Below are 68,429 nucleotides of genomic sequence, written 5' to 3' on the forward strand. Positions count from 1 at the left end.
GACTCGGGAAGTGAGGCCCTGCTTTCAGGCCTCTTGGGCTCGTGTCTGCAGAGCCCCACACTTACTGTGCGAGGGAGGCCTGGAAACCCACTCTCTGGGGCTGCTTTCCCTCCCTCCAAGGGAGACGGCCTGCCCGGCCGCCTTCAGGCTGAAAGTCACATTTGCCTTGGAAGTGCTAGTTGGGAAGTCACTTTTCAGGGTCCAAGGCGGCTGGGTGCACCTTCTCGGCTAGGGCTCCGACACTGCCCAGGAACATCAAGTCTTCCTCCAAACAGCCCTTCTGTCACGTTTGCTCTGCAGGAGAGAGCTCTCGAGACTAGGCCTTTCTTGACTCGGGAAGTGATGCCCGGCTTTCAGGCCTCTTGTGCTTGTGTCTGCAGCGCCCCACACTTCCTGTGCGAGGGAGGCCTGAAAACCCACTCTCTGGGGCTGCTTTTCCTCCCTCCAAGGATGACGGCCTGCTCGGCCGTCTTCGGGAGGAAAGTCACTTTTGGCTTAGAAGTGCTAGTTGGGAGGTCAGTTTTCAGGGTCCATGGCCGCTGGGTGCACGTATTCGGCTAGGGCTCCGACACTGCCCGGCAACATCAAAGCTCCCTCCACACAGCCCTTCTGTCACGTTTGCTCTGCAGGAGAGAGCTCGAGAGACTAGGCCTTTCTTGACTCGGGAAGGGAGGACCTGCCCGCAGCCCTATGGTTCGGGCGTCTCAAGAGCCCCACGCTGCCTGCGCGCGGGAGGCCTGAAAAAACACTCTCTGGAGCTGCCTTCCCGCCCTCCAAGGAAGAGAGCATGCCCGGCCGCCTTCCGGCTGAAAGTCACATCGCGCTCGGAAGTACTAGCTGGAAAGTCAGTTTTCAGGGGCCAAGGTAGCTGGGTGCAGGTTTATGGCTCGGGCTCCGACACTACCCGGGAACCTCAAAGCTCCCTCAAAACAGCTCTTCTGTCACGTTTGCTCTGCAGGAGAGAGCTCGTGAGACTGTGCCTTTCTTGACTCGGGAAGTGAGGCCCTGCTTTCAGGCCTCTTGGGCTCGTGTCTGCAGAGCCCCACACTTACTGTGCGAGGGAGGCCTGAAAACCCACTCTCTGGGGCTGCTTTTCCTCCCTCCAAGGATGACGGCCTGCCCGGCCGTCTTCGGGCGGAAAGTCACTTTTGGCTTAGAAGTGCTAGTTGGGAAGTCACTTTTCAGGGTCCATGGCCGCAGGGTGCACGTATTCGGTTCGGGCTCCGACACTGACCGGGAACATCAAAGATCCCTCAAAACAGCTCTTCCGTCACGTTTGCTCTGCAGGAGAGAGCTCGCGAGACTGTGCCTTTCTTGACTCGGGAAGCGAGGCCCTGCTTTCAGGCCTCTTGGGCTCGTGTCTGCAGAGCCCCACACTTACTGTGCGAGGGAGGCCTGAAAACCCACTTTCTGGGGCTCCCTTTCCTCCCTCCAAGGAAGACAGCCTGCCGGGCCGCCTTCAGGCTGAAAGTCACACAGGGCTTGGAAATGCTAGCTGGGAAGTTAGTTTTCAAGGTCCACGGCCCCTGGGTGCACGTGTTCGGTTAGGGCCCCCACACCGCCCGGGAATATCAAGTCTTCCTCCACACAGCTCTCGCGTCATGTTTGCTCTGCAGGAGTGAGCTCGCGGGACTACGCCTTTCTTGCCTCGGGGAGTGAAGGCCTGCTGGTGTCCTCTTTTTCTGGCGTCTGTAGAGCCCCACACTTGCTACTTGAGGGAGGCCTGAAAACCCACTCTATGGCGCTGCCTTTCCTCCCTCCAAGGAAGACAGCCTGCCCGGCCGCCTTGCGGCGGTAAGTTACACAGGGCTGGGAAGTGCTAGCTGGGAAGTCAGTTTTCAGGGGCCATGGCCGCTGGGTGCACGTGTTCAGCTAGGGCTCCCACACTGCCCGGGAACATCAAGTCTCCCTGCACACAGCTCTTCCGTCACGTTTGCTCTGCAGGAGAGAGCTCTCGAGACGGTGCCTTTCTTGACTCGGGAAGTGAGGCCCTGCTTTCAGGCCTCTTGGGCTCGTGTCTGCAGAGCCCCACACTTACTGTGCGAGGGAGGCCTGGAAACCCACTCTCTGGGGCTGCTTTCCCTCCCTCCAAGGGAGACGGCCTGCCCGGCCGCCTTCAGGCTGAAAGTCACATTTGCCTTGGAAGTGCTAGTTGGGAAGTCACTTTTCAGGGTCCAAGGCGGCTGGGTGCACCTTCTCGGCTAGGGCTCCGACACTGCCCAGGAACATCAAGTCTTCCTCCAAACAGCCCTTCTGTCACGTTTGCTCTGCAGGAGAGAGCTCTCGAGACTAGGCCTTTCTTGACTCGGGAAGTGATGCCCGGCTTTCAGGCCTCTTGTGCTTGTGTCTGCAGCGCCCCACACTTCCTGTGCGAGGGAGGCCTGAAAACCCACTCTCTGGGGCTGCTTTTCCTCCCTCCAAGGATGACGGCCTGCTCGGCCGTCTTCGGGAGGAAAGTCACTTTTGGCTTAGAAGTGCTAGTTGGGAGGTCAGTTTTCAGGGTCCATGGCCGCTGGGTGCACGTATTCGGCTAGGGCTCCGACACTGCCCGGCAACATCAAAGCTCCCTCCACACAGCCCTTCTGTCACGTTTGCTCTGCAGGAGAGAGCTCGAGAGACTAGGCCTTTCTTGACTCGGGAAGGGAGGACCTGCCCGCAGCCCTATGGTTCGGGCGTCTCAAGAGCCCCACGCTGCCTGCGCGCGGGAGGCCTGAAAAAACACTCTCTGGAGCTGCCTTCCCGCCCTCCAAGGAAGAGAGCATGCCCGGCCGCCTTCCGGCTGAAAGTCACATCGCGCTCGGAAGTACTAGCTGGAAAGTCAGTTTTCAGGGGCCAAGGTAGCTGGGTGCAGGTTTATGGCTCGGGCTCCGACACTACCCGGGAACCTCAAAGCTCCCTCAAAACAGCTCTTCTGTCACGTTTGCTCTGCAGGAGAGAGCTCGTGAGACTGTGCCTTTCTTGACTCGGGAAGTGAGGCCCTGCTTTCAGGCCTCTTGGGCTCGTGTCTGCAGAGCCCCACACTTACTGTGCGAGGGAGGCCTGAAAACCCACTCTCTGGGGCTGCTTTTCCTCCCTCCAAGGATGACGGCCTGCCCGGCCGTCTTCGGGAGGAAAGTCACTTTTGGCTTAGAAGTGCTAGTTGGGAAGTCACTTTTCAGGGTCCATGGCCGCAGGGTGCACGTATTCGGTTCGGGCTCCGACACTGACCGGGAACATCAAAGATCCCTCAAAACAGCTCTTCCGTCACGTTTGCTCTGCAGGAGAGAGCTCGCGAGACTGTGCCTTTCTTGACTCGGGAAGCGAGGCCCTGCTTTCAGGCCTCTTGGGCTCGTGTCTGCAGAGCCCCACACTTACTGTGCGAGGGAGGCCTGAAAACCCACTTTCTGGGGCTCCCTTTCCTCCCTCCAAGGAAGACAGCCTGCCGGGCCGCCTTCAGGCTGAAAGTCACACAGGGCTTGGAAATGCTAGCTGGGAAGTTAGTTTTCAAGGTCCACGGCCCCTGGGTGCACGTGTTCGGTTAGGGCCCCCACACCGCCCGGGAATATCAAGTCTTCCTCCACACAGCTCTCGCGTCATGTTTGCTCTGCAGGAGTGAGCTCGCGGGACTACGCCTTTCTTGCCTCGGGGAGTGAAGGCCTGCTGGTGTCCTCTTTTTCTGGCGTCTGTAGAGCCCCACACTTGCTACTTGAGGGAGGCCTGAAAACCCACTCTATGGCGCTGCCTTTCCTCCCTCCAAGGAAGACAGCCTGCCCGGCCGCCTTGCGGCGGTAAGTTACACAGGGCTGGGAAGTGCTAGCTGGGAAGTCAGTTTTCAGGGGCCATGGCCGCTGGGTGCACGTGTTCAGCTAGGGCTCCCACACTGCCCGGGAACATCAAGTCTCCCTGCACACAGCTCTTCCGTCACGTTTGCTCTGCAGGAGAGAGCTCTCGAGACGGTGCCTTTCTTGACTCGGGAAGTGAGGCCCTGCTTTCAGGCCTCTTGGGCTCGTGTCTGCAGAGCCCCACACTTACTGTGCGAGGGAGGCCTGGAAACCCACTCTCTGGGGCTGCTTTCCCTCCCTCCAAGGGAGACGGCCTGCCCGGCCGCCTTCAGGCTGAAAGTCACATTTGCCTTGGAAGTGCTAGTTGGGAAGTCACTTTTCAGGGTCCAAGGCGGCTGGGTGCACCTTCTCGGCTAGGGCTCCGACACTGCCCAGGAACATCAAGTCTTCCTCCAAACAGCCCTTCTGTCACGTTTGCTCTGCAGGAGAGAGCTCTCGAGACTAGGCCTTTCTTGACTCGGGAAGTGATGCCCGGCTTTCAGGCCTCTTGTGCTTGTGTCTGCAGCGCCCCACACTTCCTGTGCGAGGGAGGCCTGAAAACCCACTCTCTGGGGCTGCTTTTCCTCCCTCCAAGGATGACGGCCTGCTCGGCCGTCTTCGGGAGGAAAGTCACTTTTGGCTTAGAAGTGCTAGTTGGGAGGTCAGTTTTCAGGGTCCATGGCCGCTGGGTGCACGTATTCGGCTAGGGCTCCGACACTGCCCGGCAACATCAAAGCTCCCTCCACACAGCCCTTCTGTCACGTTTGCTCTGCAGGAGAGAGCTCGAGAGACTAGGCCTTTCTTGACTCGGGAAGGGAGGACCTGCCCGCAGCCCTATGGTTCGGGCGTCTCAAGAGCCCCACGCTGCCTGCGCGCGGGAGGCCTGAAAAAACACTCTCTGGAGCTGCCTTCCCGCCCTCCAAGGAAGAGAGCATGCCCGGCCGCCTTCCGGCTGAAAGTCACATCGCGCTCGGAAGTACTAGCTGGAAAGTCAGTTTTCAGGGGCCAAGGTAGCTGGGTGCAGGTTTATGGCTCGGGCTCCGACACTACCCGGGAACCTCAAAGCTCCCTCAAAACAGCTCTTCTGTCACGTTTGCTCTGCAGGAGAGAGCTCGTGAGACTGTGCCTTTCTTGACTCGGGAAGTGAGGCCCTGCTTTCAGGCCTCTTGGGCTCGTGTCTGCAGAGCCCCACACTTACTGTGCGAGGGAGGCCTGAAAACCCACTCTCTGGGGCTGCTTTTCCTCCCTCCAAGGATGACGGCCTGCCCGGCCGTCTTCGGGCGGAAAGTCACTTTTGGCTTAGAAGTGCTAGTTGGGAAGTCACTTTTCAGGGTCCATGGCCGCAGGGTGCACGTATTCGGTTCGGGCTCCGACACTGACCGGGAACATCAAAGCTCCCTCAAAACAGCTCTTCCGTCACGTTTGCTCTGCAGGAGAGAGCTCGCGAGACTGTGCCTTTCTTGACTCGGGAAGCGAGGCCCTGCTTTCAGGCCTCTTGGGCTCGTGTCTGCAGAGCCCCACACTTACTGTGCGAGGGAGGCCTGAAAACCCACTTTCTGGGGCTCCCTTTCCTCCCTCCAAGGAAGACAGCCTGCCGGGCCGCCTTCAGGCTGAAAGTCACACAGGGCTTGGAAATGCTAGCTGGGAAGTTAGTTTTCAAGGTCCACGGCCCCTGGGTGCACGTGTTCGGTTAGGGCCCCCACACCGCCCGGGAATATCAAGTCTTCCTGCACACAGCTCTCGCGTCATGTTTGCTCTGCAGGAGTGAGCTCGCGGGACTACGCCTTTCTTGCCTCGGGGAGTGAAGGCCTGCTGGTGTCCTCTTTTTCTGGCGTCTGTAGAGCCCCACACTTGCTACTTGAGGGAGGCCTGAAAACCCACTCTATGGCGCTGCCTTTCCTCCCTCCAAGGAAGACAGCCTGCCCGGCCGCCTTGCGGCGGTAAGTTACACAGGGCTGGGAAGTGCTAGCTGGGAAGTCAGTTTTCAGGGGCCATGGCCGCTGGGTGCACGTGTTCAGCTAGGGCTCCCACACTGCCCGGGAACATCAAGTCTCCCTGCACACAGCTCTTCCGTCACGTTTGCTCTGCAGGAGAGAGCTCTCGAGACGGTGCCTTTCTTGACTCGGGAAGTGAGGCCCTGCTTTCAGGCCTCTTGGGCTCGTGTCTGCAGAGCCCCACACTTACTGTGCGAGGGAGGCCTGGAAACCCACTCTCTGGGGCTGCTTTCCCTCCCTCCAAGGGAGACGGCCTGCCCGGCCGCCTTCAGGCTGAAAGTCACATTTGCCTTGGAAGTGCTAGTTGGGAAGTCACTTTTCAGGGTCCAAGGCGGCTGGGTGCACCTTCTCGGCTAGGGCTCCGACACTGCCCAGGAACATCAAGTCTTCCTCCAAACAGCCCTTCTGTCACGTTTGCTCTGCAGGAGAGAGCTCTCGAGACTAGGCCTTTCTTGACTCGGGAAGTGATGCCCGGCTTTCAGGCCTCTTGTGCTTGTGTCTGCAGCGCCCCACACTTCCTGTGCGAGGGAGGCCTGAAAACCCACTCTCTGGGGCTGCTTTTCCTCCCTCCAAGGATGACGGCCTGCTCGGCCGTCTTCGGGAGGAAAGTCACTTTTGGCTTAGAAGTGCTAGTTGGGAGGTCAGTTTTCAGGGTCCATGGCCGCTGGGTGCACGTATTCGGCTAGGGCTCCGACACTGCCCGGCAACATCAAAGCTCCCTCCACACAGCCCTTCTGTCACGTTTGCTCTGCAGGAGAGAGCTCGAGAGACTAGGCCTTTCTTGACTCGGGAAGGGAGGACCTGCCCGCAGCCCTATGGTTCGGGCGTCTCAAGAGCCCCACGCTGCCTGCGCGCGGGAGGCCTGAAAAAACACTCTCTGGAGCTGCCTTCCCGCCCTCCAAGGAAGAGAGCATGCCCGGCCGCCTTCCGGCTGAAAGTCACATCGCGCTCGGAAGTACTAGCTGGAAAGTCAGTTTTCAGGGGCCAAGGTAGCTGGGTGCAGGTTTATGGCTCGGGCTCCGACACTACCCGGGAACCTCAAAGCTCCCTCAAAACAGCTCTTCTGTCACGTTTGCTCTGCAGGAGAGAGCTCGTGAGACTGTGCCTTTCTTGACTCGGGAAGTGAGGCCCTGCTTTCAGGCCTCTTGGGCTCGTGTCTGCAGAGCCCCACACTTACTGTGCGAGGGAGGCCTGAAAACCCACTCTCTGGGGCTGCTTTTCCTCCCTCCAAGGATGACGGCCTGCCCGGCCGTCTTCGGGCGGAAAGTCACTTTTGGCTTAGAAGTGCTAGTTGGGAAGTCACTTTTCAGGGTCCATGGCCGCAGGGTGCACGTATTCGGTTCGGGCTCCGACACTGACCGGGAACATCAAAGATCCCTCAAAACAGCTCTTCCGTCACGTTTGCTCTGCAGGAGAGAGCTCGCGAGACTGTGCCTTTCTTGACTCGGGAAGCGAGGCCCTGCTTTCAGGCCTCTTGGGCTCGTGTCTGCAGAGCCCCACACTTACTGTGCGAGGGAGGCCTGAAAACCCACTTTCTGGGGCTCCCTTTCCTCCCTCCAAGGAAGACAGCCTGCCGGGCCGCCTTCAGGCTGAAAGTCACACAGGGCTTGGAAATGCTAGCTGGGAAGTTAGTTTTCAAGGTCCACGGCCCCTGGGTGCACGTGTTCGGTTAGGGCCCCCACACCGCCCGGGAATATCAAGTCTTCCTCCACACAGCTCTCGCGTCATGTTTGCTCTGCAGGAGTGAGCTCGCGGGACTACGCCTTTCTTGCCTCGGGGAGTGAAGGCCTGCTGGTGTCCTCTTTTTCTGGCGTCTGTAGAGCCCCACACTTGCTACTTGAGGGAGGCCTGAAAACCCACTCTATGGCGCTGCCTTTCCTCCCTCCAAGGAAGACAGCCTGCCCGGCCGCCTTGCGGCGGTAAGTTACACAGGGCTGGGAAGTGCTAGCTGGGAAGTCAGTTTTCAGGGGCCATGGCCGCTGGGTGCACGTGTTCAGCTAGGGCTCCCACACTGCCCGGGAACATCAAGTCTCCCTGCACACAGCTCTTCCGTCACGTTTGCTCTGCAGGAGAGAGCTCTCGAGACGGTGCCTTTCTTGACTCGGGAAGTGAGGCCCTGCTTTCAGGCCTCTTGGGCTCGTGTCTGCAGAGCCCCACACTTACTGTGCGAGGGAGGCCTGGAAACCCACTCTCTGGGGCTGCTTTCCCTCCCTCCAAGGGAGACGGCCTGCCCGGCCGCCTTCAGGCTGAAAGTCACATTTGCCTTGGAAGTGCTAGTTGGGAAGTCACTTTTCAGGGTCCAAGGCGGCTGGGTGCACCTTCTCGGCTAGGGCTCCGACACTGCCCAGGAACATCAAGTCTTCCTCCAAACAGCCCTTCTGTCACGTTTGCTCTGCAGGAGAGAGCTCTCGAGACTAGGCCTTTCTTGACTCGGGAAGTGATGCCCGGCTTTCAGGCCTCTTGTGCTTGTGTCTGCAGCGCCCCACACTTCCTGTGCGAGGGAGGCCTGAAAACCCACTCTCTGGGGCTGCTTTTCCTCCCTCCAAGGATGACGGCCTGCTCGGCCGTCTTCGGGAGGAAAGTCACTTTTGGCTTAGAAGTGCTAGTTGGGAGGTCAGTTTTCAGGGTCCATGGCCGCTGGGTGCACGTATTCGGCTAGGGCTCCGACACTGCCCGGCAACATCAAAGCTCCCTCCACACAGCCCTTCTGTCACGTTTGCTCTGCAGGAGAGAGCTCGAGAGACTAGGCCTTTCTTGACTCGGGAAGGGAGGACCTGCCCGCAGCCCTATGGTTCGGGCGTCTCAAGAGCCCCACGCTGCCTGCGCGCGGGAGGCCTGAAAAAACACTCTCTGGAGCTGCCTTCCCGCCCTCCAAGGAAGAGAGCATGCCCGGCCGCCTTCCGGCTGAAAGTCACATCGCGCTCGGAAGTACTAGCTGGAAAGTCAGTTTTCAGGGGCCAAGGTAGCTGGGTGCAGGTTTATGGCTCGGGCTCCGACACTACCCGGGAACCTCAAAGCTCCCTCAAAACAGCTCTTCTGTCACGTTTGCTCTGCAGGAGAGAGCTCGTGAGACTGTGCCTTTCTTGACTCGGGAAGTGAGGCCCTGCTTTCAGGCCTCTTGGGCTCGTGTCTGCAGAGCCCCACACTTACTGTGCGAGGGAGGCCTGAAAACCCACTCTCTGGGGCTGCTTTTCCTCCCTCCAAGGATGACGGCCTGCCCGGCCGTCTTCGGGCGGAAAGTCACTTTTGGCTTAGAAGTGCTAGTTGGGAAGTCACTTTTCAGGGTCCATGGCCGCAGGGTGCACGTATTCGGTTCGGGCTCCGACACTGACCGGGAACATCAAAGATCCCTCAAAACAGCTCTTCCGTCACGTTTGCTCTGCAGGAGAGAGCTCGCGAGACTGTGCCTTTCTTGACTCGGGAAGCGAGGCCCTGCTTTCAGGCCTCTTGGGCTCGTGTCTGCAGAGCCCCACACTTACTGTGCGAGGGAGGCCTGAAAACCCACTTTCTGGGGCTCCCTTTCCTCCCTCCAAGGAAGACAGCCTGCCGGGCCGCCTTCAGGCTGAAAGTCACACAGGGCTTGGAAATGCTAGCTGGGAAGTTAGTTTTCAAGGTCCACGGCCCCTGGGTGCACGTGTTCGGTTAGGGCCCCCACACCGCCCGGGAATATCAAGTCTTCCTCCACACAGCTCTCGCGTCATGTTTGCTCTGCAGGAGTGAGCTCGCGGGACTACGCCTTTCTTGCCTCGGGGAGTGAAGGCCTGCTGGTGTCCTCTTTTTCTGGCGTCTGTAGAGCCCCACACTTGCTACTTGAGGGAGGCCTGAAAACCCACTCTATGGCGCTGCCTTTCCTCCCTCCAAGGAAGACAGCCTGCCCGGCCGCCTTGCGGCGGTAAGTTACACAGGGCTGGGAAGTGCTAGCTGGGAAGTCAGTTTTCAGGGGCCATGGCCGCTGGGTGCACGTGTTCAGCTAGGGCTCCCACACTGCCCGGGAACATCAAGTCTCCCTGCACACAGCTCTTCCGTCACGTTTGCTCTGCAGGAGAGAGCTCTCGAGACGGTGCCTTTCTTGACTCGGGAAGTGAGGCCCTGCTTTCAGGCCTCTTGGGCTCGTGTCTGCAGAGCCCCACACTTACTGTGCGAGGGAGGCCTGGAAACCCACTCTCTGGGGCTGCTTTCCCTCCCTCCAAGGGAGACGGCCTGCCCGGCCGCCTTCAGGCTGAAAGTCACATTTGCCTTGGAAGTGCTAGTTGGGAAGTCACTTTTCAGGGTCCAAGGCGGCTGGGTGCACCTTCTCGGCTAGGGCTCCGACACTGCCCAGGAACATCAAGTCTTCCTCCAAACAGCCCTTCTGTCACGTTTGCTCTGCAGGAGAGAGCTCTCGAGACTAGGCCTTTCTTGACTCGGGAAGTGATGCCCGGCTTTCAGGCCTCTTGTGCTTGTGTCTGCAGCGCCCCACACTTCCTGTGCGAGGGAGGCCTGAAAACCCACTCTCTGGGGCTGCTTTTCCTCCCTCCAAGGATGACGGCCTGCTCGGCCGTCTTCGGGAGGAAAGTCACTTTTGGCTTAGAAGTGCTAGTTGGGAGGTCAGTTTTCAGGGTCCATGGCCGCTGGGTGCACGTATTCGGCTAGGGCTCCGACACTGCCCGGCAACATCAAAGCTCCCTCCACACAGCCCTTCTGTCACGTTTGCTCTGCAGGAGAGAGCTCGAGAGACTAGGCCTTTCTTGACTCGGGAAGGGAGGACCTGCCCGCAGCCCTATGGTTCGGGCGTCTCAAGAGCCCCACGCTGCCTGCGCGCGGGAGGCCTGAAAAAACACTCTCTGGAGCTGCCTTCCCGCCCTCCAAGGAAGAGAGCATGCCCGGCCGCCTTCCGGCTGAAAGTCACATCGCGCTCGGAAGTACTAGCTGGAAAGTCAGTTTTCAGGGGCCAAGGTAGCTGGGTGCAGGTTTATGGCTCGGGCTCCGACACTACCCGGGAACCTCAAAGCTCCCTCAAAACAGCTCTTCTGTCACGTTTGCTCTGCAGGAGAGAGCTCGTGAGACTGTGCCTTTCTTGACTCGGGAAGTGAGGCCCTGCTTTCAGGCCTCTTGGGCTCGTGTCTGCAGAGCCCCACACTTACTGTGCGAGGGAGGCCTGAAAACCCACTCTCTGGGGCTGCTTTTCCTCCCTCCAAGGATGACGGCCTGCCCGGCCGTCTTCGGGCGGAAAGTCACTTTTGGCTTAGAAGTGCTAGTTGGGAAGTCACTTTTCAGGGTCCATGGCCGCAGGGTGCACGTATTCGGTTCGGGCTCCGACACTGACCGGGAACATCAAAGATCCCTCAAAACAGCTCTTCCGTCACGTTTGCTCTGCAGGAGAGAGCTCGCGAGACTGTGCCTTTCTTGACTCGGGAAGCGAGGCCCTGCTTTCAGGCCTCTTGGGCTCGTGTCTGCAGAGCCCCACACTTACTGTGCGAGGGAGGCCTGAAAACCCACTTTCTGGGGCTCCCTTTCCTCCCTCCAAGGAAGACAGCCTGCCGGGCCGCCTTCAGGCTGAAAGTCACACAGGGCTTGGAAATGCTAGCTGGGAAGTTAGTTTTCAAGGTCCACGGCCCCTGGGTGCACGTGTTCGGTTAGGGCCCCCACACCGCCCGGGAATATCAAGTCTTCCTCCACACAGCTCTCGCGTCATGTTTGCTCTGCAGGAGTGAGCTCGCGGGACTACGCCTTTCTTGCCTCGGGGAGTGAAGGCCTGCTGGTGTCCTCTTTTTCTGGCGTCTGTAGAGCCCCACACTTGCTACTTGAGGGAGGCCTGAAAACCCACTCTATGGCGCTGCCTTTCCTCCCTCCAAGGAAGACAGCCTGCCCGGCCGCCTTGCGGCGGTAAGTTACACAGGGCTGGGAAGTGCTAGCTGGGAAGTCAGTTTTCAGGGGCCATGGCCGCTGGGTGCACGTGTTCAGCTAGGGCTCCCACACTGCCCGGGAACATCAAGTCTCCCTGCACACAGCTCTTCCGTCACGTTTGCTCTGCAGGAGAGAGCTCTCGAGACGGTGCCTTTCTTGACTCGGGAAGTGAGGCCCTGCTTTCAGGCCTCTTGGGCTCGTGTCTGCAGAGCCCCACACTTACTGTGCGAGGGAGGCCTGGAAACCCACTCTCTGGGGCTGCTTTCCCTCCCTCCAAGGGAGACGGCCTGCCCGGCCGCCTTCAGGCTGAAAGTCACATTTGCCTTGGAAGTGCTAGTTGGGAAGTCACTTTTCAGGGTCCAAGGCGGCTGGGTGCACCTTCTCGGCTAGGGCTCCGACACTGCCCAGGAACATCAAGTCTTCCTCCAAACAGCCCTTCTGTCACGTTTGCTCTGCAGGAGAGAGCTCTCGAGACTAGGCCTTTCTTGACTCGGGAAGTGATGCCCGGCTTTCAGGCCTCTTGTGCTTGTGTCTGCAGCGCCCCACACTTCCTGTGCGAGGGAGGCCTGAAAACCCACTCTCTGGGGCTGCTTTTCCTCCCTCCAAGGATGACGGCCTGCTCGGCCGTCTTCGGGAGGAAAGTCACTTTTGGCTTAGAAGTGCTAGTTGGGAGGTCAGTTTTCAGGGTCCATGGCCGCTGGGTGCACGTATTCGGCTAGGGCTCCGACACTGCCCGGCAACATCAAAGCTCCCTCCACACAGCCCTTCTGTCACGTTTGCTCTGCAGGAGAGAGCTCGAGAGACTAGGCCTTTCTTGACTCGGGAAGGGAGGACCTGCCCGCAGCCCTATGGTTCGGGCGTCTCAAGAGCCCCACGCTGCCTGCGCGCGGGAGGCCTGAAAAAACACTCTCTGGAGCTGCCTTCCCGCCCTCCAAGGAAGAGAGCATGCCCGGCCGCCTTCCGGCTGAAAGTCACATCGCGCTCGGAAGTACTAGCTGGAAAGTCAGTTTTCAGGGGCCAAGGTAGCTGGGTGCAGGTTTATGGCTCGGGCTCCGACACTACCCGGGAACCTCAAAGCTCCCTCAAAACAGCTCTTCTGTCACGTTTGCTCTGCAGGAGAGAGCTCGTGAGACTGTGCCTTTCTTGACTCGGGAAGTGAGGCCCTGCTTTCAGGCCTCTTGGGCTCGTGTCTGCAGAGCCCCACACTTACTGTGCGAGGGAGGCCTGAAAACCCACTCTCTGGGGCTGCTTTTCCTCCCTCCAAGGATGACGGCCTGCCCGGCCGTCTTCGGGAGGAAAGTCACTTTTGGCGTAGAAGTGCTAGTTGGGAAGTCACTTTTCAGGGTCCATGGCCGCAGGGTGCACGTATTCGGTTCGGGCTCCGACACTGACCGGGAACATCAAAGATCCCTCAAAACAGCTCTTCCGTCACGTTTGCTCTGCAGGAGAGAGCTCGCGAGACTGTGCCTTTCTTGACTCGGGAAGCGAGGCCCTGCTTTCAGGCCTCTTGGGCTCGTGTCTGCAGAGCCCCACACTTACTGTGCGAGGGAGGCCTGAAAACCCACTTTCTGGGGCTCCCTTTCCTCCCTCCAAGGAAGACAGCCTGCCGGGCCGCCTTCAGGCTGAAAGTCACACAGGGCTTGGAAATGCTAGCTGGGAAGTTAGTTTTCAAGGTCCACGGCCCCTGGGTGCACGTGTTCGGTTAGGGCCCCCACACCGCCCGGGAATATCAAGTCTTCCTGCACACAGCTCTCGCGTCATGTTTGCTCTGCAGGAGTGAGCTCGCGGGACTACGCCTTTCTTGCCTCGGGGAGTGAAGGCCTGCTGGTGTCCTCTTTTTCTGGCGTCTGTAGAGCCCCACACTTGCTACTTGAGGGAGGCCTGAAAACCCACTCTATGGCGCTGCCTTTCCTCCCTCCAAGGAAGACAGCCTGCCCGGCCGCCTTGCGGCGGTAAGTTACACAGGGCTGGGAAGTGCTAGCTGGGAAGTCAGTTTTCAGGGGCCATGGCCGCTGGGTGCACGTGTTCAGCTAGGGCTCCCACACTGCCCGGGAACATCAAGTCTCCCTGCACACAGCTCTTCCGTCACGTTTGCTCTGCAGGAGAGAGCTCTCGAGACGGTGCCTTTCTTGACTCGGGAAGTGAGGCCCTGCTTTCAGGCCTCTTGGGCTCGTGTCTGCAGAGCCCCACACTTACTGTGCGAGGGAGGCCTGGAAACCCACTCTCTGGGGCTGCTTTCCCTCCCTCCAAGGGAGACGGCCTGCCCGGCCGCCTTCAGGCTGAAAGTCACATTTGCCTTGGAAGTGCTAGTTGGGAAGTCACTTTTCAGGGTCCAAGGCGGCTGGGTGCACCTTCTCGGCTAGGGCTCCGACACTGCCCAGGAACATCAAGTCTTCCTCCAAACAGCCCTTCTGTCACGTTTGCTCTGCAGGAGAGAGCTCTCGAGACTAGGCCTTTCTTGACTCGGGAAGTGATGCCCGGCTTTCAGGCCTCTTGTGCTTGTGTCTGCAGCGCCCCACACTTCCTGTGCGAGGGAGGCCTGAAAACCCACTCTCTGGGGCTGCTTTTCCTCCCTCCAAGGATGACGGCCTGCTCGGCCGTCTTCGGGAGGAAAGTCACTTTTGGCTTAGAAGTGCTAGTTGGGAGGTCAGTTTTCAGGGTCCATGGCCGCTGGGTGAACGTATTCGGCTAGGGCTCCGACACTGCCCGGCAACATCAAAGCTCCCTCCACACAGCCCTTCTGTCACGTTTGCTCTGCAGGAGAGAGCTCGAGAGACTAGGCCTTTCTTGACTCGGGAAGGGAGGACCTGCCCGCAGCCCTATGGTTCGGGCGTCTCAAGAGCCCCACGCTGCCTGCGCGCGGGAGGCCTGAAAAAACACTCTCTGGAGCTGCCTTCCCGCCCTCCAAGGAAGAGAGCATGCCCGGCCGCCTTCCGGCTGAAAGTCACATCGCGCTCGGAAGTACTAGCTGGAAAGTCAGTTTTCAGGGGCCAAGGTAGCTGGGTGCAGGTTTATGGCTCGGGCTCCGACACTACCCGGGAACCTCAAAGCTCCCTCAAAACAGCTCTTCTGTCACGTTTGCTCTGCAGGAGAGAGCTCGTGAGACTGTGCCTTTCTTGACTCGGGAAGTGAGGCCCTGCTTTCAGGCCTCTTGGGCTCGTGTCTGCAGAGCCCCACACTTACTGTGCGAGGGAGGCCTGAAAACCCACTCTCTGGGGCTGCTTTTCCTCCCTCCAAGGATGACGGCCTGCCCGGCCGTCTTCGGGCGGAAAGTCACTTTTGGCTTAGAAGTGCTAGTTGGGAAGTCACTTTTCAGGGTCCATGGCCGCAGGGTGCACGTATTCGGTTCGGGCTCCGACACTGACCGGGAACATCAAAGATCCCTCAAAACAGCTCTTCCGTCACGTTTGCTCTGCAGGAGAGAGCTCGCGAGACTGTGCCTTTCTTGACTCGGGAAGCGAGGCCCTGCTTTCAGGCCTCTTGGGCTCGTGTCTGCAGAGCCCCACACTTACTGTGCGAGGGAGGCCTGAAAACCCACTTTCTGGGGCTCCCTTTCCTCCCTCCAAGGAAGACAGCCTGCCGGGCCGCCTTCAGGCTGAAAGTCACACAGGGCTTGGAAATGCTAGCTGGGAAGTTAGTTTTCAAGGTCCACGGCCCCTGGGTGCACGTGTTCGGTTAGGGCCCCCACACCGCCCGGGAATATCAAGTCTTCCTCCACACAGCTCTCGCGTCATGTTTGCTCTGCAGGAGTGAGCTCGCGGGACTACGCCTTTCTTGCCTCGGGGAGTGAAGGCCTGCTGGTGTCCTCTTTTTCTGGCGTCTGTAGAGCCCCACACTTGCTACTTGAGGGAGGCCTGAAAACCCACTCTATGGCGCTGCCTTTCCTCCCTCCAAGGAAGACAGCCTGCCCGGCCGCCTTGCGGCGGTAAGTTACACAGGGCTGGGAAGTGCTAGCTGGGAAGTCAGTTTTCAGGGGCCATGGCCGCTGGGTGCACGTGTTCAGCTAGGGCTCCCACACTGCCCGGGAACATCAAGTCTCCCTGCACACAGCTCTTCCGTCACGTTTGCTCTGCAGGAGAGAGCTCTCGAGACGGTGCCTTTCTTGACTCGGGAAGTGAGGCCCTGCTTTCAGGCCTCTTGGGCTCGTGTCTGCAGAGCCCCACACTTACTGTGCGAGGGAGGCCTGGAAACCCACTCTCTGGGGCTGCTTTCCCTCCCTCCAAGGGAGACGGCCTGCCCGGCCGCCTTCAGGCTGAAAGTCACATTTGCCTTGGAAGTGCTAGTTGGGAAGTCACTTTTCAGGGTCCAAGGCGGCTGGGTGCACCTTCTCGGCTAGGGCTCCGACACTGCCCAGGAACATCAAGTCTTCCTCCAAACAGCCCTTCTGTCACGTTTGCTCTGCAGGAGAGAGCTCTCGAGACTAGGCCTTTCTTGACTCGGGAAGTGATGCCCGGCTTTCAGGCCTCTTGTGCTTGTGTCTGCAGCGCCCCACACTTACTGTGCGAGGGAGGCCTGAAAACCCACTCTCTGGGGCTGCTTTTCCTCCCTCCAAGGATGACGGCCTGCTCGGCCGTCTTCGGGAGGAAAGTCACTTTTGGCTTAGAAGTGCTAGTTGGGAGGTCAGTTTTCAGGGTCCATGGCCGCTGGGTGCACGTATTCGGCTAGGGCTCCGACACTGCCCGGCAACATCAAAGCTCCCTCCACACAGCCCTTCTGTCACGTTTGCTCTGCAGGAGAGAGCTCGAGAGACTAGGCCTTTCTTGACTCGGGAAGGGAGGACCTGCCCGCAGCCCTATGGTTCGGGCGTCTCAAGAGCCCCACGCTGCCTGCGCGCGGGAGGCCTGAAAAAACACTCTCTGGAGCTGCCTTCCCGCCCTCCAAGGAAGAGAGCATGCCCGGCCGCCTTCCGGCTGAAAGTCACATCGCGCTCGGAAGTACTAGCTGGAAAGTCAGTTTTCAGGGGCCAAGGTAGCTGGGTGCAGGTTTATGGCTCGGGCTCCGACACTACCCGGGAACCTCAAAGCTCCCTCAAAACAGCTCTTCTGTCACGTTTGCTCTGCAGGAGAGAGCTCGTGAGACTGTGCCTTTCTTGACTCGGGAAGTGAGGCCCTGCTTTCAGGCCTCTTGGGCTCGTGTCTGCAGAGCCCCACACTTACTGTGCGAGGGAGGCCTGAAAACCCACTCTCTGGGGCTGCTTTTCCTCCCTCCAAGGATGACGGCCTGCCCGGCCGTCTTCGGGAGGAAAGTCACTTTTGGCTTAGAAGTGCTAGTTGGGAAGTCACTTTTCAGGGTCCATGGCCGCAGGGTGCACGTATTCGGTCCGGGCTCCGACACTGACCGGGAACATCAAAGATCCCTCAAAACAGCTCTTCCGTCACGTTTGCTCTGCAGGAGAGAGCTCGCGAGACTGTGCCTTTCTTGACTCGGGAAGCGAGGCCCTGCTTTCAGGCCTCTTGGGCTCGTGTCTGCAGAGCCCCACACTTACTGTGCGAGGGAGGCCTGAAAACCCACTTTCTGGGGCTCCCTTTCCTCCCTCCAAGGAAGACAGCCTGCCGGGCCGCCTTCAGGCGGAAAGTCACACAGGGCTTGGAAATGCTAGCTGGGAAGTTAGTTTTCAAGGTCCACGGCCCCTGGGTGCACGTGTTCGGTTAGGGCCCCCACACCGCCCGGGAATATCAAGTCTTCCTCCACACAGCTCTCGCGTCATGTTTGCTCTGCAGGAGTGAGCTCGCGGGACTACGCCTTTCTTGCCTCGGGGAGTGAAGGCCTGCTGGTGTCCTCTTTTTCTGGCGTCTGTAGAGCCCCACACTTGCTACTTGAGGGAGGCCTGAAAACCCACTCTATGGCGCTGCCTTTCCTCCCTCCAAGGAAGACAGCCTGCCCGGCCGCCTTGCGGCGGTAAGTTACACAGGGCTGGGAAGTGCTAGCTGGGAAGTCAGTTTTCAGGGGCCATGGCCGCTGGGTGCACGTGTTCAGCTAGGGCTCCCACACTGCCCGGGAACATCAAGTCTCCCTGCACACAGCTCTTCCGTCACGTTTGCTCTGCAGGAGAGAGCTCTCGAGACGGTGCCTTTCTTGACTCGGGAAGTGAGGCCCTGCTTTCAGGCCTCTTGGGCTCGTGTCTGCAGAGCCCCACACTTACTGTGCGAGGGAGGCCTGGAAACCCACTCTCTGGGGCTGCTTTCCCTCCCTCCAAGGGAGACGGCCTGCCCGGCCGCCTTCAGGCTGAAAGTCACATTTGCCTTGGAAGTGCTAGTTGGGAAGTCACTTTTCAGGGTCCAAGGCGGCTGGGTGCACCTTCTCGGCTAGGGCTCCGACACTGCCCAGGAACATCAAGTCTTCCTCCAAACAGCCCTTCTGTCACGTTTGCTCTGCAGGAGAGAGCTCTCGAGACTAGGCCTTTCTTGACTCGGGAAGTGATGCCCGGCTTTCAGGCCTCTTGTGCTTGTGTCTGCAGCGCCCCACACTTACTGTGCGAGGGAGGCCTGAAAACCCACTCTCTGGGGCTGCTTTTCCTCCCTCCAAGGATGACGGCCTGCTCGGCCGTCTTCGGGAGGAAAGTCACTTTTGGCTTAGAAGTGCTAGTTGGGAGGTCAGTTTTCAGGGTCCATGGCCGCTGGGTGCACGTATTCGGCTAGGGCTCCGACACTGCCCGGCAACATCAAAGCTCCCTCCACACAGCCCTTCTGTCACGTTTGCTCTGCAGGAGAGAGCTCGAGAGACTAGGCCTTTCTTGACTCGGGAAGGGAGGACCTGCCCGCAGCCCTATGGTTCGGGCGTCTCAAGAGCCCCACGCTGCCTGCGCGCGGGAGGCCTGAAAAAACACTCTCTGGAGCTGCCTTCCCGCCCTCCAAGGAAGAGAGCATGCCCGGCCGCCTTCCGGCTGAAAGTCACATCGCGCTCGGAAGTACTAGCTGGAAAGTCAGTTTTCAGGGGCCAAGGTAGCTGGGTGCAGGTTTATGGCTCGGGCTCCGACACTACCCGGGAACCTCAAAGCTCCCTCAAAACAGCTCTTCTGTCACGTTTGCTCTGCAGGAGAGAGCTCGTGAGACTGTGCCTTTCTTGACTCGGGAAGTGAGGCCCTGCTTTCAGGCCTCTTGGGCTCGTGTCTGCAGAGCCCCACACTTACTGTGCGAGGGAGGCCTGAAAACCCACTCTCTGGGGCTGCTTTTCCTCCCTCCAAGGATGACGGCCTGCCCGGCCGTCTTCGGGAGGAAAGTCACTTTTGGCTTAGAAGTGCTAGTTGGGAAGTCACTTTTCAGGGTCCATGGCCGCAGGGTGCACGTATTCGGTCCGGGCTCCGACACTGACCGGGAACATCAAAGATCCCTCAAAACAGCTCTTCCGTCACGTTTGCTCTGCAGGAGAGAGCTCGCGAGACTGTGCCTTTCTTGACTCGGGAAGCGAGGCCCTGCTTTCAGGCCTCTTGGGCTCGTGTCTGCAGAGCCCCACACTTACTGTGCGAGGGAGGCCTGAAAACCCACTTTCTGGGGCTCCCTTTCCTCCCTCCAAGGAAGACAGCCTGCCGGGCCGCCTTCAGGCGGAAAGTCACACAGGGCTTGGAAATGCTAGCTGGGAAGTTAGTTTTCAAGGTCCACGGCCCCTGGGTGCACGTGTTCGGTTAGGGCCCCCACACCGCCCGGGAATATCAAGTCTTCCTCCACACAGCTCTCGCGTCATGTTTGCTCTGCAGGAGTGAGCTCGCGGGACTACGCCTTTCTTGCCTCGGGGAGTGAAGGCCTGCTGGTGTCCTCTTTTTCTGGCGTCTGTAGAGCCCCACACTTGCTACTTGAGGGAGGCCTGAAAACCCACTCTATGGCGCTGCCTTTCCTCCCTCCAAGGAAGACAGCCTGCCCGGCCGCCTTGCGGCGGTAAGTTACACAGGGCTGGGAAGTGCTAGCTGGGAAGTCAGTTTTCAGGGGCCATGGCCGCTGGGTGCACGTGTTCAGCTAGGGCTCCCACACTGCCCGGGAACATCAAGTCTCCCTGCACACAGCTCTTCCGTCACGTTTGCTCTGCAGGAGAGAGCTCTCGAGACGGTGCCTTTCTTGACTCGGGAAGTGAGGCCCTGCTTTCAGGCCTCTTGGGCTCGTGTCTGCAGAGCCCCACACTTACTGTGCGAGGGAGGCCTGGAAACCCACTCTCTGGGGCTGCTTTCCCTCCCTCCAAGGGAGACGGCCTGCCCGGCCGCCTTCAGGCTGAAAGTCACATTTGCCTTGGAAGTGCTAGTTGGGAAGTCACTTTTCAGGGTCCAAGGCGGCTGGGTGCACCTTCTCGGCTAGGGCTCCGACACTGCCCAGGAACATCAAGTCTTCCTCCAAACAGCCCTTCTGTCACGTTTGCTCTGCAGGAGAGAGCTCTCGAGACTAGGCCTTTCTTGACTCGGGAAGTGATGCCCGGCTTTCAGGCCTCTTGTGCTTGTGTCTGCAGCGCCCCACACTTCCTGTGCGAGGGAGGCCTGAAAACCCACTCTCTGGGGCTGCTTTTCCTCCCTCCAAGGATGACGGCCTGCTCGGCCGTCTTCGGGAGGAAAGTCACTTTTGGCTTAGAAGTGCTAGTTGGGAGGTCAGTTTTCAGGGTCCATGGCCGCTGGGTGCACGTATTCGGCTAGGGCTCCGACACTGCCCGGCAACATCAAAGCTCCCTCCACACAGCCCTTCTGTCACGTTTGCTCTGCAGGAGAGAGCTCGAGAGACTAGGCCTTTCTTGACTCGGGAAGGGAGGACCTGCCCGCAGCCCTATGGTTCGGGCGTCTCAAGAGCCCCACGCTGCCTGCGCGCGGGAGGCCTGAAAAAACACTCTCTGGAGCTGCCTTCCCGCCCTCCAAGGAAGAGAGCATGCCCGGCCGCCTTCCGGCTGAAAGTCACATCGCGCTCGGAAGTACTAGCTGGAAAGTCAGTTTTCAGGGGCCAAGGTAGCTGGGTGCAGGTTTATGGCTCGGGCTCCGACACTACCCGGGAACCTCAAAGCTCCCTCAAAACAGCTCTTCTGTCACGTTTGCTCTGCAGGAGAGAGCTCGTGAGACTGTGCCTTTCTTGACTCGGGAAGTGAGGCCCTGCTTTCAGGCCTCTTGGGCTCGTGTCTGCAGAGCCCCACACTTACTGTGCGAGGGAGGCCTGAAAACCCACTCTCTGGGGCTGCTTTTCCTCCCTCCAAGGATGACGGCCTGCCCGGCCGTCTTCGGGAGGAAAGTCACTTTTGGCTTAGAAGTGCTAGTTGGGAAGTCACTTTTCAGGGTCCATGGCCGCAGGGTGCACGTATTCGGTTCGGGCTCCGACACTGACCGGGAACATCAAAGATCCCTCAAAACAGCTCTTCCGTCACGTTTGCTCTGCAGGAGAGAGCTCGCGAGACTGTGCCTTTCTTGACTCGGGAAGCGAGGCCCTGCTTTCAGGCCTCTTGGGCTCGTGTCTGCAGAGCCCCACACTTACTGTGCGAGGGAGGCCTGAAAACCCACTTTCTGGGGCTCCCTTTCCTCCCTCCAAGGAAGACAGCCTGCCGGGCCGCCTTCAGGCGGAAAGTCACACAGGGCTTGGAAATGCTAGCTGGGAAGTTAGTTTTCAAGGTCCACGGCCCCTGGGTGCACGTGTTCGGTTAGGGCCCCCACACCGCCCGGGAATATCAAGTCTTCCTCCACACAGCTCTCGCGTCATGTTTGCTCTGCAGGAGTGAGCTCGCGGGACTACGCCTTTCATGCCTCGGGGAGTGAAGGCCTGCTGGTGTCCTCTTTTTCTGGCGTCTGTAGAGCCCCACACTTGCTACTTGAGGGAGGCCTGAAAACCCACTCTATGGCGCTGCCTTTCCTCCCTCCAAGGAAGACAGCCTGCCCGGCCGCCTTGTGGCGGTAAGTTACACAGGGCTGGGAAGTGCTAGCTGGGAAGTCAGTTTTCAGGGGCCATGGCCGCTGGGTGCACGTGTTCAGCTAGGGCTCCCACACTGCCCGGGAACATCAAGTCTCCCTGCACACAGCTCTTCCGTCACGTTTGCTCTGCAGGAGAGAGCTCTCGAGACGGTGCCTTTCTTGACTCGGGAAGTGAGGCCCTGCTTTCAGGCCTCTTGGGCTCGTGTCTGCAGAGCCCCACACTTACTGTGCGAGGGAGGCCTGGAAACCCACTCTCTGGGGCTGCTTTCCCTCCCTCCAAGGGAGACGGCCTGCCCGGCCGCCTTCAGGCTGAAAGTCACATTTGCCTTGGAAGTGCTAGTTGGGAAGTCACTTTTCAGGGTCCAAGGCGGCTGGGTGCACCTTCTCGGCTAGGGCTCCGACACTGCCCAGGAACATCAAGTCTTCCTCCAAACAGCCCTTCTGTCACGTTTGCTCTGCAGGAGAGAGCTCTCGAGACTAGGCCTTTCTTGACTCGGGAAGTGATGCCCGGCTTTCAGGCCTCTTGTGCTTGTGTCTGCAGCGCCCCACACTTCCTGTGCGAGGGAGGCCTGAAAACCCACTCTCTGGGGCTGCTTTTCCTCCCTCCAAGGATGACGGCCTGCTCGGCCGTCTTCGGGAGGAAAGTCACTTTTGGCTTAGAAGTGCTAGTTGGGAGGTCAGTTTTCAGGGTCCATGGCCGCTGGGTGCACGTATTCGGCTAGGGCTCCGACACTGCCCGGCAACATCAAAGCTCCCTCCACACAGCCCTTCTGTCACGTTTGCTCTGCAGGAGAGAGCTCGAGAGACTAGGCCTTTCTTGACTCGGGAAGGGAGGACCTGCCCGCAGCCCTATGGTTCGGGCGTCTCAAGAGCCCCACGCTGCCTGCGCGCGGGAGGCCTGAAAAAACACTCTCTGGAGCTGCCTTCCCGCCCTCCAAGGAAGAGAGCATGCCCGGCCGCCTTCCGGCTGAAAGTCACATCGCGCTCGGAAGTACTAGCTGGAAAGTCAGTTTTCAGGGGCCAAGGTAGCTGGGTGCAGGTTTATGGCTCGGGCTCCGACACTACCCGGGAACCTCAAAGCTCCCTCAAAACAGCTCTTCTGTCACGTTTGCTCTGCAGGAGAGAGCTCGTGAGACTGTGCCTTTCTTGACTCGGGAAGTGAGGCCCTGCTTTCAGGCCTCTTGGGCTCGTGTCTGCAGAGCCCCACACTTACTGTGCGAGGGAGGCCTGAAAACCCACTCTCTGGGGCTGCTTTTCCTCCCTCCAAGGATGACGGCCTGCCCGGCCGTCTTCGGGAGGAAAGTCACTTTTGGCTTAGAAGTGCTAGTTGGGAAGTCACTTTTCAGGGTCCATGGCCGCAGGGTGCACGTATTCGGTTCGGGCTCCGACACTGACCGGGAACATCAAAGATCCCTCAAAACAGCTCTTCCGTCACGTTTGCTCTGCAGGAGAGAGCTCGCGAGACTGTGCCTTTCTTGACTCGGGAAGCGAGGCCCTGCTTTCAGGCCTCTTGGGCTCGTGTCTGCAGAGCCCCACACTTACTGTGCGAGGGAGGCCTGAAAACCCACTTTCTGGGGCTCCCTTTCCTCCCTCCAAGGAAGACAGCCTGCCGGGCCGCCTTCAGGCGGAAAGTCACACAGGGCTTGGAAATGCTAGCTGGGAAGTTAGTTTTCAAGGTCCACGGCCCCTGGGTGCACGTGTTCGGTTAGGGCCCCCACACCGCCCGGGAATATCAAGTCTTCCTCCACACAGCTCTCGCGTCATGTTTGCTCTGCAGGAGTGAGCTCGCGGGACTACGCCTTTCTTGCCTCGGGGAGTGAAGGCCTGCTGGTGTCCTCTTTTTCTGGCGTCTGTAGAGCCCCACACTTGCTACTTGAGGGAGGCCTGAAAACCCACTCTATGGCGCTGCCTTTCCTCCCTCCAAGGAAGACAGCCTGCCCGGCCGCCTTGCGGCGGTAAGTTACACAGGGCTGGGAAGTGCTAGCTGGGAAGTCAGTTTTCAGGGGCCATGGCCGCTGGGTGCACGTGTTCAGCTAGGGCTCCCACACTGCCCGGGAACATCAAGTCTCCCTGCACACAGCTCTTCCGTCACGTTTGCTCTGCAGGAGAGAGCTCTCGAGACGGTGCCTTTCTTGACTCGGGAAGTGAGGCCCTGCTTTCAGGCCTCTTGGGCTCGTGTCTGCAGAGCCCCACACTTACTGTGCGAGGGAGGCCTGGAAACCCACTCTCTGGGGCTGCTTTCCCTCCCTCCAAGGGAGACGGCCTGCCCGGCCGCCTTCAGGCTGAAAGTCACATTTGCCTTGGAAGTGCTAGTTGGGAAGTCACTTTTCAGGGTCCAAGGCGGCTGGGTGCACCTTCTCGGCTAGGGCTCCGACACTGCCCAGGAACATCAAGTCTTCCTCCAAACAGCCCTTCTGTCACGTTTGCTCTGCAGGAGAGAGCTCTCGAGACTAGGCCTTTCTTGACTCGGGAAGTGATGCCCGGCTTTCAGGCCTCTTGTGCTTGTGTCTGCAGCGCCCCACACTTCCTGTGCGAGGGAGGCCTGAAAACCCACTCTCTGGGGCTGCTTTTCCTCCCTCCAAGGATGACGGCCTGCTCGGCCGTCTTCGGGAGGAAAGTCACTTTTGGCTTAGAAGTGCTAGTTGGGAGGTCAGTTTTCAGGGTCCATGGCCGCTGGGTGCACGTATTCGGCTAGGGCTCCGACACTGCCCGGCAACATCAAAGCTCCCTCCACACAGCCCTTCTGTCACGTTTGCTCTGCAGGAGAGAGCTCGAGAGACTAGGCCTTTCTTGACTCGGGAAGGGAGGACCTGCCCGCAGCCCTATGGTTCGGGCGTCTCAAGAGCCCCACGCTGCCTGCGCGCGGGAGGCCTGAAAAAACACTCTCTGGAGCTGCCTTCCCGCCCTCCAAGGAAGAGAGCATGCCCGGCCGCCTTCCGGCTGAAAGTCACATCGCGCTCGGAAGTACTAGCTGGAAAGTCAGTTTTCAGGGGCCAAGGTAGCTGGGTGCAGGTTTATGGCTCGGGCTCCGACACTACCCGGGAACCTCAAAGCTCCCTCAAAACAGCTCTTCTGTCACGTTTGCTCTGCAGGAGAGAGCTCGTGAGACTGTGCCTTTCTTGACTCGGGAAGTGAGGCCCTGCTTTCAGGCCTCTTGGGCTCGTGTCTGCAGAGCCCCACACTTACTGTGCGAGGGAGGCCTGAAAACCCACTCTCTGGGGCTGCTTTTCCTCCCTCCAAGGATGACGGCCTGCCCGGCCGTCTTCGGGAGGAAAGTCACTTTTGGCTTAGAAGTGCTAGTTGGGAAGTCACTTTTCAGGGTCCATGGCCGCAGGGTGCACGTATTCGGTTCGGGCTCCGACACTGACCGGGAACATCAAAGATCCCTCAAAACAGCTCTTCCGTCACGTTTGCTCTGCAGGAGAGAGCTCGCGAGACTGTGCCTTTCTTGACTCGGGAAGCGAGGCCCTGCTTTCAGGCCTCTTGGGCTCGTGTCTGCAGAGCCCCACACTTACTGTGCGAGGGAGGCCTGAAAACCCACTTTCTGGGGCTCCCTTTCCTCCCTCCAAGGAAGACAGCCTGCCGGGCCGCCTTCAGGCTGAAAGTCACACAGGGCTTGGAAATGCTAGCTGGGAAGTTAGTTTTCAAGGTCCACGGCCCCTGGGTGCACGTGTTCGGTTAGGGCCCCCACACCGCCCGGGAATATCAAGTCTTCCTCCACACAGCTCTCGCGTCATGTTTGCTCTGCAGGAGTGAGCTCGCGGGACTACGCCTTTCTTGCCTCGGGGAGTGAAGGCCTGCTGGTGTCCTCTTTTTCTGGCGTCTGTAGAGCCCCACACTTGCTACTTGAGGGAGGCCTGAAAACCCACTCTATGGCGCTGCCTTTCCTCCCTCCAAGGAAGACAGCCTGCCCGGCCGCCTTGCGGCGGTAAGTTACACAGGGCTGGGAAGTGCTAGCTGGGAAGTCAGTTTTCAGGGGCCATGGCCGCTGGGTGCACGTGTTCAGCTAGGGCTCCCACACTGCCCGGGAACATCAAGTCTCCCTGCACACAGCTCTTCCGTCACGTTTGCTCTGCAGGAGAGAGCTCTCGAGACGGTGCCTTTCTTGACTCGGGAAGTGAGGCCCTGCTTTCAGGCCTCTTGGGCTCGTGTCTGCAGAGCCCCACACTTACTGTGCGAGGGAGGCCTGGAAACCCACTCTCTGGGGCTGCTTTCCCTCCCTCCAAGGGAGACGGCCTGCCCGGCCGCCTTCAGGCTGAAAGTCACATTTGCCTTGGAAGTGCTAGTTGGGAAGTCACTTTTCAGGGTCCAAGGCGGCTGGGTGCACCTTCTCGGCTAGGGCTCCGACACTGCCCAGGAACATCAAGTCTTCCTCCAAACAGCCCTTCTGTCACGTTTGCTCTGCAGGAGAGAGCTCTCGAGACTAGGCCTTTCTTGACTCGGGAAGTGATGCCCGGCTTTCAGGCCTCTTGTGCTTGTGTCTGCAGCGCCCCACACTTCCTGTGCGAGGGAGGCCTGAAAACCCACTCTCTGGGGCTGCTTTTCCTCCCTCCAAGGATGACGGCCTGCTCGGCCGTCTTCGGGAGGAAAGTCACTTTTGGCTTAGAAGTGCTAGTTGGGAGGTCAGTTTTCAGGGTCCATGGCCGCTGGGTGCACGTATTCGGCTAGGGCTCCGACACTGCCCGGCAACATCAAAGCTCCCTCCACACAGCCCTTCTGTCACGTTTGCTCTGCAGGAGAGAGCTCGAGAGACTAGGCCTTTCTTGACTCGGGAAGGGAGGACCTGCCCGCAGCCCTATGGTTCGGGCGTCTCAAGAGCCCCACGCTGCCTGCGCGCGGGAGGCCTGAAAAAACACTCTCTGGAGCTGCCTTCCCGCCCTCCAAGGAAGAGAGCATGCCCGGCCGCCTTCCGGCTGAAAGTCACATCGCGCTCGGAAGTACTAGCTGGAAAGTCAGTTTTCAGGGGCCAAGGTAGCTGGGTGCAGGTTTATGGCTCGGGCTCCGACACTACCCGGGAACCTCAAAGCTCCCTCAAAACAGCTCTTCTGTCACGTTTGCTCTGCAGGAGAGAGCTCGTGAGACTGTGCCTTTCTTGACTCGGGAAGTGAGGCCCTGCTTTCAGGCCTCTTGGGCTCGTGTCTGCAGAGCCCCACACTTACTGTGCGAGGGAGGCCTGAAAACCCACTCTCTGGGGCTGCTTTTCCTCCCTCCAAGGATGACGGCCTGCCCGGCCGTCTTCGGGAGGAAAGTCACTTTTGGCTTAGAAGTGCTAGTTGGGAAGTCACTTTTCAGGGTCCATGGCCGCAGGGTGCACGTATTCGGTTCGGGCTCCGACACTGACCGGGAACATCAAAGATCCCTCAAAACAGCTCTTCCGTCACGTTTGCTCTGCAGGAGAGAGCTCGCGAGACTGTGCCTTTCTTGACTCGGGAAGCGAGGCCCTGCTTTCAGGCCTCTTGGGCTCGTGTCTGCAGAGCCCCACACTTACTGTGCGAGGGAGGCCTGAAAACCCACTTTCTGGGGCTCCCTTTCCTCCCTCCAAGGAAGACAGCCTGCCGGGCCGCCTTCAGGCGGAAAGTCACACAGGGCTTGGAAATGCTAGCTGGGAAGTTAGTTTTCAAGGTCCACGGCCCCTGGGTGCACGTGTTCGGTTAGGGCCCCCACACCGCCCGGGAATATCAAGTCTTCCTCCACACAGCTCTCGCGTCATGTTTGCTCTGCAGGAGTGAGCTCGCGGGACTACGCCTTTCTTGCCTCGGGGAGTGAAGGCCTGCTGGTGTCCTCTTTTTCTGGCGTCTGTAGAGCCCCACACTTGCTACTTGAGGGAGGCCTGAAAACCCACTCTATGGCGCTGCCTTTCCTCCCTCCAAGGAAGACAGCCTGCCCGGCCGCCTTGCGGCGGTAAGTTACACAGGGCTGGGAAGTGCTAGCTGGGAAGTCAGTTTTCAGGGGCCATGGCCGCTGGGTGCACGTGTTCAGCTAGGGCTCCCACACTGCCCGGGAACATCAAGTCTCCCTGCACACAGCTCTTCCGTCACGTTTGCTCTGCAGGAGAGAGCTCTCGAGACGGTGCCTTTCTTGACTCGGGAAGTGAGGCCCTGCTTTCAGGCCTCTTGGGCTCGTGTCTGCAGAGCCCCACACTTACTGTGCGAGGGAGGCCTGGAAACCCACTCTCTGGGGCTGCTTTCCCTCCCTCCAAGGGAGACGGCCTGCCCGGCCGCCTTCAGGCTGAAAGTCACATTTGCCTTGGAAGTGCTAGTTGGGAAGTCACTTTTCAGGGTCCAAGGCGGCTGGGTGCACCTTCTCGGCTAGGGCTCCGACACTGCCCAGGAACATCAAGTCTTCCTCCAAACAGCCCTTCTGTCACGTTTGCTCTGCAGGAGAGAGCTCTCGAGACTAGGCCTTTCTTGACTCGGGAAGTGATGCCCGGCTTTCAGGCCTCTTGTGCTTGTGTCTGCAGCGCCCCACACTTCCTGTGCGAGGGAGGCCTGAAAACCCACTCTCTGGGGCTGCTTTTCCTCCCTCCAAGGATGACGGCCTGCTCGGCCGTCTTCGGGAGGAAAGTCACTTTTGGCTTAGAAGTGCTAGTTGGGAGGTCAGTTTTCAGGGTCCATGGCCGCTGGGTGCACGTATTCGGCTAGGGCTCCGACACTGCCCGGCAACATCAAAGCTCCCTCCACACAGCCCTTCTGTCACGTTTGCTCTGCAGGAGAGAGCTCGAGAGACTAGGCCTTTCTTGACTCGGGAAGGGAGGACCTGCCCGCAGCCCTATGGTTCGGGCGTCTCAAGAGCCCCACGCTGCCTGCGCGCGGGAGGCCTGAAAAAACACTCTCTGGAGCTGCCTTCCCGCCCTCCAAGGAAGAGAGCATGCCCGGCCGCCTTCCGGCTGAAAGTCACATCGCGCTCGGAAGTACTAGCTGGAAAGTCAGTTTTCAGGGGCCAAGGTAGCTGGGTGCAGGTTTATGGCTCGGGCTCCGACACTACCCGGGAACCTCAAAGCTCCCTCAAAACAGCTCTTCTGTCACGTTTGCTCTGCAGGAGAGAGCTCGTGAGACTGTGCCTTTCTTGACTCGGGAAGTGAGGCCCTGCTTTCAGGCCTCTTGGGCTCGTGTCTGCAGAGCCCCACACTTACTGTGCGAGGGAGGCCTGAAAACCCACTCTCTGGGGCTGCTTTTCCTCCCTCCAAGGATGACGGCCTGCCCGGCCGTCTTCGGGAGGAAAGTCACTTTTGGCTTAGAAGTGCTAGTTGGGAAGTCACTTTTCAGGGTCCATGGCCGCAGGGTGCACGTATTCGGTTCGGGCTCCGACACTGACCGGGAACATCAAAGATCCCTCAAAACAGCTCTTCCGTCACGTTTGCTCTGCAGGAGAGAGCTCGCGAGACTGTGCCTTTCTTGACTCGGGAAGCGAGGCCCTGCTTTCAGGCCTCTTGGGCTCGTGTCTGCAGAGCCCCACACTTACTGTGCGAGGGAGGCCTGAAAACCCACTTTCTGGGGCTCCCTTTCCTCCCTCCAAGGAAGACAGCCTGCCGGGCCGCCTTCAGGCGGAAAGTCACACAGGGCTTGGAAATGCTAGCTGGGAAGTTAGTTTTCAAGGTCCACGGCCCCTGGGTGCACGTGTTCGGTTAGGGCCCCCACACCGCCCGGGAATATCAAGTCTTCCTCCACACAGCTCTCGCGTCATGTTTGCTCTGCAGGAGTGAGCTCGCGGGACTACGCCTTTCTTGCCTCGGGGAGTGAAGGCCTGCTGGTGTCCTCTTTTTCTGGCGTCTGTAGAGCCCCACACTTGCTACTTGAGGGAGGCCTGAAAACCCACTCTATGGCGCTGCCTTTCCTCCCTCCAAGGAAGACAGCCTGCCCGGCCGCCTTGCGGCGGTAAGTTACACAGGGCTGGGAAGTGCTAGCTGGGAAGTCAGTTTTCAGGGGCCATGGCCGCTGGGTGCACGTGTTCAGCTAGGGCTCCCACACTGCCCGGGAACATCAAGTCTCCCTGCACACAGCTCTTCCGTCACGTTTGCTCTGCAGGAGAGAGCTCTCGAGACGGTGCCTTTCTTGACTCGGGAAGTGAGGCCCTGCTTTCAGGCCTCTTGGGCTCGTGTCTGCAGAGCCCCACACTTACTGTGCGAGGGAGGCCTGGAAACCCACTCTCTGGGGCTGCTTTCCCTCCCTCCAAGGGAGACGGCCTGCCCGGCCGCCTTCAGGCTGAAAGTCACATTTGCCTTGGAAGTGCTAGTTGGGAAGTCACTTTTCAGGGTCCAAGGCGGCTGGGTGCACCTTCTCGGCTAGGGCTCCGACACTGCCCAGGAACATCAAGTCTTCCTCCAAACAGCCCTTCTGTCACGTTTGCTCTGCAGGAGAGAGCTCTCGAGACTAGGCCTTTCTTGACTCGGGAAGTGATGCCCGGCTTTCAGGCCTCTTGTGCTTGTGTCTGCAGCGCCCCACACTTCCTGTGCGAGGGAGGCCTGAAAACCCACTCTCTGGGGCTGCTTTTCCTCCCTCCAAGGATGACGGCCTGCTCGGCCGTCTTCGGGAGGAAAGTCACTTTTGGCTTAGAAGTGCTAGTTGGGAGGTCAGTTTTCAGGGTCCATGGCCGCTGGGTGCACGTATTCGGCTAGGGCTCCGACACTGCCCGGCAACATCAAAGCTCCCTCCACACAGCCCTTCTGTCACGTTTGCTCTGCAGGAGAGAGCTCGAGAGACTAGGCCTTTCTTGACTCGGGAAGGGAGGACCTGCCCGCAGCCCTATGGTTCGGGCGTCTCAAGAGCCCCACGCTGCCTGCGCGCGGGAGGCCTGAAAAAACACTCTCTGGAGCTGCCTTCCCGCCCTCCAAGGAAGAGAGCATGCCCGGCCGCCTTCCGGCTGAAAGTCACATCGCGCTCGGAAGTACTAGCTGGAAAGTCAGTTTTCAGGGGCCAAGGTAGCTGGGTGCAGGTTTATGGCTCGGGCTCCGACACTACCCGGGAACCTCAAAGCTCCCTCAAAACAGCTCTTCTGTCACGTTTGCTCTGCAGGAGAGAGCTCGTGAGACTGTGCCTTTCTTGACTCGGGAAGTGAGGCCCTGCTTTCAGGCCTCTTGGGCTCGTGTCTGCAGAGCCCCACACTTACTGTGCGAGGGAGGCCTGAAAACCCACTCTCTGGGGCTGCTTTTCCTCCCTCCAAGGATGACGGCCTGCCCGGCCGTCTTCGGGAGGAAAGTCACTTTTGGCTTAGAAGTGCTAGTTGGGAAGTCACTTTTCAGGGTCCATGGCCGCAGGGTGCACGTATTCGGTTCGGGCTCCGACACTGACCGGGAACATCAAAGATCCCTCAAAACAGCTCTTCCGTCACGTTTGCTCTGCAGGAGAGAGCTCGCGAGACTGTGCCTTTCTTGACTCGGGAAGCGAGGCCCTGCTTTCAGGCCTCTTGGGCTCGTGTCTGCAGAGCCCCACACTTACTGTGCGAGGGAGGCCTGAAAACCCACTTTCTGGGGCTCCCTTTCCTCCCTCCAAGGAAGACAGCCTGCCGGGCCGCCTTCAGGCTGAAAGTCACACAGGGCTTGGAAATGCTAGCTGGGAAGTTAGTTTTCAAGGTCCACGGCCCCTGGGTGCACGTGTTCGGTTAGGGCCCCCACACCGCCCGGGAATATCAAGTCTTCCTCCACACAGCTCTCGCGTCATGTTTGCTCTGCAGGAGTGAGCTCGCGGGACTACGCCTTTCTTGCCTCGGGGAGTGAAGGCCTGCTGGTGTCCTCTTTTTCTGGCGTCTGTAGAGCCCCACACTTGCTACTTGAGGGAGGCCTGAAAACCCACTCTATGGCGCTGCCTTTCCTCCCTCCAAGGAAGACAGCCTGCCCGGCCGCCTTGCGGCGGTAAGTTACACAGGGCTGGGAAGTGCTAGCTGGGAAGTCAGTTTTCAGGGGCCATGGCCGCTGGGTGCACGTGTTCAGCTAGGGCTCCCACACTGCCCGGGAACATCAAGTCTCCCTGCACACAGCTCTTCCGTCACGTTTGCTCTGCAGGAGAGAGCTCTCGAGACGGTGCCTTTCTTGACTCGGGAAGTGAGGCCCTGCTTTCAGGCCTCTTGGGCTCGTGTCTGCAGAGCCCCACACTTACTGTGCGAGGGAGGCCTGGAAACCCACTCTCTGGGGCTGCTTTCCCTCCCTCCAAGGGAGACGGCCTGCCCGGCCGCCTTCAGGCTGAAAGTCACATTTGCCTTGGAAGTGCTAGTTGGGAAGTCACTTTTCAGGGTCCAAGGCGGCTGGGTGCACCTTCTCGGCTAGGGCTCCGACACTGCCCAGGAACATCAAGTCTTCCTCCAAACAGCCCTTCTGTCACGTTTGCTCTGCAGGAGAGAGCTCTCGAGACTAGGCCTTTCTTGACTCGGGAAGTGATGCCCGGCTTTCAGGCCTCTTGTGCTTGTGTCTGCAGCGCCCCACACTTCCTGTGCGAGGGAGGCCTGAAAACCCACTCTCTGGGGCTGCTTTTCCTCCCTCCAAGGATGACGGCCTGCTCGGCCGTCTTCGGGAGGAAAGTCACTTTTGGCTTAGAAGTGCTAGTTGGGAGGTCAGTTTTCAGGGTCCATGGCCGCTGGGTGCACGTATTCGGCTAGGGCTCCGACACTGCCCGGCAACATCAAAGCTCCCTCCACACAGCCCTTCTGTCACGTTTGCTCTGCAGGAGAGAGCTCGAGAGACTAGGCCTTTCTTGACTCGGGAAGGGAGGACCTGCCCGCAGCCCTATGGTTCGGGCGTCTCAAGAGCCCCACGCTGCCTGCGCGCGGGAGGCCTGAAAAAACACTCTCTGGAGCTGCCTTCCCGCCCTCCAAGGAAGAGAGCATGCCCGGCCGCCTTCCGGCTGAAAGTCACATCGCGCTCGGAAGTACTAGCTGGAAAGTCAGTTTTCAGGGGCCAAGGTAGCTGGGTGCAGGTTTATGGCTCGGGCTCCGACACTACCCGGGAACCTCAAAGCTCCCTCAAAACAGCTCTTCTGTCACGTTTGCTCTGCAGGAGAGAGCTCGTGAGACTGTGCCTTTCTTGACTCGGGAAGTGAGGCCCTGCTTTCAGGCCTCTTGGGCTCGTGTCTGCAGAGCCCCACACTTACTGTGCGAGGGAGGCCTGAAAACCCACTCTCTGGGGCTGCTTTTCCTCCCTCCAAGGATGACGGCCTGCCCGGCCGTCTTCGGGAGGAAAGTCACTTTTGGCTTAGAAGTGCTAGTTGGGAAGTCACTTTTCAGGGTCCATGGCCGCAGGGTGCACGTATTCGGTTCGGGCTCCGACACTGACCGGGAACATCAAAGATCCCTCAAAACAGCTCTTCCGTCACGTTTGCTCTGCAGGAGAGAGCTCGCGAGACTGTGCCTTTCTTGACTCGGGAAGCGAGGCCCTGCTTTCAGGCCTCTTGGGCTCGTGTCTGCAGAGCCCCACACTTACTGTGCGAGGGAGGCCTGAAAACCCACTTTCTGGGGCTCCCTTTCCTCCCTCCAAGGAAGACAGCCTGCCGGGCCGCCTTCAGGCTGAAAGTCACACAGGGCTTGGAAATGCTAGCTGGGAAGTTAGTTTTCAAGGTCCACGGCCCCTGGGTGCACGTGTTCGGTTAGGGCCCCCACACCGCCCGGGAATATCAAGTCTTCCTCCACACAGCTCTCGCGTCATGTTTGCTCTGCAGGAGTGAGCTCGCGGGACTACGCCTTTCTTGCCTCGGGGAGTGAAGGCCTGCTGGTGTCCTCTTTTTCTGGCGTCTGTAGAGCCCCACACTTGCTACTTGAGGGAGGCCTGAAAACCCACTCTATGGCGCTGCCTTTCCTCCCTCCAAGGAAGACAGCCTGCCCGGCCGCCTTGCGGCGGTAAGTTACACAGGGCTGGGAAGTGCTAGCTGGGAAGTCAGTTTTCAGGGGCCATGGCCGCTGGGTGCACGTGTTCAGCTAGGGCTCCCACACTGCCCGGGAACATCAAGTCTCCCTGCACACAGCTCTTCCGTCACGTTTGCTCTGCAGGAGAGAGCTCTCGAGACGGTGCCTTTCTTGACTCGGGAAGTGAGGCCCTGCTTTCAGGCCTCTTGGGCTCGTGTCTGCAGAGCCCCACACTTACTGTGCGAGGGAGGCCTGGAAACCCACTCTCTGGGGCTGCTTTCCCTCCCTCCAAGGGAGACGGCCTGCCCGGCCGCCTTCAGGCTGAAAGTCACATTTGCCTTGGAAGTGCTAGTTGGGAAGTCACTTTTCAGGGTCCAAGGCGGCTGGGTGCACCTTCTCGGCTAGGGCTCCGACACTGCCCAGGAACATCAAGTCTTCCTCCAAACAGCCCTTCTGTCACGTTTGCTCTGCAGGAGAGAGCTCTCGAGACTAGGCCTTTCTTGACTCGGGAAGTGATGCCCGGCTTTCAGGCCTCTTGTGCTTGTGTCTGCAGCGCCCCACACTTCCTGTGCGAGGGAGGCCTGAAAACCCACTCTCTGGGGCTGCTTTTCCTCCCTCCAAGGATGACGGCCTGCTCGGCCGTCTTCGGGAGGAAAGTCACTTTTGGCTTAGAAGTGCTAGTTGGGAGGTCAGTTTTCAGGGTCCATGGCCGCTGGGTGCACGTATTCGGCTAGGGCTCCGACACTGCCCGGCAACATCAAAGCTCCCTCCACACAGCCCTTCTGTCACGTTTGCTCTGCAGGAGAGAGCTCGAGAGACTAGGCCTTTCTTGACTCGGGAAGGGAGGACCTGCCCGCAGCCCTATGGTTCGGGCGTCTCAAGAGCCCCACGCTGCCTGCGCGCGGGAGGCCTGAAAAAACACTCTCTGGAGCTGCCTTCCCGCCCTCCAAGGAAGAGAGCATGCCCGGCCGCCTTCCGGCTGAAAGTCACATCGCGCTCGGAAGTACTAGCTGGAAAGTCAGTTTTCAGGGGCCAAGGTAGCTGGGTGCAGGTTTATGGCTCGGGCTCCGACACTACCCGGGAACCTCAAAGCTCCCTCAAAACAGCTCTTCTGTCACGTTTGCTCTGCAGGAGAGAGCTCGTGAGACTGTGCCTTTCTTGACTCGGGAAGTGAGGCCCTGCTTTCAGGCCTCTTGGGCTCGTGTCTGCAGAGCCCCACACTTACTGTGCGAGGGAGGCCTGAAAACCCACTCTCTGGGGCTGCTTTTCCTCCCTCCAAGGATGACGGCCTGCCCGGCCGTCTTCGGGAGGAAAGTCACTTTTGGCTTAGAAGTGCTAGTTGGGAAGTCACTTTTCAGGGTCCATGGCCGCAGGGTGCACGTATTCGGTTCGGGCTCCGACACTGACCGGGAACATCAAAGCTCCCTCAAAACAGCTCTTCCGTCACGTTTGCTCTGCAGGAGAGAGCTCGCGAGACTGTGCCTTTCTTGACTCGGGAAGCGAGGCCCTGCTTTCAGGCCTCTTGGGCTCGTGTCTGCAGAGCCCCACACTTACTGTGCGAGGGAGGCCTGAAAACCCACTTTCTGGGGCTCCCTTTCCTCCCTCCAAGGAAGACAGCCTGCCGGGCCGCCTTCAGGCTGAAAGTCACACAGGGCTTGGAAATGCTAGCTGGGAAGTTAGTTTTCAAGGTCCACGGCCCCTGGGTGCACGTGTTCGGTTAGGGCCCCCACACCGCCCGGGAATATCAAGTCTTCCTCCGCACAGCTCTCGCGTCATGTTTGCTCTGCAGGAGTGAGCTCGCGGGACTACGCCTTTCTTGCCTCGGGGAGTGAAGGCCTGCTGGTGTCCTCTTTTTCTGGCGTCTGTAGAGCCCCACACTTGCTACTTGAGGGAGGCCTGAAAACCCACTCTATGGCGCTGCCTTTCCTCCCTCCAAGGAAGACAGCCTGCCCGGCCGCCTTGCGGCGGTAAGTTACACAGGGCTGGGAAGTGCTAGCTGGGAAGTCAGTTTTCAGGGGCCATGGCCGCTGGGTGCACGTGTTCAGCTAGGGCTCCCACACTGCCCGGGAACATCAAGTCTCCCTGCACACAGCTCTTCCGTCACGTTTGCTCTGCAGGAGAGAGCTCTCGAGACGGTGCCTTTCTTGACTCGGGAAGTGAGGCCCTGCTTTCAGGCCTCTTGGGCTCGTGTCTGCAGAGCCCCACACTTACTGTGCGAGGGAGGCCTGGAAACCCACTCTCTGGGGCTGCTTTCCCTCCCTCCAAGGGAGACGGCCTGCCCGGCCGCCTTCAGGCTGAAAGTCACATTTGCCTTGGAAGTGCTAGTTGGGAAGTCACTTTTCAGGGTCCAAGGCGGCTGGGTGCACCTTCTCGGCTAGGGCTCCGACACTGCCCAGGAACATCAAGTCTTCCTCCAAACAGCCCTTCTGTCACGTTTGCTCTGCAGGAGAGAGCTCTCGAGACTAGGCCTTTCTTGACTCGGGAAGTGATGCCCGGCTTTCAGGCCTCTTGTGCTTGTGTCTGCAGCGCCCCACACTTCCTGTGCGAGGGAGGCCTGAAAACCCACTCTCTGGGGCTGCTTTTCCTCCCTCCAAGGATGACGGCCTGCTCGGCCGTCTTCGGGAGGAAAGTCACTTTTGGCTTAGAAGTGCTAGTTGGGAGGTCAGTTTTCAGGGTCCATGGCCGCTGGGTGCACGTATTCGGCTAGGGCTCCGACACTGCCCGGCAACATCAAAGCTCCCTCCACACAGCCCTTCTGTCACGTTTGCTCTGCAGGAGAGAGCTCGAGAGACTAGGCCTTTCTTGACTCGGGAAGGGAGGACCTGCCCGCAGCCCTATGGTTCGGGCGTCTCAAGAGCCCCACGCTGCCTGCGCGCGGGAGGCCTGAAAAAACACTCTCTGGAGCTGCCTTCCCGCCCTCCAAGGAAGAGAGCATGCCCGGCCGCCTTCCGGCTGAAAGTCACATCGCGCTCGGAAGTACTAGCTGGAAAGTCAGTTTTCAGGGGCCAAGGTAGCTGGGTGCAGGTTTATGGCTCGGGCTCCGACACTACCCGGGAACCTCAAAGCTCCCTCAAAACAGCTCTTCTGTCACGTTTGCTCTGCAGGAGAGAGCTCGTGAGACTGTGCCTTTCTTGACTCGGGAAGTGAGGCCCTGCTTTCAGGCCTCTTGGGCTCGTGTCTGCAGAGCCCCACACTTACTGTGCGAGGGAGGCCTGAAAACCCACTCTCTGGGGCTGCTTTTCCTCCCTCCAAGGATGACGGCCTGCCCGGCCGTCTTCGGGAGGAAAGTCACTTTTGGCTTAGAAGTGCTAGTTGGGAAGTCACTTTTCAGGGTCCATGGCCGCAGGGTGCACGTATTCGGTTCGGGCTCCGACACTGACCGGGAACATCAAAGATCCCTCAAAACAGCTCTTCCGTCACGTTTGCTCTGCAGGAGAGAGCTCGCGAGACTGTGCCTTTCTTGACTCGGGAAGCGAGGCCCTGCTTTCAGGCCTCTTGGGCTCGTGTCTGCAGAGCCCCACACTTACTGTGCGAGGGAGGCCTGAAAACCCACTTTCTGGGGCTCCCTTTCCTCCCTCCAAGGAAGACAGCCTGCCGGGCCGCCTTCAGGCTGAAAGTCACACAGGGCTTGGAAATGCTAGCTGGGAAGTTAGTTTTCAAGGTCCACGGCCCCTGGGTGCACGTGTTCGGTTAGGGCCCCCACACCGCCCGGGAATATCAAGTCTTCCTCCACACAGCTCTCGCGTCATGTTTGCTCTGCAGGAGTGAGCTCGCGGGACTACGCCTTTCTTGCCTCGGGGAGTGAAGGCCTGCTGGTGTCCTCTTTTTCTGGCGTCTGTAGAGCCCCACACTTGCTACTTGAGGGAGGCCTGAAAACCCACTCTATGGCGCTGCCTTTCCTCCCTCCAAGGAAGACAGCCTGCCCGGCCGCCTTGCGGCGGTAAGTTACACAGGGCTGGGAAGTGCTAGCTGGGAAGTCAGTTTTCAGGGGCCATGGCCGCTGGGTGCACGTGTTCAGCTAGGGCTCCCACACTGCCCGGGAACATCAAGTCTCCCTGCACACAGCTCTTCCGTCACGTTTGCTCTGCAGGAGAGAGCTCTCGAGACGGTGCCTTTCTTGACTCGGGAAGTGAGGCCCTGCTTTCAGGCCTCTTGGGCTCGTGTCTGCAGAGCCCCACACTTACTGTGCGAGGGAGGCCTGGAAACCCACTCTCTGGGGCTGCTTTCCCTCCCTCCAAGGGAGACGGCCTGCCCGGCCGCCTTCAGGCTGAAAGTCACATTTGCCTTGGAAGTGCTAGTTGGGAAGTCACTTTTCAGGGTCCAAGGCGGCTGGGTGCACCTTCTCGGCTAGGGCTCCGACACTGCCCAGGAACATCAAGTCTTCCTCCAAACAGCCCTTCTGTCACGTTTGCTCTGCAGGAGAGAGCTCTCGAGACTAGGCCTTTCTTGACTCGGGAAGTGATGCCCGGCTTTCAGGCCTCTTGTGCTTGTGTCTGCAGCGCCCCACACTTCCTGTGCGAGGGAGGCCTGAAAACCCACTCTCTGGGGCTGCTTTTCCTCCCTCCAAGGATGACGGCCTGCTCGGCCGTCTTCGGGAGGAAAGTCACTTTTGGCTTAGAAGTGCTAGTTGGGAGGTCAGTTTTCAGGGTCCATGGCCGCTGGGTGCACGTATTCGGCTAGGGCTCCGACACTGCCCGGCAACATCAAAGCTCCCTCCACACAGCCCTTCTGTCACGTTTGCTCTGCAGGAGAGAGCTCGAGAGACTAGGCCTTTCTTGACTCGGGAAGGGAGGACCTGCCCGCAGCCCTATGGTTCGGGCGTCTCAAGAGCCCCACGCTGCCTGCGCGCGGGAGGCCTGAAAAAACACTCTCTGGAGCTGCCTTCCCGCCCTCCAAGGAAGAGAGCATGCCCGGCCGCCTTCCGGCTGAAAGTCACATCGCGCTCGGAAGTACTAGCTGGAAAGTCAGTTTTCAGGGGCCAAGGTAGCTGGGTGCAGGTTTATGGCTCGGGCTCCGACACTACCCGGGAACCTCAAAGCTCCCTCAAAACAGCTCTTCTGTCACGTTTGCTCTGCAGGAGAGAGCTCGTGAGACTGTGCCTTTCTTGACTCGGGAAGTGAGGCCCTGCTTTCAGGCCTCTTGGGCTCGTGTCTGCAGAGCCCCACACTTACTGTGCGAGGGAGGCCTGAAAACCCACTCTCTGGGGCTGCTTTTCCTCCCTCCAAGGATGACGGCCTGCCCGGCCGTCTTCGGGAGGAAAGTCACTTTTGGCTTAGAAGTGCTAGTTGGGAAGTCACTTTTCAGGGTCCATGGCCGCAGGGTGCACGTATTCGGTTCGGGCTCCGACACTGACCGGGAACATCAAAGATCCCTCAAAACAGCTCTTCCGTCACGTTTGCTCTGCAGGAGAGAGCTCGCGAGACTGTGCCTTTCTTGACTCGGGAAGCGAGGCCCTGCTTTCAGGCCTCTTGGGCTCGTGTCTGCAGAGCCCCACACTTACTGTGCGAGGGAGGCCTGAAAACCCACTTTCTGGGGCTCCCTTTCCTCCCTCCAAGGAAGACAGCCTGCCGGGCCGCCTTCAGGCTGAAAGTCACACAGGGCTTGGAAATGCTAGCTGGGAAGTTAGTTTTCAAGGTCCACGGCCCCTGGGTGCACGTGTTCGGTTAGGGCCCCCACACCGCCCGGGAATATCAAGTCTTCCTGCACACAGCTCTCGCGTCATGTTTGCTCTGCAGGAGTGAGCTCGCGGGACTACGCCTTTCTTGCCTCGGGGAGTGAAGGCCTGCTGGTGTCCTCTTTTTCTGGCGTCTGTAGAGCCCCACACTTGCTACTTGAGGGAGGCCTGAAAACCCACTCTATGGCGCTGCCTTTCCTCCCTCCAAGGAAGACAGCCTGCCCGGCCGCCTTGCGGCGGTAAGTTACACAGGGCTGGGAAGTGCTAGCTGGGAAGTCAGTTTTCAGGGGCCATGGCCGCTGGGTGCACGTGTTCAGCTAGGGCTCCCACACTGCCCGGGAACATCAAGTCTCCCTGCACACAGCTCTTCCGTCACGTTTGCTCTGCAGGAGAGAGCTCTCGAGACGGTGCCTTTCTTGACTCGGGAAGTGAGGCCCTGCTTTCAGGCCTCTTGGGCTCGTGTCTGCAGAGCCCCACACTTACTGTGCGAGGGAGGCCTGGAAACCCACTCTCTGGGGCTGCTTTCCCTCCCTCCAAGGGAGACGGCCTGCCCGGCCGCCTTCAGGCTGAAAGTCACATTTGCCTTGGAAGTGCTAGTTGGGAAGTCACTTTTCAGGGTCCAAGGCGGCTGGGTGCACCTTCTCGGCTAGGGCTCCGACACTGCCCAGGAACATCAAGTCTTCCTCCAAACAGCCCTTCTGTCACGTTTGCTCTGCAGGAGAGAGCTCTCGAGACTAGGCCTTTCTTGACTCGGGAAGTGATGCCCGGCTTTCAGGCCTCTTGTGCTTGTGTCTGCAGCGCCCCACACTTCCTGTGCGAGGGAGGCCTGAAAACCCACTCTCTGGGGCTGCTTTTCCTCCCTCCAAGGATGACGGCCTGCTCGGCCGTCTTCGGGAGGAAAGTCACTTTTGGCTTAGAAGTGCTAGTTGGGAGGTCAGTTTTCAGGGTCCATGGCCGCTGGGTGCACGTATTCGGCTAGGGCTCCGACACTGCCCGGCAACATCAAAGCTCCCTCCACACAGCCCTTCTGTCACGTTTGCTCTGCAGGAGAGAGCTCGAGAGACTAGGCCTTTCTTGACTCGGGAAGGGAGGACCTGCCCGCAGCCCTATGGTTCGGGCGTCTCAAGAGCCCCACGCTGCCTGCGCGCGGGAGGCCTGAAAAAACACTCTCTGGAGCTGCCTTCCCGCCCTCCAAGGAAGAGAGCATGCCCGGCCGCCTTCCGGCTGAAAGTCACATCGCGCTCGGAAGTACTAGCTGGAAAGTCAGTTTTCAGGGGCCAAGGTAGCTGGGTGCAGGTTTATGGCTCGGGCTCCGACACTACCCGGGAACCTCAAAGCTCCCTCAAAACAGCTCTTCTGTCACGTTTGCTCTGCAGGAGAGAGCTCGTGAGACTGTGCCTTTCTTGACTCGGGAAGTGAGGCCCTGCTTTCAGGCCTCTTGGGCTCGTGTCTGCAGAGCCCCACACTTACTGTGCGAGGGAGGCCTGAAAACCCACTCTCTGGGGCTGCTTTTCCTCCCTCCAAGGATGACGGCCTGCCCGGCCGTCTTCGGGAGGAAAGTCACTTTTGGCTTAGAAGTGCTAGTTGGGAAGTCACTTTTCAGGGTCCATGGCCGCAGGGTGCACGTATTCGGTCCGGGCTCCGACACTGACCGGGAACATCAAAGATCCCTCAAAACAGCTCTTCCGTCACGTTTGCTCTGCAGGAGAGAGCTCGCGAGACTGTGCCTTTCTTGACTCGGGAAGCAAGGCCCTGCTTTCAGGCCTCTTGGGCTCGTGTCTGCAGAGCCCCACACTTACTGTGCGAGGGAGGCCTGAAAACCCACTTTCTGGGGCTCCCTTTCCTCCCTCCAAGGAAGACAGCCTGCCGGGCCGCCTTCAGGCTGAAAGTCACACAGGGCTTGGAAATGCTAGCTGGGAAGTTAGTTTTCAAGGTCCACGGCCCCTGGGTGCACGTGTTCGGTTAGGGCCCCCACACCGCCCGGGAATATCAAGTCTTCCTCCACACAGCTCTCGCGTCATGTTTGCTCTGCAGGAGTGAGCTCGCGGGACTACGCCTTTCTTGCCTCGGGGAGTGAAGGCCTGCTGGTGTCCTCTTTTTCTGGCGTCTGTAGAGCCCCACACTTGCTACTTGAGGGAGGCCTGAAAACCCACTCTATGGCGCTGCCTTTCCTCCCTCCAAGGAAGACAGCCTGCCCGGCCGCCTTGCGGCGGTAAGTTACACAGGGCTGGGAAGTGCTAGCTGGGAAGTCAGTTTTCAGGGGCCATGGCCGCTGGGTGCACGTGTTCAGCTAGGGCTCCCACACTGCCCGGGAACATCAAGTCTCCCTGCACACAGCTCTTCCGTCACGTTTGCTCTGCAGGAGAGAGCTCTCGAGACGGTGCCTTTCTTGACTCGGGAAGTGAGGCCCTGCTTTCAGGCCTCTTGGGCTCGTGTCTGCAGAGCCCCACACTTACTGTGCGAGGGAGGCCTGGAAACCCACTCTCTGGGGCTGCTTTCCCTCCCTCCAAGGGAGACGGCCTGCCCGGCCGCCTTCAGGCTGAAAGTCACATTTGCCTTGGAAGTGCTAGTTGGGAAGTCACTTTTCAGGGTCCAAGGCGGCTGGGTGCACCTTCTCGGCTAGGGCTCCGACACTGCCCAGGAACATCAAGTCTTCCTCCAAACAGCCCTTCTGTCACGTTTGCTCTGCAGGAGAGAGCTCTCGAGACTAGGCCTTTCTTGACTCGGGAAGTGATGCCCGGCTTTCAGGCCTCTTGTGCTTGTGTCTGCAGCGCCCCACACTTCCTGTGCGAGGGAGGCCTGAAAACCCACTCTCTGGGGCTGCTTTTCCTCCCTCCAAGGATGACGGCCTGCTCGGCCGTCTTCGGGAGGAAAGTCACTTTTGGCTTAGAAGTGCTAGTTGGGAGGTCAGTTTTCAGGGTCCATGGCCGCTGGGTGCACGTATTCGGCTAGGGCTCCGACACTGCCCGGCAACATCAAAGCTCCCTCCACACAGCCCTTCTGTCACGTTTGCTCTGCAGGAGAGAGCTCGAGAGACTAGGCCTTTCTTGACTCGGGAAGGGAGGACCTGCCCGCAGCCCTATGGTTCGGGCGTCTCAAGAGCCCCACGCTGCCTGCGCACGGGAGGCCTGAAAAAACACTCTCTGGAGCTGCCTTCCCGCCCTCCAAGGAAGAGAGCATGCCCGGCCGCCTTCCGGCTGAAAGTCACATCGCGCTCGGAAGTACTAGCTGGAAAGTCAGTTTTCAGGGGCCAAGGTAGCTGGGTGCAGGTTTATGGCTCGGGCTCCGACACTACCCGGGAACCTCAAAGCTCCCTCAAAACAGCTCTTCTGTCACGTTTGCTCTGCAGGAGAGAGCTCGTGAGACTGTGCCTTTCTTGACTCGGGAAGTGAGGCCCTGCTTTCAGGCCTCTTGGGCTCGTGTCTGCAGAGCCCCACACTTACTGTGCGAGGGAGGCCTGAAAACCCACTCTCTGGGGCTGCTTTTCCTCCCTCCAAGGATGACGGCCTGCCCGGCCGTCTTCGGGAGGAAAGTCACTTTTGGCTTAGAAGTGCTAGTTGGGAAGTCACTTTTCAGGGTCCATGGCCGCAGGGTGCACGTATTCGGTTCGGGCTCCGACACTGACCGGGAACATCAAAGATCCCTCAAAACAGCTCTTCCGTCACGTTTGCTCTGCAGGAGAGAGCTCGCGAGACTGTGCCTTTCTTGACTCGGGAAGCGAGGCCCTGCTTTCAGGCCTCTTGGGCTCGTGTCTGCAGAGCCCCACACTTACTGTGCGAGGGAGGCCTGAAAACCCACTTTCTGGGGCTCCCTTTCCTCCCTCCAAGGAAGACAGCCTGCCGGGCCGCCTTCAGGCTGAAAGTCACACAGGGCTTGGAAATGCTAGCTGGGAAGTTAGTTTTCAAGGTCCACGGCCCCTGGGTGCACGTGTTCGGTTAGGGCCCCCACACCGCCCGGGAATATCAAGTCTTCCTCCACACAGCTCTCGCGTCATGTTTGCTCTGCAGGAGTGAGCTCGCGGGACTACGCCTTTCTTGCCTCGGGGAGTGAAGGCCTGCTGGTGTCCTCTTTTTCTGGCGTCTGTAGAGCCCCACACTTGCTACTTGAGGGAGGCCTGAAAACCCACTCTATGGCGCTGCCTTTCCTCCCTCCAAGGAAGACAGCCTGCCCGGCCGCCTTGCGGCGGTAAGTTACACAGGGCTGGGAAGTGCTAGCTGGGAAGTCAGTTTTCAGGGGCCATGGCCGCTGGGTGCACGTGTTCAGCTAGGGCTCCCACACTGCCCGGGAACATCAAGTCTCCCTGCACACAGCTCTTCCGTCACGTTTGCTCTGCAGGAGAGAGCTCTCGAGACGGTGCCTTTCTTGACTCGGGAAGTGAGGCCCTGCTTTCAGGCCTCTTGGGCTCGTGTCTGCAGAGCCCCACACTTACTGTGCGAGGGAGGCCTGGAAACCCACTCTCTGGGGCTGCTTTCCCTCCCTCCAAGTGAGACGGCCTGCCCGGCCGCCTTCAGGCTGAAAGTCACATTTGCCTTGGAAGTGCTAGTTGGGAAGTCACTTTTCAGGGTCCAAGGCGGCTGGGTGCACCTTCTCGGCTAGGGCTCCGACACTGCCCAGGAACATCAAGTCTTCCTCCAAACAGCCCTTCTGTCACGTTTGCTCTGCAGGAGAGAGCTCTCGAGACTAGGCCTTTCTTGACTCGGGAAGTGATGCCCGGCTTTCAGGCCTCTTGTGCTTGTGTCTGCAGCGCCCCACACTTCCTGTGCGAGGGAGGCCTGAAAACCCACTCTCTGGGGCTGCTTTTCCTCCCTCCAAGGATGACGGCCTGCTCGGCCGTCTTCGGGAGGAAAGTCACTTTTGGCTTAGAAGTGCTAGTTGGGAGGTCAGTTTTCAGGGTCCATGGCCGCTGGGTGCACGTATTCGGCTAGGGCTCCGACACTGCCCGGCAACATCAAAGCTCCCTCCACACAGCCCTTCTGTCACGTTTGCTCTGCAGGAGAGAGCTCGAGAGACTAGGCCTTTCTTGACTCGGGAAGGGAGGACCTGCCCGCAGCCCTATGGTTCGGGCGTCTCAAGAGCCCCACGCTGCCTGCGCGCGGGAGGCCTGAAAAAACACTCTCTGGAGCTGCCTTCCCGCCCTCCAAGGAAGAGAGCATGCCCGGCCGCCTTCCGGCTGAAAGTCACATCGCGCTCGGAAGTACTAGCTGGAAAGTCAGTTTTCAGGGGCCAAGGTAGCTGGGTGCAGGTTTATGGCTCGGGCTCCGACACTACCCGGGAACCTCAAAGCTCCCTCAAAACAGCTCTTCTGTCACGTTTGCTCTGCAGGAGAGAGCTCGTGAGACTGTGCCTTTCTTGACTCGGGAAGTGAGGCCCTGCTTTCAGGCCTCTTGGGCTCGTGTCTGCAGAGCCCCACACTTACTGTGCGAGGGAGGCCTGAAAACCCACTCTCTGGGGCTGCTTTTCCTCCCTCCAAGGATGACGGCCTGCCCGGCCGTCTTCGGGAGGAAAGTCACTTTTGGCTTAGAAGTGCTAGTTGGGAAGTCACTTTTCAGGGTCCATGGCCGCAGGGTGCACGTATTCGGTTCGGGCTCCGACACTGACCGGGAACATCAAAGATCCCTCAAAACAGCTCTTCCGTCACGTTTGCTCTGCAGGAGAGAGCTCGCGAGACTGTGCCTTTCTTGACTCGGGAAGCGAGGCCCTGCTTTCAGGCCTCTTGGGCTCGTGTCTGCAGAGCCCCACACTTACTGTGCGAGGGAGGCCTGAAAACCCACTTTCTGGGGCTCCCTTTCCTCCCTCCAAGGAAGACAGCCTGCCGGGCCGCCTTCAGGCTGAAAGTCACACAGGGCTTGGAAATGCTAGCTGGGAAGTTAGTTTTCAAGGTCCACGGCCCCTGGGTGCACGTGTTCGGTTAGGGCCCCCACACCGCCCGGGAATATCAAGTCTTCCTCCACACAGCTCTCGCGTCATGTTTGCTCTGCAGGAGTGAGCTCGCGGGACTACGCCTTTCTTGCCTCGGGGAGTGAAGGCCTGCTGGTGTCCTCTTTTTCTGGCGTCTGTAGAGCCCCACACTTGCTACTTGAGGGAGGCCTGAAAACCCACTCTATGGCGCTGCCTTTCCTCCCTCCAAGGAAGACAGCCTGCCCGGCCGCCTTGCGGCGGTAAGTTACACAGGGCTGGGAAGTGCTAGCTGGGAAGTCAGTTTTCAGGGGCCGTGGCCGCTGGGTGCACGTGTTCAGCTAGGGCTCCCACACTGCCCGGGAACATCAAGTCTCCCTGCACACAGCTCTTCCGTCACGTTTGCTCTGCAGGAGAGAGCTCTCGAGACGGTGCCTTTCTTGACTCGGGAAGTGAGGCCCTGCTTTCAGGCCTCTTGGGCTCGTGTCTGCAGAGCCCCACACTTACTGTGCGAGGGAGGCCTGGAAACCCACTCTCTGGGGCTGCTTTCCCTCCCTCCAAGGGAGACGGCCTGCCCGGCCGCCTTCAGGCTGAAAGTCACATTTGCCTTGGAAGTGCTAGTTGGGAAGTCACTTTTCAGGGTCCAAGGCGGCTGGGTGCACCTTCTCGGCTAGGGCTCCGACACTGCCCAGGAACATCAAGTCTTCCTCCAAACAGCCCTTCTGTCACGTTTGCTCTGCAGGAGAGAGCTCTCGAGACTAGGCCTTTCTTGACTCGGGAAGTGATGCCCGGCTTTCAGGCCTCTTGTGCTTGTGTCTGCAGCGCCCCACACTTCCTGTGCGAGGGAGGCCTGAAAACCCACTCTCTGGGGCTGCTTTTCCTCCCTCCAAGGATGACGGCCTGCTCGGCCGTCTTCGGGAGGAAAGTCACTTTTGGCTTAGAAGTGCTAGTTGGGAGGTCAGTTTTCAGGGTCCATGGCCGCTGGGTGCACGTATTCGGCTAGGGCTCCGACACTGCCCGGCAACATCAAAGCTCCCTCCACACAGCCCTTCTGTCACGTTTGCTCTGCAGGAGAGAGCTCGAGAGACTAGGCCTTTCTTGACTCGGGAAGGGAGGACCTGCCCGCAGCCCTATGGTTCGGGCGTCTCAAGAGCCCCACGCTGCCTGCGCGCGGGAGGCCTGAAAAAACACTCTCTGGAGCTGCCTTCCCGCCCTCCAAGGAAGAGAGCATGCCCGGCCGCCTTCCGGCTGAAAGTCACATCGCGCTCGGAAGTACTAGCTGGAAAGTCAGTTTTCAGGGGCCAAGGTAGCTGGGTGCAGGTTTATGGCTCGGGCTCCGACACTACCCGGGAACCTCAAAGCTCCCTCAAAACAGCTCTTCTGTCACGTTTGCTCTGCAGGAGAGAGCTCGTGAGACTGTGCCTTTCTTGACTCGGGAAGTGAGGCCCTGCTTTCAGGCCTCTTGGGCTCGTGTCTGCAGAGCCCCACACTTACTGTGCGAGGGAGGCCTGAAAACCCACTCTCTGGGGCTGCTTTTCCTCCCTCCAAGGATGACGGCCTGCCCGGCCGTCTTCGGGAGGAAAGTCACTTTTGGCTTAGAAGTGCTAGTTGGGAAGTCACTTTTCAGGGTCCATGGCCGCAGGGTGCACGTATTCGGTTCGGGCTCCGACACTGACCGGGAACATCAAAGCTCCCTCAAAACAGCTCTTCCGTCACGTTTGCTCTGCAGGAGAGAGCTCGCGAGACTGTGCCTTTCTTGACTCGGGAAGCGAGGCCCTGCTTTCAGGCCTCTTGGGCTCGTGTCTGCAGAGCCCCACACTTACTGTGCGAGGGAGGCCTGAAAACCCACTTTCTGGGGCTCCCTTTCCTCCCTCCAAGGAAGACAGCCTGCCGGGCCGCCTTCAGGCTGAAAGTCACACAGGGCTTGGAAATGCTAGCTGGGAAGTTAGTTTTCAAGGTCCACGGCCCCTGGGTGCACGTGTTCGGTTAGGGCCCCCACACCGCCCGGGAATATCAAGTCTTCCTCCACACAGCTCTCGCGTCATGTTTGCTCTGCAGGAGTGAGCTCGCGGGACTACGCCTTTCTTGCCTCGGGGAGTGAAGGCCTGCTGGTGTCCTCTTTTTCTGGCGTCTGTAGAGCCCCACACTTGCTACTTGAGGGAGGCCTGAAAACCCACTCTATGGCGCTGCCTTTCCTCCCTCCAAGGAAGACAGCCTGCCCGGCCGCCTTGCGGCGGTAAGTTACACAGGGCTGGGAAGTGCTAGCTGGGAAGTCAGTTTTCAGGGGCCGTGGCCGCTGGGTGCACGTGTTCAGCTAGGGCTCCCACACTGCCCGGGAACATCAAGTCTCCCTGCACACAGCTCTTCCGTCACGTTTGCTCTGCAGGAGAGAGCTCTCGAGACGGTGCCTTTCTTGACTCGGGAAGTGAGGCCCTGCTTTCAGGCCTCTTGGGCTCGTGTCTGCAGAGCCCCACACTTACTGTGCGAGGGAGGCCTGGAAACCCACTCTCTGGGGCTGCTTTCCCTCCCTCCAAGGGAGACGGCCTGCCCGGCCGCCTTCAGGCTGAAAGTCACATTTGCCTTGGAAGTGCTAGTTGGGAAGTCACTTTTCAGGGTCCAAGGCGGCTGGGTGCACCTTCTCGGCTAGGGCTCCGACACTGCCCAGGAACATCAAGTCTTCCTCCAAACAGCCCTTCTGTCACGTTTGCTCTGCAGGAGAGAGCTCTCGAGACTAGGCCTTTCTTGACTCGGGAAGTGATGCCTGGCTTTCAGGCCTCTTGTGCTTGTGTCTGCAGCGCCCCACACTTCCTGTGCGAGGGAGGCCTGAAAACCCACTCTCTGGGGCTGCTTTTCCTCCCTCCAAGGATGACGGCCTGCTCGGCCGTCTTCGGGAGGAAAGTCACTTTTGGCTTAGAAGTGCTAGTTGGGAGGTCAGTTTTCAGGGTCCATGGCCGCTGGGTGCACGTATTCGGCTAGGGCTCCGACACTGCCCGGCAACATCAAAGCTCCCTCCACACAGCCCTTCTGTCACGTTTGCTCTGCAGGAGAGAGCTCGAGAGACTAGGCCTTTCTTGACTCGGGAAGGGAGGACCTGCCCGCAGCCCTATGGTTCGGGCGTCTCAAGAGCCCCACGCTGCCTGCGCGCGGGAGGCCTGAAAAAACACTCTCTGGAGCTGCCTTCCCGCCCTCCAAGGAAGAGAGCATGCCCGGCCGCCTTCCGGCTGAAAGTCACATCGCGCTCGGAAGTACTAGCTGGAAAGTCAGTTTTCAGGGGCCAAGGTAGCTGGGTGCAGGTTTATGGCTCGGGCTCCGACACTACCCGGGAACCTCAAAGCTCCCTCAAAACAGCTCTTCTGTCACGTTTGCTCTGCAGGAGAGAGCTCGTGAGACTGTGCCTTTCTTGACTCGGGAAGTGAGGCCCTGCTTTCAGGCCTCTTGGGCTCGTGTCTGCAGAGCCCCACACTTACTGTGCGAGGGAGGCCTGAAAACCCACTCTCTGGGGCTGCTTTTCCTCCCTCCAAGGATGACGGCCTGCCCGGCCGTCTTCGGGAGGAAAGTCACTTTTGGCTTAGAAGTGCTAGTTGGGAAGTCACTTTTCAGGGTCCATGGCCGCAGGGTGCACGTATTCGGTTCGGGCTCCGACACTGACCGGGAACATCAAAGATCCCTCAAAACAGCTCTTCCGTCACGTTTGCTCTGCAGGAGAGAGCTCGCGAGACTGTGCCTTTCTTGACTCGGGAAGCGAGGCCCTGCTTTCAGGCCTCTTGGGCTCGTGTCTGCAGAGCCCCACACTTACTGTGCGAGGGAGGCCTGAAAACCCACTTTCTGGGGCTCCCTTTCCTCCCTCCAAGGAAGACAGCCTGCCGGGCCGCCTTCAGGCTGAAAGTCACACAGGGCTTGGAAATGCTAGCTGGGAAGTTAGTTTTCAAGGTCCACGGCCCCTGGGTGCACGTGTTCGGTTAGGGCCCCCACACCGCCCGGGAATATCAAGTCTTCCTCCACACAGCTCTCGCGTCATGTTTGCTCTGCAGGAGTGAGCTCGCGGGACTACGCCTTTCTTGCCTCGGGGAGTGAAGGCCTGCTGGTGTCCTCTTTTTCTGGCGTCTGTAGAGCCCCACACTTGCTACTTGAGGGAGGCCTGAAAACCCACTCTATGGCGCTGCCTTTCCTCCCTCCAAGGAAGACAGCCTGCCCGGCCGCCTTGCGGCGGTAAGTTACACAGGGCTGGGAAGTGCTAGCTGGGAAGTCAGTTTTCAGGGGCCATGGCCGCTGGGTGCACGTGTTCAGCTAGGGCTCCCACACTGCCCGGGAACATCAAGTCTCCCTGCACACAGCTCTTCCGTCACGTTTGCTCTGCAGGAGAGAGCTCTCGAGACGGTGCCTTTCTTGACTCGGGAAGTGAGGCCCTGCTTTCAGGCCTCTTGGGCTCGTGTCTGCAGAGCCCCACACTTACTGTGCGAGGGAGGCCTGGAAACCCACTCTCTGGGGCTGCTTTCCCTCCCTCCAAGGGAGACGGCCTGCCCGGCCGCCTTCAGGCTGAAAGTCACATTTGCCTTGGAAGTGCTAGTTGGGAAGTCACTTTTCAGGGTCCAAGGCGGCTGGGTGCACCTTCTCGGCTAGGGCTCCGACACTGCCCAGGAACATCAAGTCTTCCTCCAAACAGCCCTTCTGTCACGTTTGCTCTGCAGGAGAGAGCTCTCGAGACTAGGCCTTTCTTGACTCGGGAAGTGATGCCCGGCTTTCAGGCCTCTTGTGCTTGTGTCTGCAGCGCCCCACACTTCCTGTGCGAGGGAGGCCTGAAAACCCACTCTCTGGGGCTGCTTTTCCTCCCTCCAAGGATGACGGCCTGCTCGGCCGTCTTCGGGAGGAAAGTCACTTTTGGCTTAGAAGTGCTAGTTGGGAGGTCAGTTTTCAGGGTCCATGGCCGCTGGGTGCACGTATTCGGCTAGGGCTCCGACACTGCCCGGCAACATCAAAGCTCCCTCCACACAGCCCTTCTGTCACGTTTGCTCTGCAGGAGAGAGCTCGAGAGACTAGGCCTTTCTTGACTCGGGAAGGGAGGACCTGCCCGCAGCCCTATGGTTCGGGCGTCTCAAGAGCCCCACGCTGCCTGCGCACGGGAGGCCTGAAAAAACACTCTCTGGAGCTGCCTTCCCGCCCTCCAAGGAAGAGAGCATGCCCGGCCGCCTTCCGGCTGAAAGTCACATCGCGCTCGGAAGTACTAGCTGGAAAGTCAGTTTTCAGGGGCCAAGGTAGCTGGGTGCAGGTTTATGGCTCGGGCTCCGACACTACCCGGGAACCTCAAAGCTCCCTCAAAACAGCTCTTCTGTCACGTTTGCTCTGCAGGAGAGAGCTCGTGAGACTGTGCCTTTCTTGACTCGGGAAGTGAGGCCCTGCTTTCAGGCCTCTTGGGCTCGTGTCTGCAGAGCCCCACACTTACTGTGCGAGGGAGGCCTGAAAACCCACTCTCTGGGGCTGCTTTTCCTCCCTCCAAGGATGACGGCCTGCCCGGCCGTCTTCGGGAGGAAAGTCACTTTTGGCTTAGAAGTGCTAGTTGGGAAGTCACTTTTCAGGGTCCATGGCCGCAGGGTGCACGTATTCGGTTCGGGCTCCGACACTGACCGGGAACATCAAAGATCCCTCAAAACAGCTCTTCCGTCACGTTTGCTCTGCAGGAGAGAGCTCGCGAGACTGTGCCTTTCTTGACTCGGGAAGCGAGGCCCTGCTTTCAGGCCTCTTGGGCTCGTGTCTGCAGAGCCCCACACTTACTGTGCGAGGGAGGCCTGAAAACCCACTTTCTGGGGCTCCCTTTCCTCCCTCCAAGGAAGACAGCCTGCCGGGCCGCCTTCAGGCTGAAAGTCACACAGGGCTTGGAAATGCTAGCTGGGAAGTTAGTTTTCAAGGTCCACGGCCCCTGGGTGCACGTGTTCGGTTAGGGCCCCCACACCGCCCGGGAATATCAAGTCTTCCTCCACACAGCTCTCGCGTCATGTTTGCTCTGCAGGAGTGAGCTCGCGGGACTACGCCTTTCTTGCCTCGGGGAGTGAAGGCCTGCTGGTGTCCTCTTTTTCTGGCGTCTGTAGAGCCCCACACTTGCTACTTGAGGGAGGCCTGAAAACCCACTCTATGGCGCTGCCTTTCCTCCCTCCAAGGAAGACAGCCTGCCCGGCCGCCTTGCGGCGGTAAGTTACACAGGGCTGGGAAGTGCTAGCTGGGAAGTCAGTTTTCAGGGGCCGTGGCCGCTGGGTGCACGTGTTCAGCTAGGGCTCCCACACTGCCCGGGAACATCAAGTCTCCCTGCACACAGCTCTTCCGTCACGTTTGCTCTGCAGGAGAGAGCTCTCGAGACGGTGCCTTTCTTGACTCGGGAAGTGAGGCCCTGCTTTCAGGCCTCTTGGGCTCGTGTCTGCAGAGCCCCACACTTACTGTGCGAGGGAGGCCTGGAAACCCACTCTCTGGGGCTGCTTTCCCTCCCTCCAAGGGAGACGGCCTGCCCGGCCGCCTTCAGGCTGAAAGTCACATTTGCCTTGGAAGTGCTAGTTGGGAAGTCACTTTTCAGGGTCCAAGGCGGCTGGGTGCACCTTCTCGGCTAGGGCTCCGACACTGCCCAGGAACATCAAGTCTTCCTCCAAACAGCCCTTCTGTCACGTTTGCTCTGCAGGAGAGAGCTCTCGAGACTAGGCCTTTCTTGACTCGGGAAGTGATGCCCGGCTTTCAGGCCTCTTGTGCTTGTGTCTGCAGCGCCCCACACTTCCTGTGCGAGGGAGGCCTGAAAACCCACTCTCTGGGGCTGCTTTTCCTCCCTCCAAGGATGACGGCCTGCTCGGCCGTCTTCGGGAGGAAAGTCACTTTTGGCTTAGAAGTGCTAGTTGGGAGGTCAGTTTTCAGGGTCCATGGCCGCTGGGTGCACGTATTCGGCTAGGGCTCCGACACTGCCCGGCAACATCAAAGCTCCCTCCACACAGCCCTTCTGTCACGTTTGCTCTGCAGGAGAGAGCTCGAGAGACTAGGCCTTTCTTGACTCGGGAAGGGAGGACCTGCCCGCAGCCCTATGGTTCGGGCGTCTCAAGAGCCCCACGCTGCCTGCGCGCGGGAGGCCTGAAAAAACACTCTCTGGAGCTGCCTTCCCGCCCTCCAAGGAAGAGAGCATGCCCGGCCGCCTTCCGGCTGAAAGTCACATCGCGCTCGGAAGTACTAGCTGGAAAGTCAGTTTTCAGGGGCCAAGGTAGCTGGGTGCAGGTTTATGGCTCGGGCTCCGACACTACCCGGGAACCTCAAAGCTCCCTCAAAACAGCTCTTCTGTCACGTTTGCTCTGCAGGAGAGAGCTCGTGAGACTGTGCCTTTCTTGACTCGGGAAGTGAGGCCCTGCTTTCAGGCCTCTTGGGCTCGTGTCTGCAGAGCCCCACACTTACTGTGCGAGGGAGGCCTGAAAACCCACTCTCTGGGGCTGCTTTTCCTCCCTCCAAGGATGACGGCCTGCCCGGCCGTCTTCGGGAGGAAAGTCACTTTTGGCTTAGAAGTGCTAGTTGGGAAGTCACTTTTCAGGGTCCATGGCCGCAGGGTGCACGTATTCGGTTCGGGCTCCGACACTGACCGGGAACATCAAAGCTCCCTCAAAACAGCTCTTCCGTCACGTTTGCTCTGCAGGAGAGAGCTCGCGAGACTGTGCCTTTCTTGACTCGGGAAGCGAGGCCCTGCTTTCAGGCCTCTTGGGCTCGTGTCTGCAGAGCCCCACACTTACTGTGCGAGGGAGGCCTGAAAACCCACTTTCTGGGGCTCCCTTTCCTCCCTCCAAGGAAGACAGCCTGCCGGGCCGCCTTCAGGCTGAAAGTCACACAGGGCTTGGAAATGCTAGCTGGGAAGTTAGTTTTCAAGGTCCACGGCCCCTGGGTGCACGTGTTCGGTTAGGGCCCCCACACCGCCCGGGAATATCAAGTCTTCCTCCACACAGCTCTCGCGTCATGTTTGCTCTGCAGGAGTGAGCTCGCGGGACTACGCCTTTCTTGCCTCGGGGAGTGAAGGCCTGCTGGTGTCCTCTTTTTCTGGCGTCTGTAGAGCCCCACACTTGCTACTTGAGGGAGGCCTGAAAACCCACTCTATGGCGCTGCCTTTCCTCCCTCCAAGGAAGACAGCCTGCCCGGCCGCCTTGCGGCGGTAAGTTACACAGGGCTGGGAAGTGCTAGCTGGGAAGTCAGTTTTCAGGGGCCGTGGCCGCTGGGTGCACGTGTTCAGCTAGGGCTCCCACACTGCCCGGGAACATCAAGTCTCCCTGCACACAGCTCTTCCGTCACGTTTGCTCTGCAGGAGAGAGCTCTCGAGACGGTGCCTTTCTTGACTCGGGAAGTGAGGCCCTGCTTTCAGGCCTCTTGGGCTCGTGTCTGCAGAGCCCCACACTTACTGTGCGAGGGAGGCCTGGAAACCCACTCTCTGGGGCTGCTTTCCCTCCCTCCAAGGGAGACGGCCTGCCCGGCCGCCTTCAGGCTGAAAGTCACATTTGCCTTGGAAGTGCTAGTTGGGAAGTCACTTTTCAGGGTCCAAGGCGGCTGGGTGCACCTTCTCGGCTAGGGCTCCGACACTGCCCAGGAACATCAAGTCTTCCTCCAAACAGCCCTTCTGTCACGTTTGCTCTGCAGGAGAGAGCTCTCGAGACTAGGCCTTTCTTGACTCGGGAAGTGATGCCTGGCTTTCAGGCCTCTTGTGCTTGTGTCTGCAGCGCCCCACACTTCCTGTGCGAGGGAGGCCTGAAAACCCACTCTCTGGGGCTGCTTTTCCTCCCTCCAAGGATGACGGCCTGCTCGGCCGTCTTCGGGAGGAAAGTCACTTTTGGCTTAGAAGTGCTAGTTGGGAGGTCAGTTTTCAGGGTCCATGGCCGCTGGGTGCACGTATTCGGCTAGGGCTCCGACACTGCCCGGCAACATCAAAGCTCCCTCCACACAGCCCTTCTGTCACGTTTGCTCTGCAGGAGAGAGCTCGAGAGACTAGGCCTTTCTTGACTCGGGAAGGGAGGACCTGCCCGCAGCCCTATGGTTCGGGCGTCTCAAGAGCCCCACGCTGCCTGCGCGCGGGAGGCCTGAAAAAACACTCTCTGGAGCTGCCTTCCCGCCCTCCAAGGAAGAGAGCATGCCCGGCCGCCTTCCGGCTGAAAGTCACATCGCGCTCGGAAGTACTAGCTGGAAAGTCAGTTTTCAGGGGCCAAGGTAGCTGGGTGCAGGTTTATGGCTCGGGCTCCGACACTACCCGGGAACCTCAAAGCTCCCTCAAAACAGCTCTTCTGTCACGTTTGCTCTGCAGGAGAGAGCTCGTGAGACTGTGCCTTTCTTGACTCGGGAAGTGAGGCCCTGCTTTCAGGCCTCTTGGGCTCGTGTCTGCAGAGCCCCACACTTACTGTGCGAGGGAGGCCTGAAAACCCACTCTCTGGGGCTGCTTTTCCTCCCTCCAAGGATGACGGCCTGCCCGGCCGTCTTCGGGAGGAAAGTCACTTTTGGCTTAGAAGTGCTAGTTGGGAAGTCACTTTTCAGGGTCCATGGCCGCAGGGTGCACGTATTCGGTTCGGGCTCCGACACTGACCGGGAACATCAAAGATCCCTCAAAACAGCTCTTCCGTCACGTTTGCTCTGCAGGAGAGAGCTCGCGAGACTGTGCCTTTCTTGACTCGGGAAGCGAGGCCCTGCTTTCAGGCCTCTTGGGCTCGTGTCTGCAGAGCCCCACACTTACTGTGCGAGGGAGGCCTGAAAACCCACTTTCTGGGGCTCCCTTTCCTCCCTCCAAGGAAGACAGCCTGCCGGGCCGCCTTCAGGCTGAAAGTCACACAGGGCTTGGAAATGCTAGCTGGGAAGTTAGTTTTCAAGGTCCACGGCCCCTGGGTGCACGTGTTCGGTTAGGGCCCCCACACCGCCCGGGAATATCAAGTCTTCCTCCACACAGCTCTCGCGTCATGTTTGCTCTGCAGGAGTGAGCTCGCGGGACTACGCCTTTCTTGCCTCGGGGAGTGAAGGCCTGCTGGTGTCCTCTTTTTCTGGCGTCTGTAGAGCCCCACACTTGCTACTTGAGGGAGGCCTGAAAACCCACTCTATGGCGCTGCCTTTCCTCCCTCCAAGGAAGACAGCCTGCCCGGCCGCCTTGCGGCGGTAAGTTACACAGGGCTGGGAAGTGCTAGCTGGGAAGTCAGTTTTCAGGGGCCATGGCCGCTGGGTGCACGTGTTCAGCTAGGGCTCCCACACTGCCCGGGAACATCAAGTCTCCCTGCACACAGCTCTTCCGTCACGTTTGCTCTGCAGGAGAGAGCTCTCGAGACGGTGCCTTTCTTGACTCGGGAAGTGAGGCCCTGCTTTCAGGCCTCTTGGGCTCGTGTCTGCAGAGCCCCACACTTACTGTGCGAGGGAGGCCTGGAAACCCACTCTCTGGGGCTGCTTTCCCTCCCTCCAAGGGAGACGGCCTGCCCGGCCGCCTTCAGGCTGAAAGTCACATTTGCCTTGGAAGTGCTAGTTGGGAAGTCACTTTTCAGGGTCCAAGGCGGCTGGGTGCACCTTCTCGGCTAGGGCTCCGACACTGCCCAGGAACATCAAGTCTTCCTCCAAACAGCCCTTCTGTCACGTTTGCTCTGCAGGAGAGAGCTCTCGAGACTAGGCCTTTCTTGACTCGGGAAGTGATGCCCGGCTTTCAGGCCTCTTGTGCTTGTGTCTGCAGCGCCCCACACTTCCTGTGCGAGGGAGGCCTGAAAACCCACTCTCTGGGGCTGCTTTTCCTCCCTCCAAGGATGACGGCCTGCTCGGCCGTCTTCGGGAGGAAAGTCACTTTTGGCTTAGAAGTGCTAGTTGGGAGGTCAGTTTTCAGGGTCCATGGCCGCTGGGTGCACGTATTCGGCTAGGGCTCCGACACTGCCCGGCAACATCAAAGCTCCCTCCACACAGCCCTTCTGTCACGTTTGCTCTGCAGGAGAGAGCTCGAGAGACTAGGCCTTTCTTGACTCGGGAAGGGAGGACCTGCCCGCAGCCCTATGGTTCGGGCGTCTCAAGAGCCCCACGCTGCCTGCGCGCGGGAGGCCTGAAAAAACACTCTCTGGAGCTGCCTTCCCGCCCTCCAAGGAAGAGAGCATGCCCGGCCGCCTTCCGGCTGAAAGTCACATCGCGCTCGGAAGTACTAGCTGGAAAGTCAGTTTTCAGGGGCCAAGGTAGCTGGGTGCAGGTTTATGGCTCGGGCTCCGACACTACCCGGGAACCTCAAAGCTCCCTCAAAACAGCTCTTCTGTCACGTTTGCTCTGCAGGAGAGAGCTCGTGAGACTGTGCCTTTCTTGACTCGGGAAGTGAGGCCCTGCTTTCAGGCCTCTTGGGCTCGTGTCTGCAGAGCCCCACACTTACTGTGCGAGGGAGGCCTGAAAACCCACTCTCTGGGGCTGCTTTTCCTCCCTCCAAGGATGACGGCCTGCCCGGCCGTCTTCGGGAGGAAAGTCACTTTTGGCTTAGAAGTGCTAGTTGGGAAGTCACTTTTCAGGGTCCATGGCCGCAGGGTGCACGTATTCGGTTCGGGCTCCGACACTGACCGGGAACATCAAAGATCCCTCAAAACAGCTCTTCCGTCACGTTTGCTCTGCAGGAGAGAGCTCGCGAGACTGTGCCTTTCTTGACTCGGGAAGCGAGGCCCTGCTTTCAGGCCTCTTGGGCTCGTGTCTGCAGAGCCCCACACTTACTGTGCGAGGGAGGCCTGAAAACCCACTTTCTGGGGCTCCCTTTCCTCCCTCCAAGGAAGACAGCCTGCCGGGCCGCCTTCAGGCTGAAAGTCACACAGGGCTTGGAAATGCTAGCTGGGAAGTTAGTTTTCAAGGTCCACGGCCCCTGGGTGCACGTGTTCGGTTAGGGCCCCCACACCGCCCGGGAATATCAAGTCTTCCTCCGCACAGCTCTCGCGTCATGTTTGCTCTGCAGGAGTGAGCTCGCGGGACTACGCCTTTCTTGCCTCGGGGAGTGAAGGCCTGCTGGTGTCCTCTTTTTCTGGCGTCTGTAGAGCCCCACACTTGCTACTTGAGGGAGGCCTGAAAACCCACTCTATGGCGCTGCCTTTCCTCCCTCCAAGGAAGACAGCCTGCCCGGCCGCCTTGCGGCGGTAAGTTACACAGGGCTGGGAAGTGCTAGCTGGGAAGTCAGTTTTCAGGGGCCATGGCCGCTGGGTGCACGTGTTCAGCTAGGGCTCCCACACTGCCCGGGAACATCAAGTCTCCCTGCACACAGCTCTTCCGTCACGTTTGCTCTGCAGGAGAGAGCTCTCGAGACGGTGCCTTTCTTGACTCGGGAAGTGAGGCCCTGCTTTCAGGCCTCTTGGGCTCGTGTCTGCAGAGCCCCACACTTACTGTGCGAGGGAGGCCTGGAAACCCACTCTCTGGGGCTGCTTTCCCTCCCTCCAAGGGAGACGGCCTGCCCGGCCGCCTTCAGGCTGAAAGTCACATTTGCCTTGGAAGTGCTAGTTGGGAAGTCACTTTTCAGGGTCCAAGGCGGCTGGGTGCACCTTCTCGGCTAGGGCTCCGACACTGCCCAGGAACATCAAGTCTTCCTCCAAACAGCCCTTCTGTCACGTTTGCTCTGCAGGAGAGAGCTCTCGAGACTAGGCCTTTCTTGACTCGGGAAGTGATGCCCGGCTTTCAGGCCTCTTGTGCTTGTGTCTGCAGCGCCCCACACTTCCTGTGCGAGGGAGGCCTGAAAACCCACTCTCTGGGGCTGCTTTTCCTCCCTCCAAGGATGACGGCCTGCTCGGCCGTCTTCGGGAGGAAAGTCACTTTTGGCTTAGAAGTGCTAGTTGGGAGGTCAGTTTTCAGGGTCCATGGCCGCTGGGTGCACGTATTCGGCTAGGGCTCCGACACTGCCCGGCAACATCAAAGCTCCCTCCACACAGCCCTTCTGTCACGTTTGCTCTGCAGGAGAGAGCTCGAGAGACTAGGCCTTTCTTGACTCGGGAAGGGAGGACCTGCCCGCAGCCCTATGGTTCGGGCGTCTCAAGAGCCCCACGCTGCCTGCGCGCGGGAGGCCTGAAAAAACACTCTCTGGAGCTGCCTTCCCGCCCTCCAAGGAAGAGAGCATGCCCGGCCGCCTTCCGGCTGAAAGTCACATCGCGCTCGGAAGTACTAGCTGGAAAGTCAGTTTTCAGGGGCCAAGGTAGCTGGGTGCAGGTTTATGGCTCGGGCTCCGACACTACCCGGGAACCTCAAAGCTCCCTCAAAACAGCTCTTCTGTCACGTTTGCTCTGCAGGAGAGAGCTCGTGAGACTGTGCCTTTCTTGACTCGGGAAGTGAGGCCCTGCTTTCAGGCCTCTTGGGCTCGTGTCTGCAGAGCCCCACACTTACTGTGCGAGGGAGGCCTGAAAACCCACTCTCTGGGGCTGCTTTTCCTCCCTCCAAGGATGACGGCCTGCCCGGCCGTCTTCGGGAGGAAAGTCACTTTTGGCTTAGAAGTGCTAGTTGGGAAGTCACTTTTCAGGGTCCATGGCCGCAGGGTGCACGTATTCGGTTCGGGCTCCGACACTGACCGGGAACATCAAAGATCCCTCAAAACAGCTCTTCCGTCACGTTTGCTCTGCAGGAGAGAGCTCGCGAGACTGTGCCTTTCTTGACTCGGGAAGCGAGGCCCTGCTTTCAGGCCTCTTGGGCTCGTGTCTGCAGAGCCCCACACTTACTGTGCGAGGGAGGCCTGAAAACCCACTTTCTGGGGCTCCCTTTCCTCCCTCCAAGGAAGACAGCCTGCCGGGCCGCCTTCAGGCTGAAAGTCACACAGGGCTTGGAAATGCTAGCTGGGAAGTTAGTTTTCAAGGTCCACGGCCCCTGGGTGCACGTGTTCGGTTAGGGCCCCCACACCGCCCGGGAATATCAAGTCTTCCTCCACACAGCTCTCGCGTCATGTTTGCTCTGCAGGAGTGAGCTCGCGGGACTACGCCTTTCTTGCCTCGGGGAGTGAAGGCCTGCTGGTGTCCTCTTTTTCTGGCGTCTGTAGAGCCCCACACTTGCTACTTGAGGGAGGCCTGAAAACCCACTCTATGGCGCTGCCTTTCCTCCCTCCAAGGAAGACAGCCTGCCCGGCCGCCTTGCGGCGGTAAGTTACACAGGGCTGGGAAGTGCTAGCTGGGAAGTCAGTTTTCAGGGGCCATGGCCGCTGGGTGCACGTGTTCAGCTAGGGCTCCCACACTGCCCGGGAACATCAAGTCTCCCTGCACACAGCTCTTCCGTCACGTTTGCTCTGCAGGAGAGAGCTCTCGAGACGGTGCCTTTCTTGACTCGGGAAGTGAGGCCCTGCTTTCAGGCCTCTTGGGCTCGTGTCTGCAGAGCCCCACACTTACTGTGCGAGGGAGGCCTGGAAACCCACTCTCTGGGGCTGCTTTCCCTCCCTCCAAGGGAGACGGCCTGCCCGGCCGCCTTCAGGCTGAAAGTCACATTTGCCTTGGAAGTGCTAGTTGGGAAGTCACTTTTCAGGGTCCAAGGCGGCTGGGTGCACCTTCTCGGCTAGGGCTCCGACACTGCCCAGGAACATCAAGTCTTCCTCCAAACAGCCCTTCTGTCACGTTTGCTCTGCAGGAGAGAGCTCTCGAGACTAGGCCTTTCTTGACTCGGGAAGTGATGCCCGGCTTTCAGGCCTCTTGTGCTTGTGTCTGCAGCGCCCCACACTTCCTGTGCGAGGGAGGCCTGAAAACCCACTCTCTGGGGCTGCTTTTCCTCCCTCCAAGGATGACGGCCTGCTCGGCCGTCTTCGGGAGGAAAGTCACTTTTGGCTTAGAAGTGCTAGTTGGGAGGTCAGTTTTCAGGGTCCATGGCCGCTGGGTGCACGTATTCGGCTAGGGCTCCGACACTGCCCGGCAACATCAAAGCTCCCTCCACACAGCCCTTCTGTCACGTTTGCTCTGCAGGAGAGAGCTCGAGAGACTAGGCCTTTCTTGACTCGGGAAGGGAGGACCTGCCCGCAGCCCTATGGTTCGGGCGTCTCAAGAGCCCCACGCTGCCTGCGCGCGGGAGGCCTGAAAAAACACTCTCTGGAGCTGCCTTCCCGCCCTCCAAGGAAGAGAGCATGCCCGGCCGCCTTCCGGCTGAAAGTCACATCGCGCTCGGAAGTACTAGCTGGAAAGTCAGTTTTCAGGGGCCAAGGTAGCTGGGTGCAGGTTTATGGCTCGGGCTCCGACACTACCCGGGAACCTCAAAGCTCCCTCAAAACAGCTCTTCTGTCACGTTTGCTCTGCAGGAGAGAGCTCGTGAGACTGTGCCTTTCTTGACTCGGGAAGTGAGGCCCTGCTTTCAGGCCTCTTGGGCTCGTGTCTGCAGAGCCCCACACTTACTGTGCGAGGGAGGCCTGAAAACCCACTCTCTGGGGCTGCTTTTCCTCCCTCCAAGGATGACGGCCTGCCCGGCCGTCTTCGGGAGGAAAGTCACTTTTGGCTTAGAAGTGCTAGTTGGGAAGTCACTTTTCAGGGTCCATGGCCGCAGGGTGCACGTATTCGGTTCGGGCTCCGACACTGACCGGGAACATCAAAGATCCCTCAAAACAGCTCTTCCGTCACGTTTGCTCTGCAGGAGAGAGCTCGCGAGACTGTGCCTTTCTTGACTCGGGAAGCGAGGCCCTGCTTTCAGGCCTCCTGGGCTCGTGTCTGCAGAGCCCCACACTTACTGTGCGAGGGAGGCCTGAAAACCCACTTTCTGGGGCTCCCTTTCCTCCCTCCAAGGAAGACAGCCTGCCGGGCCGCCTTCAGGCTGAAAGTCACACAGGGCTTGGAAATGCTAGCTGGGAAGTTAGTTTTCAAGGTCCACGGCCCCTGGGTGCACGTGTTCGGTTAGGGCCCCCACACCGCCCGGGAATATCAAGTCTTCCTCCACACAGCTCTCGCGTCATGTTTGCTCTGCAGGAGTGAGCTCGCGGGACTACGCCTTTCTTGCCTCGGGGAGTGAAGGCCTGCTGGTGTCCTCTTTTTCTGGCGTCTGTAGAGCCCCACACTTGCTACTTGAGGGAGGCCTGAAAACCCACTCTATGGCGCTGCCTTTCCTCCCTCCAAGGAAGACAGCCTGCCCGGCCGCCTTGCGGCGGTAAGTTACACAGGGCTGGGAAGTGCTAGCTGGGAAGTCAGTTTTCAGGGGCCATGGCCGCTGGGTGCACGTGTTCAGCTAGGGCTCCCACACTGCCCGGGAACATCAAGTCTCCCTGCACACAGCTCTTCCGTCACGTTTGCTCTGCAGGAGAGAGCTCTCGAGACGGTGCCTTTCTTGACTCGGGAAGTGAGGCCCTGCTTTCAGGCCTCTTGGGCTCGTGTCTGCAGAGCCCCACACTTACTGTGCGAGGGAGGCCTGGAAACCCACTCTCTGGGGCTGCTTTCCCTCCCTCCAAGGGAGACGGCCTGCCCGGCCGCCTTCAGGCTGAAAGTCACATTTGCCTTGGAAGTGCTAGTTGGGAAGTCACTTTTCAGGGTCCAAGGCGGCTGGGTGCACCTTCTCGGCTAGGGCTCCGACACTGCCCAGGAACATCAAGTCTTCCTCCAAACAGCCCTTCTGTCACGTTTGCTCTGCAGGAGAGAGCTCTCGAGACTAGGCCTTTCTTGACTCGGGAAGTGATGCCCGGCTTTCAGGCCTCTTGTGCTTGTGTCTGCAGCGCCCCACACTTCCTGTGCGAGGGAGGCCTGAAAACCCACTCTCTGGGGCTGCTTTTCCTCCCTCCAAGGATGACGGCCTGCTCGGCCGTCTTCGGGAGGAAAGTCACTTTTGGCTTAGAAGTGCTAGTTGGGAGGTCAGTTTTCAGGGTCCATGGCCGCTGGGTGCACGTATTCGGCTAGGGCTCCGACACTGCCCGGCAACATCAAAGCTCCCTCCACACAGCCCTTCTGTCACGTTTGCTCTGCAGGAGAGAGCTCGAGAGACTAGGCCTTTCTTGACTCGGGAAGGGAGGACCTGCCCGCAGCCCTATGGTTCGGGCGTCTCAAGAGCCCCACGCTGCCTGCGCGCGGGAGGCCTGAAAAAACACTCTCTGGAGCTGCCTTCCCGCCCTCCAAGGAAGAGAGCATGCCCGGCCGCCTTCCGGCTGAAAGTCACATCGCGCTCGGAAGTACTAGCTGGAAAGTCAGTTTTCAGGGGCCAAGGTAGCTGGGTGCAGGTTTATGGCTCGGGCTCCGACACTACCCGGGAACCTCAAAGCTCCCTCAAAACAGCTCTTCTGTCACGTTTGCTCTGCAGGAGAGAGCTCGTGAGACTGTGCCTTTCTTGACTCGGGAAGTGAGGCCCTGCTTTCAGGCCTCTTGGGCTCGTGTCTGCAGAGCCCCACACTTACTGTGCGAGGGAGGCCTGAAAACCCACTCTCTGGGGCTGCTTTTCCTCCCTCCAAGGATGACGGCCTGCCCGGCCGTCTTCGGGAGGAAAGTCACTTTTGGCTTAGAAGTGCTAGTTGGGAAGTCACTTTTCAGGGTCCATGGCCGCAGGGTGCACGTATTCGGTTCGGGCTCCGACACTGACCGGGAACATCAAAGATCCCTCAAAACAGCTCTTCCGTCACGTTTGCTCTGCAGGAGAGAGCTCGCGAGACTGTGCCTTTCTTGACTCGGGAAGCGAGGCCCTGCTTTCAGGCCTCTTGGGCTCGTGTCTGCAGAGCCCCACACTTACTGTGCGAGGGAGGCCTGAAAACCCACTTTCTGGGGCTCCCTTTCCTCCCTCCAAGGAAGACAGCCTGCCGGGCCGCCTTCAGGCTGAAAGTCACACAGGGCTTGGAAATGCTAGCTGGGAAGTTAGTTTTCAAGGTCCACGGCCCCTGGGTGCACGTGTTCGGTTAGGGCCCCCACACCGCCCGGGAATATCAAGTCTTCCTCCGCACAGCTCTCGCGTCATGTTTGCTCTGCAGGAGTGAGCTCGCGGGACTACGCCTTTCTTGCCTCGGGGAGTGAAGGCCTGCTGGTGTCCTCTTTTTCTGGCGTCTGTAGAGCCCCACACTTGCTACTTGAGGGAGGCCTGAAAACCCACTCTATGGCGCTGCCTTTCCTCCCTCCAAGGAAGACAGCCTGCCCGGCCGCCTTGCGGCGGTAAGTTACACAGGGCTGGGAAGTGCTAGCTGGGAAGTCAGTTTTCAGGGGCCATGGCCGCTGGGTGCACGTGTTCAGCTAGGGCTCCCACACTGCCCGGGAACATCAAGTCTCCCTGCACACAGCTCTTCCGTCACGTTTGCTCTGCAGGAGAGAGCTCTCGAGACGGTGCCTTTCTTGACTCGGGAAGTGAGGCCCTGCTTTCAGGCCTCTTGGGCTCGTGTCTGCAGAGCCCCACACTTACTGTGCGAGGGAGGCCTGGAAACCCACTCTCTGGGGCTGCTTTCCCTCCCTCCAAGGGAGACGGCCTGCCCGGCCGCCTTCAGGCTGAAAGTCACATTTGCCTTGGAAGTGCTAGTTGGGAAGTCACTTTTCAGGGTCCAAGGCGGCTGGGTGCACCTTCTCGGCTAGGGCTCCGACACTGCCCAGGAACATCAAGTCTTCCTCCAAACAGCCCTTCTGTCACGTTTGCTCTGCAGGAGAGAGCTCTCGAGACTAGGCCTTTCTTGACTCGGGAAGTGATGCCCGGCTTTCAGGCCTCTTGTGCTTGTGTCTTCAGCGCCCCACACTTCCTGTGCGAGGGAGGCCTGAAAACCCACTCTCTGGGGCTGCTTTTCCTCCCTCCAAGGATGACGGCCTGCTCGGCCGTCTTCGGGAGGAAAGTCACTTTTGGCTTAGAAGTGCTAGTTGGGAGGTCAGTTTTCAGGGTCCATGGCCGCTGGGTGCACGTATTCGGCTAGGGCTCCGACACTGCCCGGCAACATCAAAGCTCCCTCCACACAGCCCTTCTGTCACGTTTGCTCTGCAGGAGAGAGCTCGAGAGACTAGGCCTTTCTTGACTCGGGAAGGGAGGACCTGCCCGCAGCCCTATGGTTCGGGCGTCTCAAGAGCCCCACGCTGCCTGCGCGCGGGAGGCCTGAAAAAACACTCTCTGGAGCTGCCTTCCCGCCCTCCAAGGAAGAGAGCATGCCCGGCCGCCTTCCGGCTGAAAGTCACATCGCGCTCGGAAGTACTAGCTGGAAAGTCAGTTTTCAGGGGCCAAGGTAGCTGGGTGCAGGTTTATGGCTCGGGCTCCGACACTACCCGGGAACCTCAAAGCTCCCTCAAAACAGCTCTTCTGTCACGTTTGCTCTGCAGGAGAGAGCTCGTGAGACTGTGCCTTTCTTGACTCGGGAAGTGAGGCCCTGCTTTCAGGCCTCTTGGGCTCGTGTCTGCAGAGCCCCACACTTACTGTGCGAGGGAGGCCTGAAAACCCACTCTCTGGGGCTGCTTTTCCTCCCTCCAAGGATGACGGCCTGCCCGGCCGTCTTCGGGAGGAAAGTCACTTTTGGCTTAGAAGTGCTAGTTGGGAAGTCACTTTTCAGGGTCCATGGCCGCAGGGTGCACGTATTCGGTTCGGGCTCCGACACTGACCGGGAACATCAAAGATCCCTCAAAACAGCTCTTCCGTCACGTTTGCTCTGCAGGAGAGAGCTCGCGAGACTGTGCCTTTCTTGACTCGGGAAGCGAGGCCCTGCTTTCAGGCCTCTTGGGCTCGTGTCTGCAGAGCCCCACACTTACTGTGCGAGGGAGGCCTGAAAACCCACTTTCTGGGGCTCCCTTTCCTCCCTCCAAGGAAGACAGCCTGCCGGGCCGCCTTCAGGCTGAAAGTCACACAGGGCTTGGAAATGCTAGCTGGGAAGTTAGTTTTCAAGGTCCACGGGCCCTGGGTGCACGTGTTCGGTTAGGGCCCCCACACCGCCCGGGAATATCAAGTCTTCCTCCACACAGCTCTCGCGTCATGTTTGCTCTGCAGGAGTGAGCTCGCGGGACTACGCCTTTCTTGCCTCGGGGAGTGAAGGCCTGCTGGTGTCCTCTTTTTCTGGCGTCTGTAGAGCCCCACACTTGCTACTTGAGGGAGGCCTGAAAACCCACTCTATGGCGCTGCCTTTCCTCCCTCCAAGGAAGACAGCCTGCCCGGCCGCCTTGCGGCGGTAAGTTACACAGGGCTGGGAAGTGCTAGCTGGGAAGTCAGTTTTCAGGGGCCATGGCCGCTGGGTGCACGTGTTCAGCTAGGGCTCCCACACTGCCCGGGAACATCAAGTCTCCCTGCACACAGCTCTTCCGTCACGTTTGCTCTGCAGGAGAGAGCTCTCGAGACGGTGCCTTTCTTGACTCGGGAAGTGAGGCCCTGCTTTCAGGCCTCTTGGGCTCGTGTCTGCAGAGCCCCACACTTACTGTGCGAGGGAGGCCTGGAAACCCACTCTCTGGGGCTGCTTTCCCTCCCTCCAAGGGAGACGGCCTGCCCGGCCGCCTTCAGGCTGAAAGTCACATTTGCCTTGGAAGTGCTAGTTGGGAAGTCACTTTTCAGGGTCCAAGGCGGCTGGGTGCACCTTCTCGGCTAGGGCTCCGACACTGCCCAGGAACATCAAGTCTTCCTCCAAACAGCCCTTCTGTCACGTTTGCTCTGCAGGAGAGAGCTCTCGAGACTAGGCCTTTCTTGACTCGGGAAGTGATGCCCGGCTTTCAGGCCTCTTGTGCTTGTGTCTGCAGCGCCCCACACTTCCTGTGCGAGGGAGGCCTGAAAACCCACTCTCTGGGGCTGCTTTTCCTCCCTCCAAGGATGACGGCCTGCTCGGCCGTCTTCGGGAGGAAAGTCACTTTTGGCTTAGAAGTGCTAGTTGGGAGGTCAGTTTTCAGGGTCCATGGCCGCTGGGTGCACGTATTCGGCTAGGGCTCCGACACTGCCCGGCAACATCAAAGCTCCCTCCACACAGCCCTTCTGTCACGTTTGCTCTGCAGGAGAGAGCTCGAGAGACTAGGCCTTTCTTGACTCGGGAAGGGAGGACCTGCCCGCAGCCCTATGGTTCGGGCGTCTCAAGAGCCCCACGCTGCCTGCGCGCGGGAGGCCTGAAAAAACACTCTCTGGAGCTGCCTTCCCGCCCTCCAAGGAAGAGAGCATGCCCGGCCGCCTTCCGGCTGAAAGTCACATCGCGCTCGGAAGTACTAGCTGGAAAGTCAGTTTTCAGGGGCCAAGGTAGCTGGGTGCAGGTTTATGGCTCGGGCTCCGACACTACCCGGGAACCTCAAAGCTCCCTCAAAACAGCTCTTCTGTCACGTTTGCTCTGCAGGAGAGAGCTCGTGAGACTGTGCCTTTCTTGACTCGGGAAGTGAGGCCCTGCTTTCAGGCCTCTTGGGCTCGTGTCTGCAGAGCCCCACACTTACTGTGCGAGGGAGGCCTGAAAACCCACTCTCTGGGGCTGCTTTTCCTCCCTCCAAGGATGACGGCCTGCCCGGCCGTCTTCGGGCGGAAAGTCACTTTTGGCTTAGAAGTGCTAGTTGGGAAGTCACTTTTCAGGGTCCATGGCCGCAGGGTGCACGTATTCGGTTCGGGCTCCGACACTGACCGGGAACATCAAAGATCCCTCAAAACAGCTCTTCCGTCACGTTTGCTCTGCAGGAGAGAGCTCGCGAGACTGTGCCTTTCTTGACTCGGGAAGCGAGGCCCTGCTTTCAGGCCTCTTGGGCTCGTGTCTGCAGAGCCCCACACTTACTGTGCGAGGGAGGCCTGAAAACCCACTTTCTGGGGCTCCCTTTCCTCCCTCCAAGGAAGACAGCCTGCCGGGCCGCCTTCAGGCTGAAAGTCACACAGGGCTTGGAAATGCTAGCTGGGAAGTTAGTTTTCAAGGTCCACGGCCCCTGGGTGCACGTGTTCGGTTAGGGCCCCCACACCGCCCGGGAATATCAAGTCTTCCTCCACACAGCTCTCGCGTCATGTTTGCTCTGCAGGAGTGAGCTCGCGGGACTACGCCTTTCTTGCCTCGGGGAGTGAAGGCCTGCTGGTGTCCTCTTTTTCTGGCGTCTGTAGAGCCCCACACTTGCTACTTGAGGGAGGCCTGAAAACCCACTCTATGGCGCTGCCTTTCCTCCCTCCAAGGAAGACAGCCTGCCCGGCCGCCTTGCGGCGGTAAGTTACACAGGGCTGGGAAGTGCTAGCTGGGAAGTCAGTTTTCAGGGGCCATGGCCGCTGGGTGCACGTGTTCAGCTAGGGCTCCCACACTGCCCGGGAACATCAAGTCTCCCTGCACACAGCTCTTCCGTCACGTTTGCTCTGCAGGAGAGAGCTCTCGAGACGGTGCCTTTCTTGACTCGGGAAGTGAGGCCCTGCTTTCAGGCCTCTTGGGCTCGTGTCTGCAGAGCCCCACACTTACTGTGCGAGGGAGGCCTGGAAACCCACTCTCTGGGGCTGCTTTCCCTCCCTCCAAGGGAGACGGCCTGCCCGGCCGCCTTCAGGCTGAAAGTCACATTTGCCTTGGAAGTGCTAGTTGGGAAGTCACTTTTCAGGGTCCAAGGCGGCTGGGTGCACCTTCTCGGCTAGGGCTCCGACACTGCCCAGGAACATCAAGTCTTCCTCCAAACAGCCCTTCTGTCACGTTTGCTCTGCAGGAGAGAGCTCTCGAGACTAGGCCTTTCTTGACTCGGGAAGTGATGCCCGGCTTTCAGGCCTCTTGTGCTTGTGTCTTCAGCGCCCCACACTTCCTGTGCGAGGGAGGCCTGAAAACCCACTCTCTGGGGCTGCTTTTCCTCCCTCCAAGGATGACGGCCTGCTCGGCCGTCTTCGGGAGGAAAGTCACTTTTGGCTTAGAAGTGCTAGTTGGGAGGTCAGTTTTCAGGGTCCATGGCCGCTGGGTGCACGTATTCGGCTAGGGCTCCGACACTGCCCGGCAACATCAAAGCTCCCTCCACACAGCCCTTCTGTCACGTTTGCTCTGCAGGAGAGAGCTCGAGAGACTAGGCCTTTCTTGACTCGGGAAGGGAGGACCTGCCCGCAGCCCTATGGTTCGGGCGTCTCAAGAGCCCCACGCTGCCTGCGCGCGGGAGGCCTGAAAAAACACTCTCTGGAGCTGCCTTCCCGCCCTCCAAGGAAGAGAGCATGCCCGGCCGCCTTCCGGCTGAAAGTCACATCGCGCTCGGAAGTACTAGCTGGAAAGTCAGTTTTCAGGGGCCAAGGTAGCTGGGTGCAGGTTTATGGCTCGGGCTCCGACACTACCCGGGAACCTCAAAGCTCCCTCAAAACAGCTCTTCTGTCACGTTTGCTCTGCAGGAGAGAGCTCGTGAGACTGTGCCTTTCTTGACTCGGGAAGTGAGGCCCTGCTTTCAGGCCTCTTGGGCTCGTGTCTGCAGAGCCCCACACTTACTGTGCGAGGGAGGCCTGAAAACCCACTCTCTGGGGCTGCTTTTCCTCCCTCCAAGGATGACGGCCTGCCCGGCCGTCTTCGGGAGGAAAGTCACTTTTGGCTTAGAAGTGCTAGTTGGGAAGTCACTTTTCAGGGTCCATGGCCGCAGGGTGCACGTATTCGGTTCGGGCTCCGACACTGACCGGGAACATCAAAGATCCCTCAAAACAGCTCTTCCGTCACGTTTGCTCTGCAGGAGAGAGCTCGCGAGACTGTGCCTTTCTTGACTCGGGAAGCGAGGCCCTGCTTTCAGGCC

Source organism: Giraffa tippelskirchi, chromosome 7 (assembly GCF_054371585.1).
Source record: "Giraffa tippelskirchi isolate mGirTip1 chromosome 7, T2T-mGirTip1v1.2.pri, whole genome shotgun sequence".
In the NCBI taxonomy this organism is placed as follows: Eukaryota; Metazoa; Chordata; class Mammalia; order Artiodactyla; family Giraffidae; genus Giraffa; species Giraffa tippelskirchi.